The sequence below is a fragment of the Puma concolor genome, chromosome A1, assembly GCF_028749965.1.
Source record: "Puma concolor isolate L17-30 chromosome A1, mPumCon1.1.hap2, whole genome shotgun sequence".
Taxonomy (NCBI): domain Eukaryota; kingdom Metazoa; phylum Chordata; class Mammalia; order Carnivora; family Felidae; genus Puma; species Puma concolor.
In genome coordinates, this window is record NC_141667.1 from 241,456,730 (window position 1) to 241,518,785 (window position 62,056).

The 62,056-nt window shown below is 38.7% G+C and overlaps 2 protein-coding genes across 2 annotated transcripts; one reads left to right on the forward strand and one right to left on the reverse strand.

Annotated features, from left to right (window-relative positions):
* Positions 1-25,492: 25,492 nt before the first annotated feature.
* On the reverse strand, positions 25,493-36,059 carry LOC147584912 (uncharacterized). Its single transcript, XM_086717713.1, has 7 exons — positions 36,009-36,059; positions 35,276-35,297; positions 27,949-28,101; positions 27,725-27,850; positions 27,268-27,638; positions 26,972-27,214; positions 25,493-26,840 (listed from the first exon to the last, which is right to left on the reverse strand). The coding sequence occupies exons 1-7, from the start codon at positions 36,057-36,059 to the stop codon at positions 25,764-25,766; spliced, it is 2,043 nt and encodes a 680-aa protein (XP_086573839.1). The 3' UTR covers positions 25,493-25,763.
* On the forward strand, positions 27,251-60,663 carry ZMYM5 (zinc finger MYM-type containing 5). Its single transcript, XM_086715512.1, has 8 exons — positions 27,251-27,270; positions 28,335-28,403; positions 36,769-37,291; positions 37,529-37,622; positions 50,927-51,212; positions 51,760-51,916; positions 52,855-53,067; positions 59,236-60,663. The coding sequence occupies exons 3-8, from the start codon at positions 36,779-36,781 to the stop codon at positions 59,986-59,988; spliced, it is 2,016 nt and encodes a 671-aa protein (XP_086571638.1). The 5' UTR covers positions 27,251-27,270; positions 28,335-28,403; positions 36,769-36,778; the 3' UTR covers positions 59,989-60,663.
* Positions 60,664-62,056: the final 1,393 nt, after the last annotated feature.

Sequence of the window (62,056 nt, forward strand, 5' to 3'; positions counted from 1 at the left end):
CATGCTGCCAGAGCAGGGCCCAAGGTGGGGCTCAAGCTCACAAACCATGAGATCATAACCTGAATTGGAACCAAGAGTCAGTTGCTCAACCAACTGAGCCATCCAGGTGCCCCCACTGCAAAAACAGACTCTTAACTATAGAGAACAAACTGATGGTTACCAGAAGGGAAGGGGATGGGAATGGGTGAAATAGGTGAAGGGGATTAAGAGGACACTTACCATGACGAGCACTGAGTAATATTTGGAATTGTCAAATCACTATATTGTACACCTGAAACTAATATAATACTGTATGTTAACTAACTGGAATTAAAACAAACACTTAAAAATATATTAAAAAATGATCAAAAAAGAAATTTTCTCAACATTCAAATATACACTAAAAAGTGTACAATCTTGTGCTATCATGGTTTTCATGATTCATTCAGCTAATAAATCGGTCTGTAAAAATATGCATAAAATATTTAAATATATACATATATTTATATATAAATATGTATATATTATACATGTATATATAAATATACATATAAATATAGATATATACACATATATATGTATGCATATGTGTATGCATATGTATGTATGCATATATATGTATAAATTTATATATATATATGAAGTATCAAATTCCACTGTTAGAATACGATTCCTAGAATCCAAATTTTATTAATTGTCCTAATATTTTCCATTATGGCAATTCTCCCTTTCCCTGTCCCCAGCGGGGATCTGGTCTGGAAGCAAGTATTGTATTGATTTGCCATGTCTCTTGTCTCCTTCAACTTGTGAAAGCCCCTTGGCCTTTTTTGTCTTTCATGACCATGACAGTTTTGAAGAGCCCAGGCCAGTGATTTGGCAGTGAATGAATTTTAAAGATGTTACCCCCGTGATTCTGCTGCCCTCTGTAACTTAAGAACCACTAACTCAGAGAGTTCTTTCTGCCTGAGCTGCCCATTCTTCCCCAGCCACAGAGATGTGCTGGATCCTGTTCTCAAGGAGATACAAAGGTACTGCTGGGTCCACATGCTACTTATCTGTGTCACTCACACTGGGCTCAGTGCCTGGCATCCTGTAGGGGCTTAATGAAAATTGGACTTGGGAGCTGTATACACCGGGGCTTCTGGCCCGCCTCTACCAGTGACTAACTTGGGCAATGACTTAACCTCTCCAGATCATGTTTCCCTTCTGCCAGCCTAGTTGTGGGGGTTGAGGGTAGGTTGGACTACATGCTCTTCAAGGGTTCTTGCAGATTTAAAGCTCGGTTGTTGACCTTCAAAAGGTTTGGCCCAGGACCCTTTCCCTCCCCTTCAGGAGCTGGATTGGAAGTCACAGGTCTTCAAAGTCAGTCACTCATTCTTTTATCATATACCTATGGACCATCTATGTGGGGGAACCTCTGACTCAATTCTTACCAATGGAATATGGCAAAGGAGATGGGACGTTATTCTCTCGATTAGGTTACATTATGTAAGGATCCCTTTCAGCAGATTGGAGAGAGATACTCTTTGCTGGCTCAATGAAGTAAGTGGCCATTTTGAAGATGCCTACATGGCAAGAAACTGTGGACAACATCTAGGATTTTCAGTCAGCTTCTAAGCTGACCGCCATCAAAAAGCTGGGGCACTCAGTCACACAGCCTCAATGAAATTAATTCTGTAAACACCTGAATGATTTTTGAAGCAGATTCTTCCCCAGTCAAGGCTACAGGTGAGAATATAGCCTGGCCAATATCTTAATTGTAGCCTTGTGAGGTTCTGAAACAGAGGACCCAGCTAAGCCATACCTGCATTTCTAGCCTTCAGAAACTAGGGAATATAATAATTGCATTAAAAATAGCAAGAAGGGGCATCTGGGGGGCTCAGTTGATTAAGCATCTCACTCTTTTTTTTTTTTATTTTTTTAAATGTTTATTTCGAAGGATAGAGAGAGAGCATAAGCAAGGGAGGGGCAGCGAGAGAGAGAGAGAGAGAGAGAGAGAGAGAGGGAGACACAGAATCCAAAGCGGGCTCCAGGTTCTGAGCTGTCAGCACAGACCCCAAGGTGGGGCTCAAACTCAGGAGCCATGAGATTATGACCTGAGCTGTAGCTGGATGCTTAACCTGCTAAGCCACACAGGCACTCCAGGCATCCCACTCTTGATTTCGGTTCAGGTCATGATCTCACATGGAGCCTGTTTGGGATTCTCTGTCTCGCTCTCTCTCTGCCCTTCCCCCACCCGCACGCGCGCACGCTGTCTCTCTCAAAATCAATAAATAAACATTAAAATATTAGCAAGGAAAGAAATGTATTCTTTCACTGTGCTGAAGGACAAAAGTCCTAAATCAGGTTAACTGGTCCAAAGCAAGGTGTTAGTGGGGCTGTTCTCCCTATGGAGGCTCTAGAAAAAAATACATTCCTTACCACACTTGTAACTTCTGATGGCTACCACATATGTTAACTTGTAGTGATACCATTCCAATATTTACTTCTGTGGTCACATTGCTTTCTTCTCTTCTGTGTGTCAAATCTTATAAGGATCCCTCTTATAAGAATATGTATGAATGTGTTTAGGGCCAACACTGATTGCCCCATACTTTCCCTAACTCAAGATCCTTAATTTAATCACATTTGCAACTCTTTGCCGTATAAGAAACATTCATATTTCAGGGACTGATATCTTTGGGAGACATAGTTCGGTCTACTACAGTTAGTGAGTAGTATTTAAAGTTGGCATATATATATATATATATATATGTATATACATTTATTTACTTACTATTTTTTTCACAGTATTCAAATTGCCTATTCTTGCATGAGTTTTCGCAGACTGTATTTTTCAAGGAATTAATCCATTTCAGCTAGGTTATCAAAAGTGTAGGCATAGAGTTGTTAATAGTATTCCTTTGTTATCCTTTTGATGTCCATAAGAACTGTAATGATGTTCCCTGTTTCATTGATTTTTTTAAAGTTTATTTATTTTGAGAGAGACAGAGACAGTGCAAGCAGAGGAGAAGCAGAGAGAGAAGGAGAGAGAGCGAATCCCAAGCATGTTGAGATTGGCTCCATGTTGTTAGCGCAGAGCCAGATGTGGGGCTCAAATTCACGAAACTGAGATCATGACCTGAGCTGAAACCAAGAGTCAGATGCTTAACCCACTGGGCCACCCATGTGCTCCACCCTGTTTCATTTCTGATGTTATTAATCTGTGTCCTCTATTTTTTTCTTAGGTTGCCTGGCTAGAGGCTTATCAATTTGACTGAACTTTTCAAAGAACCAGCTCTTAACCAGCTTTTAATTTCATTGATTTCTTGTTTTCAACTTAAATGATTTCTGCTCAGATTGTTGTTGTTTTTTTTCTGCTTACTCTGGATTTAATTTGCCTTTTTTCCTAGTTTCCTAAGGTGGAAACTTGGATAATTAATTTTATTTTATTATTTTTAAGTTTTCAAATTTATTTTGAGAGAGAGAGGGAAAGAAGGAGATGGGCAGAGAGAGAGGGAGAGAGAGAACCCTAAGCAGGCTCTGTGCTGTCAGTGCAGATCCTAATGTGGGGCTTGATCCCACAAACCACTAGAGCATGACTTGAGCCCACATCAAGAGTCAGATGCTTAACTGACTGAGCCCCTCAGGCACCTCTTAGATAAATAATTTTAGGTCTTATTTCTTTTTAACATATGAATTCAGTGCTATAAATTTCCTTCTAAGTATATTTTCACTATATCCACTAATTTTCATAAGTTGTACTTTCACTTTCCTTTATTTCAAAACATTTTGTTTCTCTTGAGATTTCTTGGTTGACCCATGTGTTTAGAAATGTGTTGTTTACTCTCCATGCAGTTTTTAATTTTCCAGTTCTCTTTCCAATATTTACTTTTAGCTTATTCTACTGGGGTCTGAGACAAGACATTGTATAATTTCTATTCTTTTAAATTTGATAAGGTATGTTTTATGATGCAGAACATGATCTATCCTGGTGAATGATTCGTGTGAGCTTGAGAAGAATGTGGATTCTGCTATGGTGGGATGAAGTAGACTATTGATTTCTGATTGAGTGATGGTGTTGTTGAGTTCAACTACGTCCTTAGAGATTTTCTGCGGCTGGATCTATCCATTTCTGACAGAGGGGTGTTGAAATCTCCAACCATGATACTGGATTTATCTATTTCTTTTTGCAGTTCTATCAGTTTTTGCCTCATGGTTTGGTGCTCTGCTCTCAGGCACATACATGCAGAGGACCGTTAAGTCGTCTCACAGAATTGACTCCTTAGGTCACCTGGATGGCTCAGTCAGTTAAGGATCTGACTTCAGCTCAGGTTATGATCTCACAGTTCTTGCATTTGAGCCCCACATCAGGCTCTGTGCTGTCAGCGCAAAGCCCACTTTGGATCCTCTGTCCCCCTCTCTCTCTTCACCTCCCCCCTCACTCTCTCTCTCAAAAATAAATAAACATTAAAAAAAAAAGAATTGACTCCTTTATGAATATGTAATCCTCTTCTTTATCTCTGATAACTTTTTGCATTGAAGTCTGCTCTGTCTGAAATTAATACAGCTTTTCTCACTTTATTTTGATTGGTGTTAGAATGATATATTTTTCTCTATCCATTTACTTTTTTTAAGTCTTTATTTAAATTCCGGTTAGTTAACATACAGTGTAACATTAGTTTCAGTTGTACAGTATAACGAGTCAACACTTCCATACAACACCTGGTGCTCATCACAAGTGAAAAAGTACAGCATAACTGTTTTTAAAGTAAGCTCTATGCCCAACGCAGGGCTTGAACTCAAGACCCCAAGATCAAGAGTCTCATGCTCTACTGACTGAGCCAGCAGGCACCCCATATCCTTTTAATCTATATTTACTTTTACATTTAAAGTGAGTTTTTTGCACACAACATGCAGTACAGTTTTGTTTTCTAATCCACTTCAACGGTCTCTCTTTTAATTGGTACAAATTAGACCATTGACATTCAAAGTGATTATTGATGTATTTGGATTGATATCTACTCTATTTGTTATTGTTTTCTATTTGTTGCCCTTGTTTGTTCCAACTCCTTTTTTGTTCTGTGTGGTTTTAATTGAGCATTTTATATGATTCCTGCTTCTCTTTCTTTTTTTCTTTCATCTTAAGTTTATTTATTTATTTTGTGAGAGAGAGAGAGTGAAAACAGGGGAAAGCAGAGAGAGAGGGAGAGAGAGAATCCTAAGCAGACTCTACATTGACAGTGCAGAGGTTCAAACTCCACAATGAACCGCAATGAGGGGTTTGAACTCACGAACCGTGAGATCATTACCTGAGCCAAAATGAAGAGTCAGACGCTTAACCAACTGAGCCACTCAGCGACCACCCCCCCTCCCCCGCCCTTTTCTCTTTGAATATTTTAGACATGAGGTCTCATTGAATGTGCTGGGCAAAACCACACACATTGATTATAGACAAAGTTCCACCTCTACCCAACACAGGGAGTTTGATCTGTTCTATGTCAAGCCTTGGACTTAGGGACTGGGTCCCCCTTGCCTTAGACAACATGGTACACCTCAGGAGCACCTTGTTGGTGCCATACTTGGTGCAGATGTCTACGCAGTTATCTCCCAATTCCTTAGCATCATCCATAGTCAACTGACCTCAGCCTCCCAGGGAGCTGAAATCGTAGACTTGCATCACTGTGTCCTGGCTCTCATTTTTTTTTTTAATTTTTTTTAAACGTTTATTTATTTTTGAGACAGAGACAGAGCATGAACGGGGGAGGGGCAGAGAGAGAGGGAGACACAGAATCGGAAGCAGGCCCCAGGCTCCGAGCCATCAGCCCAGAGCCCGACGCGGGGCTCGAACTCATGGACCGCAAGATCGTGACCTGAGCCGAAGTCAGACGCTCAACCGACTGAGCCACCCAGGTACCCCTCGTGTCTCTCACTTTAAATCAAAAGCTAGAAATTATTAAGCTCACTGAAGAAGGCATGTCGAAAGCCAAGGTAGGCTGAAAGCTGGCTCTTGTGCCAAATGGTTAGCCAGGTTGTGAATGCAAAGGAAAAGTTGTTGAAGGAAGTTAAAAGTACTACTCTAGTGAACACGTGAATGGTAAGAAAGCTAAACCATGAGCCTAATATGGAGAACCTTCAGTGGTCTGAATAGAAGATCAAATCAGCCACAACATTCCCTTAAGCCAAAGCCTAACTCAGAGGAAGCCCTGTGTCCAATTCTGTGAAGGCTGAGAGAGGTGAGGAAGCTGCAGATGAAAAGTTGAAGCCAACAGAGATTGGCTCCTCAGGTTTAAGGAAAGAAGCCATCTCCATAACATAAATGTATAAGGTAAAGCAGTAAGTGCTGATGCAGAAGCTGCAGCAATGTATTCAGAAGGCCCAGTTAAAATAATTGATGAAGGTGGTTACGCTAAACAACAGATTTTCATTTTTGACAAAACAGACCTCTACTGGAAGAAGATGCCATCTGGCATTTTCTGACTTAAGAGCCTTAAAGTTCAGGCTGACTGTCTTGTCAGGGGTTAATGCAGCTGGCGCCTTTAAGTTGAAGCCAATGCTCTTTGGCCCTCCTGAAAATTGTAAGGCCTTTAAGAATTACGCTAAATCTACTCTGCCTCTGCTCTGTAGATGGAACAACAAAGCTTGGATGACAGCACATCTGTTTACAACGTGGTTTACTACACACTTTAAGCCGACTATTGAGACTTAACGCTCAAAAAAAAGATTCCTTTCAAAATACTACTGCTCACTGACAATGCACTTGGTCACCTAAGAGCTCTGATGGAGATACACAACAAGATGAGTGTCTTCATGCCTGCTGACAAAACATCCATACTGCAGCCCATGGATCAAGAAGTAATTTTGACTCTCAGCATCCATTCTGGAGTCTGTGGATCAAGGAGTAGTTTTGACTTTCAAGTCTTATTCCAAAAATATATATGGTAAGGCCATAGCTGCCATAGACAGGGATTCCTCTGGTGGATCTTGGTAAGGTGAATTGAAAACCGGGAAAAGATGCATCATTCTAAATGCCATTAAGAACATTTGTGATTCATGGGAAGAGGTCAAACTATCAACATTAAAAGGAGCTGGGAGAAGTTGATTTCAACCCTTATGGATGACTCTGAGTTGAAGGTTTCAAGACTTCGGTGGAGGAAGAAAAGGCAGATGTGGTGGAAACAGCCAGAGAACTAGAATTACAAGTGGACCCTGGAGATGCATTGCTGCAATTTCATGATAAAACTTGAACATATGGAGTGGTTGCTTCTTATGGATGAGCAAAGAAAGTGTTCCTTGAGATGGAATCTACTCCTGATGAAAATTGTTGAAATGACAACAAAGAATTTAGAGTATTACATAAGCTTAGTTGATAAAGCAGCAACAGAGTTTGAGAGGATTGACTCCAGTTTTGAAAGAAACTGTGAGAAATGCTATCAAACAGCATCACATGCTATGGAGAAATCGTTCATGAAAGAAAGAGTCTACTGATGTGACAAACTTCAATGTTGTCTTATTTTAAGAAATTGCCACAGACAACCCAGCTTTCAGCATCCACCACCCTGATCAGTCAGCAGCCGTCAACATCAAGGTGGGACCCTCCACCGGCAAAAAGATTACAACCTGCTGAAAGCTCAGATAAAAGTGAGCATTTCATAGAAATAAAGTATTTTTTATGTTTATTTATTCTTGAGAGACAGAGATAATATGAGTGGGGGAGTGGCAGAGAAAGGGGGAGAAAGAGGATCCGAAGGATCTGAAGGATGCTGACAGCAGAGAGCCCAATGCAGGGCTCAAACTCACAAACCATGAGACCATGACCTGAGCTAAGGTTGGACACTTAACCGACTAAGACACCCAGGCACCTCTAGCAATAAAGTGTTTTGAAATTAAGTATGCAAATTTTGGCGGGCATAATTCTATTGCACAATTAATAGTCTACAGAATAATGTAAATACAACTTTTGTATGCACTGGTAAGCCAAAAACTTAATTTGACTCATTTTATTGCAATATTTGCTTTATTTTAGTGGTCTGAACCTGAACCCACAATGTCTCCAAGATATCACATTTCTTTTTTTTTTTTTTTTTAATTTTTTTTTTTAACGTTTTTTTATTTATTTTTGGGACAGAGAGAGACAGAGCATGAACGAAGGAGGGGCAGAGAGAGAGGGAGACACAGAATCAGAAACAGGCTCCAGGCTCTGAGCCATCAGCCCAGAGCCTGACGCGGGGCTCAAACTCACGGACCGCGAGATCGTGACCTGGCTGAAGTCGGACGCTTAACCGACTGCGCCACCCAGGAGCCCCTAATTTTTTTTTAACGTTTATTTATTTCTGAGACAGAGAGAGACAGAGCATGAGTGGGGGAGGGGCAGAGAGAGAGGGAGACACAGAATCAGAAGTAGGCTCCAGGCTCTGAGATGTCAGCACAGAGCCCGACGCGGGGCTCGAACTCACAGACCATGAGACCATGACCTGAGCCGAAGTTGTACGCTTAACCGACTGAGCCACCCAGGCGCTCCAAGATATCACATTTCTATATTTATCTTTGGTCTGGTTGTTCTACACATTAGTGTGAACAGGTTCCACTCTTATTGTGGAACTATTTCTTTTTTCAATTTTGTCAGTTTTTACTTTATATATTTTGATGGACTGTCATTGAGTGCATAAATGTTGATAATTGTTGAATCTTGGTGCCATATTGAACCTCATATTTATATATAACATTCTTCTTTGTCTCCTATAAACTTTTGATTTACAGTCTATTTTGACTAAAATTAGTTTAGCCACTCTTTCTCTCTTTGGGTTACCATCTTCATGAAATATATTTTTCCATCCTTTTACCTTCAACCATTTATGTCTTTGAACCTAAAGTAAGTCTGTTGTAGAAAGCATGTACTTGGATCATGTGTTCTTTTCCATTCTGCCAATCTCTGCCTTTTGAGTGAAGAGTTTACATTTATATTTAAAGTAATTACTGATACAGGCGCCCTGACAGTGTGAAGCCTCCTTGGAATTCTCTCTGTCCCTTCTCTCTTTGCCTCTCCCCCACTTGTGTATGCTCTCTCTCTCTCTCAAATAATAAATAAACTTGAAAAAAAAAGAATCGCCATTGAAAAAAAAATAACATAAAGAAGAACTAAATTCTGATAATACTGATAAATATTGATAATACTGATTAAAAAAGTACTAAATTGTACTATTTGTTTCCTATTTTCCCTTTAGCATTTTTGTCCCTTATTTTCTGTGTTAGTGCTTTCTTTTTTGTTTAATTAATATATGTAGTAAAATGTTTAATGTTTAACTTTCTTTCTCATTGATGTGTATGTATTCCATAGTTATTTTCTTTGGGGTTATCATGAGGCTTATATCAATTCTAAAGTTATAATACTCTACGTTGAATTTATACTAGCTTAACTTCAGTAACACAAAAACTACTCCTCTACAGCATCATCCCCACCCCTTTCAGTTGTTGTCACAAAATTACATCTTTTTACATTGTGTGCTCCAAATGTAAACTAATAATCATGTAAAATGCATTAGTCTCCTAATTTATGCTTTTTAAATTTTTACTTAAATTCCAGTTAGTTAAAGGTGTACCTGGGTGGTTCAGTTGGCTAAATGTCTGACTTCAGCTCAGGTCATGATCTCACCTGGTCAACTAATCTTCAAAGCTAGAGAGAATATCCAATGGGAAAAAGATAGTCTCTTCAACAAATGTGTTGGGACACTCAAGAGCAACATTCAAAAGAATGGCCCTGGACCACTTTCTTATACCACACCCAAAAATAAAATCTGAGACCTGAAACCATCAAAATCCTAGAGGAGAACATAGGCAGTAACCCCATTGACATTGTCTGTAACAACTTCTTTCTAGATATGTCTCCTGATATAAGGGAAACAAAAGAAAAAATAAAGGAACAAAGGGGAAAAGAACAGACAGGCAAACCAAGAAAGAGACTCTTAACTATAGAGAACAAACTTGTGTTTACCAGAATGGAAACTTGGTGATGCGGATTAAGGAGTGTACTTGTGATGAGCAACAGATGATACATGGAATTGTTAACTCATTATATTTTACACCTAACACTAATATTATACTGTATTTTAACTAACTGGAATTTCTTTTATTATTATTATTATTATTTAAATGTTTATTAATTTTTGAGAGACAGAGAGAGAGAGACAGAGCATGAGCAGGGGAGGGGCAGAGAGAGAAGGAGACACAGAATCTGAAGCAGGCTCCAGGCTCCGAGCTGTCAGCACAGAGCCCAACACGGGGCTCAAAACCACAAACCGTGAGATCATGACCTGAGCCAAAATCGGATGCTTAACCAACTGAGCCACCCAGGCGCCCCATGATCATCTTTAATATGATTGTTTTAAAGTTTTGTCTACTATAGCAGCCATTATATCAGCAGTTAATATTGATTAATTTTTTTTTTCCTTTGGTCTGTACTTTCCTCTTTCTTGTGTGCTTTGTGATGTTTTGTATTATGCTGGACATTTCAATCTGACTATGTGATAACTCTGGGGATCAGATTCTCCCCCTTTGTCAGGGTTTACTGGGCTTTGTTATTGTAACTGTAGTTTTTAATTTTTTAAATGTTTTTGTTTATTTTTGAGAGGGGAGGGAGCAGAGAAGGGGCAGAGAGAGGGAGGCACAGGATCTGAAGTGGGCTCTGAGCTGACAACGAAGAGATGATGCAGGGCTTGAACTCGCAAACCATGAGATCACAATCTGAACTGAAGTTGGACGCTTAACCAACTGAGCCACCCACGTACCCCTGTTTATAATTTTTGTAGTCTGTGTGCCAAGAATCAACTTGAGGTCAGTTAAAATGCTTAAGGTCTTTTCACATTTTTTTCTGAGCCTTCCCGTGGGCATACATGGTCACTGTCTAATTTTTCTCACATATGTGGTTGTTTTTTAATAGCTCAGTCTTTTTTTTATATAAATTTTTTTTACTGTTTATTTTTTATTTTTGAGACAGAGAGAGACAGAGCATGAATGGGGGAGGGTCAGAGAGAGAGGGAGAGACAGAATATGAAACAGGCTCCAGGCTCTGAGCTGACAGCCCAGAGACCAATGCAGGGCTAGAACTCACAGACCGCGAGATCATGACCTGAGCCGAAGTCAGATGCTTAACCGACTGAGCCACCCAGGCGCCCCAATATCTCAGTCTTTAATGTCTGGCTTCCAAAAGGTTAAATGTGAAAAATGAAGGGGGTGGAGGACAGTGTGCATGGATATAACATAATTCTAAGAACTGGTTCCCAATTTATTGATATTTGGTTTCCTTTATTGTTTGCTATTAGAAATAAAGCCACAATCTTGTGCATCAGTGTGTCAGTATTTTGTTAGTATATCTCCAAGACAGATTCCTAGAAGTGAATTTCTATTTTTAAATGTAAATTTTGAAACACACCTAGATCAACACCAAACTATTTTGAACACCTAGGAAATTGATCTCAGGATTAATGCAACAATCTGCATAACTTGAGCCACATGGGCACTGGGCAGGTACATGGTGTGGAGAGGTGAACTGGGGGAGAGAAAAGCCACAGAGGGTAAGGCGCCATTTTTGCGGAGAGAGAACATAAAGAGAAGGAGAAAGGGGGAGAGTGAGGCACATAGGGATGTTGCAAGAAAAACATTCCCCCTGAAAGTAGCTGGAGTGAAAGAGAGAGTAAGAGTGAAAACACTCTCAGGGGACTGAATAAGAAATCTGTTCCCCAAAACCACTGACAAGGAGAAAGGAGAAATTTCAATACCACCAGGATTCTATAAACAATGCAGCACAGAGTCTGAAGGTTTCAGGCTGAGTGCCTGGAGGTGCTCTGGTAAGGAAGGAGGGTGAATCCCCAGGAGTAGGCAGCAGAGTCTGAGGGTTCCATGTGCGACATAGAGAGAAGTGATTCCCCTGCATGGAGTGCATTTGGTAGAGACCATAAGGGCTCCTCACAGGGAAAGGTCCCAGTGGATCCCAGAGAGCAGCCATATTTGCTGGTATTGAAACAAAGATGCCAGAGCATGGCTAAACCAGGTGGGGACTGTGTTTTGTGATTTGCCATAATCTCTGAACCTCTGACACTGCACGATCACATGAATATTTTCTGGGGCAAGCCGGCACCTGGCTATTGCTCAGTGAGACCCTCCCGCAAGAGTCGGCGTGGGTCCAAGTCGTGGAGGTTTCTGAAGTGTGGGGTTTGAAACACAGCTCCATCTGAGATAAAACTCTGGAAGGAGGTGCTGCCTGATAGGCAGGCAGCTTGGACATGGACAGGGTAGAGGTCAGGTGTGGACAGAGGCATGAAACTAAAAAGGGGTGCTTGATCACCAGTCAGTGAGAGACTGTGGTTCCTGTGCCAGAGACTAGGGTGCTGGGTGAAGCCATTTCCACCTCTGCCACACATGCACACACACGCATACACGCAGGCACACTAATCCAGCCCAGTAAGCTAAGCAGTGCCACCTAGTGGTGAGCAGAGCCATTACACTAAGCCCGGCCCAATTGTACTCTCCAAAGCACATTCTCCAGAAGACCAGCACAACTCACTCTACCTGCTTAGTGTACAGACTATAGAGTGCTACATAGTTTCAGTTCTAGGGGAAACTGGATGTAACTTCATCCAGGCTTCATTGTGTTTGTTGGTTCATTTATTTCCTTGTTTTCTTTGCTTCTGTTTTTGCTTAAATTGTTTTCTTTATTCTTTCTTTTCTTTCTCTTTCTTAGATACAGAAAGAGGAAATTTTATATTTTTTCACTTTATTTTTTATTTCATAAAAATTTTTATTCTATTTCATTTTCTTTATTTTATTTCATTCTATTTTACTATAAAATTTTTTTAATTTAAAAATTTTTTCTTACCTTTTTTTTCTTTCATTTCCCTTTTTAATCTATTCTATCAAGCTTTTTTCAACAAACAGACTGAAACACACCTAGGATCTAATTTCCTTTATTTGATTTTTTGTTTTGTTTTTAATTTTTTAATTTTAATTTTTTATTTTATTAATGTTTCTCTTCCTCCAAAATGATAAAATGAAGGAATTCACCCCAAAAGAAATAACAGGAAGAAATGACAGCCAGGGCCTTAATCAACACAGATATAAATAAGATGTCTGAACTAGAATTTCAAACCACGATAATAAGAATACTAGCTGGAGTTAAAAAAAAAAAAGCATAGGAGACACCAGAGAATCCCTTTCTTCAGAGATAAAAGAAATTAAATCTAGTCATGCTGAAATTAAAAATGTTGTAACTGAGATGCAATCTTGAATGGATGTCATGACGGCAAGGATGGATGAAGCAGAGCAGTGAATCAGCGATATAGAAGATAAATTTATGGAGAATCATGAAGAGAAAACAAAGGGCAAAGATCACAATACAAGACTTACAGAACTCAGTGACTTATTAAAAAGGAGTAACATCTGGGGTGCCTAAGTGGCTCAGTTAAGCGTCAAACTTCGGATCAGGTCATGAGCCTCACAGGTGATGGGTTTGAGCCCCACATTGAGCTCTGTGCTGATGGCTCAAAGCCTGGAGCCTCCTTCAGATTCAGTGTCTCTCTCTCTCTCTCTCTCTCTCTCTGCCCTTCCCCTATTTGTGTCCTCTCTTTCTCTCTCTCTCTCAAAAATAAATAAATAAACATTTAAAAAAAAAAAAGGAATAACATCTGAATCATAGAAGTCCCAGAAGATGAAGAAGGTGAGAAGGGGGCAGAAGGTTTATGTGAACAAATTATAGCAGAAAACTTTCTTAATCTGGGGAAGAACACAGACATCAAAATCTAACAAGCACAGAGAACTCCCATTAGATACAACAAAAATCGACCATTACCAAGGCATATCATAGTTAAATTCACAAAACACACAGACAAGGAAAGAATTATTAAAGCAACAAAAGAAAAAAAAGTCCTTAACCTATATGAGAAGACAGATCACGTTCATAGCAGACCCGTCCACAGAAACTTAACAGGCCAGAAAGTGTGGTAGGATATATTTAACATGCTGAACTGGAAAAATATGAAGCCAAGAATTCTTTATCCAGCAAAGCTGTCATTCAAACTAGAAGGAGAGATAAAGAGTTTCCCAGATAAACAAAAACTAAAGATGTGACTACTAAACCACCCCTGCAAGAAATTTTAAGGGGGACACTTTGAGTGCAGAAAAGACAAAACAAAACAAAAAAGACCAAGAGAAACAAAGACTAGAAAAGACCAGAGAATACCACCAGAAACTCCGTCTCTACAGGCAACACAATGGCAATAAATGCATATCTTTCAGCACTCACTCTAAATGTAAATGGACTAAATGCTCCAATCAAAAGACACAGGGTATCAGAATGGATAAGAAAAGAAGACCCATCTATATGTTGCTTACAAGAGACTCATTTTAGATCTAAAGACACCTGCATATTGAAAGTAAGGGGATAGGGGCGCCTGGGTGGCGCAGTCGGTTAAGCGTCCGACTTCAGCCAGGTCACGATCTCGCGGTCTGTGAGTTCGAGCCCCGCATCAGGCTCTGGGCTGATGGCTCAGAGCCTGGAGCCTGTTTCCGATTCTGTGTCTCCCTCTCTCTCTGCCCCTCCCCCGTTCATGCTCTGTCTCTCTCTGTCCCAAAAATAAATAAACGTTGAAAAAAAAAATTTAAAAAAAAAGAAAGTAAGGGGATAGAGAACCATCTATCATGCTAACGGTCATCAAAAGAAAGCTGGAGTAGCCATACTTACATCAGACAAACTAGACTTTAAAATAAAGACTGTAACAAGAGATGAAATAGGGCATTATATCATAATTAAGGGGTCTATCTACCAAGAATTTCTAACAACTGTAAATATTTCTGTCCCCAACATTGAGCACACAAATACATAAATCAATTAATCACAAACATAAGGAAACTCATTGATAATAATGCCATAATAATAGTAGGGGACTTCAAAACCCCACTGATAGGAATGGACAGATCATCTAAGCAGAAAATCAACAAGGAAACGGTGGCTTTGAATAACACACTGGACTGGATGGGCTTAACAGATGTATTCAGAACATTTCCTCCTAAAGCAGCAGGATGCACATTCTTCTTTGGTGCACATGGAAAATTCTCCAGAATATATCACAAACTGGGTCACAAATCAGCCCTCAACAAGTACAAAAAGATCAAGATCATACCTTGCATCTTTTCAAAACACAACACTATGAAACTCAAATCTACCATGAGAAAAAATTTGGAAAGACCATGAATACTTGCAGATTAAAGAACATCCTACTGAAGAATGAATGGCTTAACCAAGAAATTAAAGAGGAAATTAAAAAGTACATGGAAGCCAATGAAAATGAAAACACGACAGCCCAATACCTCAGGGATGCAACAAAGGTAGTCATAAGAGGGAAGTATATAGCAATTCAGGCCTTCCTAAAGATACACAAATACACAATACACAATTACACAACCTAACCTTACGACTAAAAGAGCTGGAACAAGAACAGCAAATAAAACCAAAAACCAGCAGAAGAAGGGAAATAATAAAGATTAGAGCAGAAATCAATGATATCGAAATAAAAACAACAACAACAGTAGAACCAATCAATAAAACCAGGAGCTAATTCTTTGAAAGAATTAACAAAATTTATAAACCCATAGCCAGATTGATCAAAAAGAAAAAGGAAAGGACAGAAATAAATAAAAATCACGAATGAAAGAGGAGACAGGGGCGCCTGAGTGGTTCAGCTGGTTGAGCGTCTGACTTCGGTTCAGGTCATGATCTCACAGTTTGTGAGTTCGAGCCCCGCATTGGGCTCTGTGCTGTCAGCTCAGAGCCTGGAGCCTGCTTCAGATTCTGTGTCCGTCTCTCTCTGCCCCTCCCCTTCTTGTGTTCTGTCTCTCTCTGTCTCTCAAAAATAAATAAATGTAAAAATAAATTAAAAATTAAAAATAAATAAAAAATAAAAGAAAGAGGAGACATAACAAACAACAATGCAGAAATACAAATAATAAAAGAATATTATGAGGAATTATATGCCAATAAATTGGGCAATCTGGAAGAAATGGAAAAATTCCTAAAAACATGTAAACTACCAGACTTAAACAGACTTAAACAGGAAGAAACAGAAAACTTGATCAGACCCCTATTCAGGAAAGATATTGAATCAGTAATCAAAAATCTCCCAACAAAGTAATGTCCAAGGCAGATGGCTTTCCAGGGGGAATTCTACCAAACATTTAAAGAAGAGTTAAGACCTATTCTTTTGAAGCTGTTCCAAAAAAATAGAAACGGAAGGAAAACTTCTAAACTCATTCTATGAGGCTAGTGTTACATTGATTCTAAAACCAGACAAAGATCCCACTAAAAAGGAGAACAACATACCAACTTCCCTGACAAACATGGATGCAAAAATTCTCAACAAGATGCTCACAAACCGGATCCAACAATACATGAAAAGAATTATTCACCATGATAAAGTGGGATTTATTCCTGGGATGCAGGGCTGGTTCAATATCTGCAAGTCAATCAATGTGATACATCACATTAATAAAAGAAAGGATAAGAATCACATGATCCTCTCAATAGATGCAGAAAAAGCATCTGACAAAATACAGCATCCTTTCTTGGTAAAAATCCTCAAGAAAGTAGGGATAGAGGAACATACCTCAAGATCATAAAGGCTATATATGAAAGACCTACAGCTAACATCATCCTCAAAAAAACCTGAGAGCTTTCCACCTAAGTTAGGAACACAATAGGGATGTCCACTCTTCACCACTGTTATTCAATATAGTGTTGGCAGTCCTAGCCTCAGCAATCAGACAACAGCAAGAAATAAAAGGCACAAATTGGCAAGGAGGAAGTCAAACTTTCACTCTTTGCAAACAAGATGATATTCTATGTGGAAAACCCAAAAGATTCCACCCAAAAACTGCTGGAATGGATACATGAATTCAGCAAAGTTGCAGGACATAAAATCAACACACAAAAATTGGTTGCATTTCTATACACCAATAATGAAGCAGCAGAAAGAAATATCAAGGAACCAATCCCATTTAAAATTGCACCAAAAACCATAAAATACCTAAGAATAAACCTAACCAAAGAGGTGAAAAACTTATACACTGAAAACTAGACAAAGGTTATGAAAGAAATTGAAGAACACACAACAAAATGGAAAAACCTTACATCCTCAAGGATTGGAAGAACAAATATTATTAAAATGTCAATACTACCCAAAGCAATCTACATATTCAATGCAATCCCTATCAAAATAACACCAGCATTCTTCACAGAGCTAGAACAACAATCCTAAAATTTGTATGGAATCAGAAAAGACCCCAAATAACTAAAGCAATCCGGAAAAGAAAACCAAAGCTGGAGGCATCACAATTCCAGACTTCAAGCTGTATAACAAAGCTATAATCATTGAGACAGTATTGGACCAGCACAAAAACAGACACTAGATCAATGGAACACAGAAATGGACCCACAAACCTATGGCCAACTAATCTTTGACAAAGCAGGCAAGAATATCCAATGGAAAAAAGACAGTCTCTTCAGCGAGTGGTACTGGGAAAACCGGACAGCGACATGCAGAAAAATGAACCTGGACCACTTTCTTATACAACATACAAAAATAATCTCAAAATGGATGAAAGACCCAAACATAAGAGAGGAAGCCATCAAAATCCTAGAGGAGAAAACAGGCAACAACCTCTCTGACCTTGGCTGTGGCAACTTCTTTTTTTTTTTAATATTGTACCATGTTTTATTAGGCATATTTGAACACTGATATGACATCATGGTTTTGCATCTATTTCTCATTTCAGCACAGCTTTCTTAACTGTGCTGCACCAAAGTGTTTCAAACCACAGTCATGCCTGGTTCTCCAGAGTTCTCCAGCTATATAAACTGGGAGAAAAACTGAGTCACAATCTCTTGAGATGGAAAAAAGTGTGAAAGGAAATTTCATATCCAAAATGCAATAAAATTCAGTGAATGAAACTGATGCTAGACATTGTTTTTCTCTTTGAAACCTCCCCAAATAAGTTTTGCATTGCCAAAAAAATATAAATAAGATGGGAATTTTTCAACCATTGTTATACTAGTACGATAACATTTTATTTTATTTTATTTTATTTTATTTTATTTTATTTTGTTTTGTTTTGTTTTGTTTTGTTTTGTTTTATTTTGTTTTATTTTATTTTACATCCAAATTAGTTAGCATATAGTGCAACAATGATTTCAGGAGTAGATTCCTTAAGGCCCCTTACCCATTTAGCCCGTTCCCCCTCCCACAACCCCTCCAATAACCCTCTGTTTGTTCTCCATATTTAAGAGTCTCTTATGTTTTGTCCCCTCCCTGTTTTTATATTATTCTTGCTTCCCTTCCCTTATGTTCATCTGTTCTGTGTCTTAAAGTCCTCATATGAGTGAGGTCATATAATATTTGTCTTTCTCTGACTAATTTTGCTTAGCATAATACCCTCCAGTTCCATCATGTAGTTGCAAATGACAAGATTTCATTCTTTTTGATTCCCGAGTAATACTCCATTGTATATATACACCACATCTTCTTTATCCATTCATACATCGATGGACATTTGGGTACTTTTCATACTTTGGCTATTGTTGGTAGTGCTGCTATAAACATTGGGGTGTATGTGTTCCTTCTAAAAAGCATACCTGTATCCCTTGGATAAATACCTAGTAATGCGATTGCTGGGTCATAGAGTAGTTCTATTTTTAATTTTTTGAAGAACCTCCATACTGCTCTCCAGAGTGGCTGCACCAGTTTGCATTCCCACCAGCAGTGCAAAAAGAGATCCTCTTTCTCTTCATCCTTGCCAACATCTGTTGTTGCCTGAGTTGTTAATGTTAGCCATTCTGAGAGGGGTAAGGTTGTATCTCATTGTGGTTTTGATTTGTATTTCCCTGGGTGTTGAGTTTGATAAGTTCTTTATAGATTTTGGATACTAATCCTTTATCCGATATGTTATTTGCAAATATCTTCTCCCATTCCGTCGGTTGCCTTTTAGTTTTGCTGATTATTTCCTTTGCTGTGAAAAATCTTTTTATTTTGATGAGGTCCTAGTACTTCATTTTTGCTTTTGTTTCCCTTGACTTTGGAGACGTGGTAAATAAGAAGTTTCTGCGGCCAAGATCAAAGAAGTCTTTGCCTGCTTTCTCCTCTAGGATTTTGATGGCTTCCTGTCTTACATTCAGGTCTTTCATCCACTTTGAGATGATTTTTGTGTATGGTGTAAGAAAGTGGTCCAGGTTCATTCTTCTGCATGTCGCTGTCCAGTTTTCCCAGCACCACTTGCTGAAGAGACTGTCTTTATTCCATTGGATATTCTTGCCTGCTTTGTCAAAGATTAGTTGGCCATATGTTAGTGGGTCCATTTCTGGGTTCTCTATTCTGTTCCATTGATCTGAGTGTCTGGTTTTTTTTTTTTTTTGTTTGTTTGTTTGTTTGTTTTTTGCCAAGCCACAGTAACTTCTTATTCAACACATCTCCAGAGGCAAGGGAAACAAAAGCAAAAATGAACTATTGGGACCTCATCAAGACAAAAAGTTTCTGCACAGTGAAGGAAACAATCAGCAAAACTAAAAGGCAATCAACAGAATTGGAGAAGATATTTGCAAATTTCATATTAGATAAGGGTTAGTATCCAAAATGTATAAAGAACTTATCAAACTCAACACCCAAAAATGAAAGAATCCAGTGAAGAAATGGGCAAAAGACATGAATAGACACTTCTCCAAAGATGACATCCAGATGGCCAACCGACACATGAGAAGAGCCTCAACATCACTCATCATCAGGGAAATACAAATCAAAACTATGAGATACCACCTCACCCCTCTCAGAATGGCTAAAATTAACAATTCAGTCAATAACAGATGTTGGCGAGGATGCAGAGAAAGAGGAATCCTTTTGCACTACTGGGGGGAATGGGAACTGGTGCAGCCCCTCTGGAAAACAGTAGAGGGTCCTCAAAAAATTAAAAATAGAACTATTTTATTTGCAACAATGTGGATGGAACTAGAATGTATTATGGTAAGCAAAATAAGTCAAAGACAAATATCATATGATTTCACTCATGTGAATTTTTAGAAACAAAACAGATGAACATAGGGGAAGGGAAGCAAAAGTAAGATAAAAACAGAGAGAGAGAGACAAACCATAAGAGACCTTTAAATATGGAGAAAAAAAGGAGGGCTGCTGGCAGGGTGTCGGGTAGATGGGCTAAATGGTCTATGGGCATTAAAGAGGGCACTTGTTGGAATGAGCACTGGGTGTTATCTGTAAGTGATGAATCACTAAATTCTATTCCTGAAATCATTATTAGTGCTATATGTTTACTAACTTGGATTTAAATTTAAAAAATAATTAAAAGGAAAAAAATAAAATAAAATAAAATATAAATTGTATGTGATTTTGCCTGTTTTGCCAATTCTTCTCTTATATTGTATCAGAGAAATATATATTTCTGCCAGTAGAAATATATATAAAATACGTTTTCCCCTGTAGTGATTACATTAACATGTTTCTAACTTTTTTCTTATCCCTTACCAATAGTGTCCTGAAAGTCCAAATTTCTACTAGGAGTAATCGGTGAAACATTTAAATAAGTAAGTAGAAAAGGTCAACAGAGAAAATGCAAATAAATAAAAAGGAAGATATTAATAAGGATAGTTCATAAATTAGCAAACTAAAGAAAAGATAAACGAAACAAGATTTTGGCGCCTGGAAGGGGGTGACGCTGTTATAAATTCCTAAAAATGTGCAAATGGCTTTGGAATTTGACTGTGTGAAGGCTGGAAGATTTTGAAGAGGAAAAATTTCCCGATAAATACATTTTAAGTTACAACTTCCCTTTATATTTGCTTCGGGTTTTCTCATATATTTTAACATTTTGTATTCTAAAAAAAAAATTTTTTTTTAACGTTTATTTATTTTTGACAGAAAGAGAGACAGAGCATGAGCAGGGGAGGGGCAGAGAGAGAGGGAGACACAGAATCCAAAGCAGGCTCCAGGCTCTGAGCTGTCAGCACAGAGCCCAACATGGGGCTCAAACTCACAGATTGCGAGATCATGACCTGAGCTGAAGTCGGACGCTCAACCGACTAAAACACCCAGGCGCCCCTAACATTTTGTATTCTTACTACCATTTCATTCTGAAGTATTTCTTCATTTTCTTGATAATTTCCTTTTACCCCAATAGTATTTAATAATCATTTATTTAGTATTCAAATATCTAGGGCTTATTAATTTTGTTATTAATCCTAAATATCATTAGATTACGGTTGGAGAATATGGTATCTATGATATTGATTTTTAGAATTCATTAGGGATACTTTAGGGCCAAATCTGATCTATTGTTGTAAATATTTTTAATGTAAAAAATATCTATTTTCTCTTTGCTAATTCTTCATATACACGTTAACTGGGTTAGTCAGATCCTTTTTTTTAATCTCATCATATTTTTTAATTTCCTTGATGTGTCAGGTTTTGAGAGTGGGTATGTTAAAATCCTCAAATAATAACTGTTCTTTGATTTATCTAAGTCTTACTTCATTTCCTTGTTTTGCTTTATAGCTATATTGTAGCTATGTATTAGTTTTTAAGAGCTACCATAACAAATTGCTACAAACTTAGTGGCTTAAAACTACATAATTTTATTCTTTCACAGTTTTGGAAGCCAGAATTGTGAAATCAAGCTGTCAGCAGGACCATGCTCCCTCCAAAACTCTAGTTTTGGAGTTCTCTCCAAAATTCAAGAATTATTTCTTGCCTCTTCCGGCTTCTGGTTTCTCAAGCATTCCTTATATTGTGGCAGCATAGCTCCAATCTTTGCTTCTGTCTTCACATGGACTTTTCCTTTGTGCGTTCTGTTTTAAGATCCTTAAGTATATGTACAAAGACCTTTTTTTCCAAATAAGATTACTTTTGCAGGTTCTGGATGAACATATCTTTTGGGGAGGGCAGCCTTCAAACAACTGAAAGTGCTATATTGAAGGTACATGTATGTATATGACAGTTGTACCTTCTTACTTGACTGTATATAATATGCCCATTATTTTACTTATATGTATATACATAACTATATAAAATGCATATACACAAATGTATACAATTATATACGTCTTATATCATGCCATGGAGGGGTAGGCAGCAGTGGGAATTTTTTGTTAGAAATTTTTTTTTTAATGTTTATTTATTTTTGAGACAGAGAGACAGAGCATGAACAGGGGAGGGTCAGAGAGAGAGGGAGACACAGAATCCGAAGCAGGCTCCAGGCTCTGAGCTGTCAGCACAGAGCCCGACGCGGGGCTTGAACTCAAGGACCATGAGATCATGACCTGAGCCGAAGTCGGACGCCCAACCGACTGAGCCACCCACGCTCCCCTTGTTAGAAAATTTTTAAAGTTTATTTATTTTGAGAGACAGAGAGCATGTGCAAGAAGGGGAAGGGCAGAAAGAGAGGGAGTGAGAGAGAATCTCAAGCAGTCTCCACAGTCAGCATGGAGCCCAACTCAGGGCTCAAACTCATGAACCATTAGATCATGGCCTGAGCTGAAATCAAGAGTTGGACATTTAGCTGACTGAGCCACCCAGGTGCCCAGCAGTGGGAGTTTTCAATTGGGAGTTGCAGTGCCTGTAGGGAATTTAAAGACAATGATAAAATCTAAGAATTAGTCTGCATTTTATTATCACTATGGTCAGGCAATTTTAATTGATATCAGTGGTAAAATATTCTTAAAATGATCTCTTTTGTTGGCCTCGGTACAAAATAATTAGTGCAGGTACTGTTGAGTATTAATAATAAACATGTAAATTCAAATTAACATGTTTTTATTGCTTTTCATTTAACAAACATTGTATTTTACATACAGGTTAATTCAGAAAACTCCCAATACCACTATCACCCTATAATACACATCAACTTATTTATACATCTTTGTTTTAAGAGTGAGTTTATAATAATCCTAAACCTTTAAAGCCTGCTTCATGTGCAGTTCAGGTCTGCAACCCTTTGGGAAACTACATATTACTTCATTTAAACAACAGGTTATAAATAAGTGATAATAACACAGTCATTGTAAAAAAATAAACAGAATTTGCGTAACCTTAATTCTGTTATCATATGTGACCACTTGGGTCTTTTGTCTCTGTTTAATAACTACTTAATAAGAACAACAAAGCAATGTTATTAAATATTGATCTTTTTTTTTTTTTAATTTTTTTTTTCAACGTTTATTTATTTTTGGGACAGAGAGAGACAGAGCATGAACGGGGGAGGGGCAGAGAGAGAGGGAGACACAGAATCGGAAACAGGCTCCAGGCCCTGAGCCATCAGCCCAGAGCCCGACGCGGGGCTCGAACTCACGGACCGCGAGATCGTGACCTGGCTGAAGTCGGACGCATAACCGACTGCGCCACCCAGGCGCCCCATAAATATTGATCTTTTGACATACTGCTCATGGAAAGGCAAACATTGTGACTGAGAATATATTCCCTAGAGCCAGATTGCCTGTTTGATCTTAACTTTGTCACCAGCTAGCTGTACGATCATGGGCAAGTTACTTAAACTCTCTCAGTCTCAGTTTCATCATCTTTTAAATGTGGGTAATATTGAAATATGGATTAATAAAAATACTTTAGAGCATTTCCTTGTGATTTAATGAATTATCACACATATTACAGTTAGAATTACACCTATAACATTGTAAGAAATTGATAAATTTTAGCTTTTATTATTATTAATTCCCAAGTGGCTCAGTGGTACATCAAGAAAAAAATTCTCTGGGGTGCCTGGGTGGCTCAGTTGATTAAGAGACTAACTCTTGATTTCAACTCAGGTCATGATCTCATCGTTGGTGAGATTGAGCCCTGCATCCCTGCTTGGGATTTTCTCTCTCTTCTCTCTCTACCCCTCCCCCACTCCCACCTGATGGTTGGCTCTCTCTCAAAATAAATAAACATTAGAAAAAAGAAAAAAATTCTTCATAACAATACTTTGATGAAACAAAAATATCTTTAATGTAAAATTAATGTATATTATTGTAATACAAAAGAAAAGATTTGGGGTGCCTGGGTGACTCAGTCGGTTAAGCTTTTGACTTTGGCTCAGGTCATGATCTCATTGTTCATGAGTTCAGGTCCCTCATCAGGCTGTCTGCTGTCAACACAGAGTCCACTTTGGAATCCTGTTTCCCTCTCTCTCTCTGTCCCTCCCTATCCCCTGTCCCCACTAGCTCTCTCTCTCAAAAATAGATAAACATTTGAAAAAAGAAGAAGAAAAGATTTAATGCTTGGAATCAGTACATAAAACGAAGAAGCTTTGAGAAAATATACTTGAAACCAAAATTTACTCCTGGAAAGTGGCTTAGTATATAATTCTAAAATCATGATCAACAACAACAACAAAAAATCATGATCCAAGTATTTCATAGAATATTGGATCAAAACACTTGTGGGGTGAAGGATAGATGAGAAAAGTGACTGAGGGAATAAATGCTTATCCTGATAAACCACCACCAACAAAACAAAAATATATTTTAGGCAGTAAAATAAGGAAGACTAGGAAAGAAGGAACAGATTGGAAGCTTAAGATGGCCGATTGGTTTTTCTGTCTTTTCCCCCACTCTCCCAATATTTAAGATGACTGCAGTGATTTACTATAGAACTTTATGTAATGGTGGAAATATTTCTTATCTATGCTGTCCAATACAGCAGCTACTAAGAATGAGAGAGTTTAAGTACCTAGCTAGCTGATGATAGTCAAAGGCAGGTGATCTGGCTCCAGAAAGTGTACTCTTAATCACAATGTCTCTCTGCCTTTCCATGGGCAGTCAGTCTTTAATTATCAAAAGATCCATAATAAACAGCATTGCCTTGTAGTTATTTATCAGTGTCACAATTTTTTTTTTATTTGGACCTTACAACATCCTGCATTATTTAATTACAAAATAGCAAGTGAGGTGGAAGTGAGGATAGTCATGGGTTTGTAATTAGTAGCAAATAAGAATTTGAATGCAACTCTTCTGTCCTTGGAAGCTCGATGTAATTTATCATAGAGCCTCTTCGGTTTGCTCTTGTGGTCTGTATAGGAATCATTGTGTCTACCTTTAATAATGAAAAGTTATTCAGAAAATACTTCAAATGTATTGAAGTAAATATTATCACCAATGTCGACTTTTGTTGTTCTAATTCAACATTCCTTGAAATCACAGCAGCATATCAAGGAAAGAATCTATGGACCTCTTACTCTTGTCATTATAGAGAAACAAATGTTATCATTTTTTCATCTTTGAACAGTATCAGTGCCAGAGAATTGTGAGCAAGATAATGCCTCCAGAAATACGTGACGTGTGACTACTGGATCTAGTATCTAACGTCTCTGACACAGACCTTACTTTAAATTGTCTATACAACTCTACCCTGTTAATCCAACGTACGTCTCTGGCTTGCCTTTACCACGTGCTTAAACAGGATAGGGATGGTTATAATTTGCACAGTTATTGAAATGTTGGTAATACATTTTGTTGCTTCATTTATTTCCAAACAATAATTGAGGAGTTAAAACATAAAAATCTTGGTGACATTAGGGATGTCCATGCAATCCAGCACTACATACAAAGACTCTCGTCCATCTATGACCATGCTTTTGCCTTAGATGATTTGTGTCTGTCACTCAATAGGCCTGTGTCTTTACCATATCCCAGAAAAAGTAATGAGGGGGTTCAATCGGTTTTTAAAATCCGTTTGTGTCATGTGTAATGGTTTTTTACCAACTTGTCAACACCGTCAGTTGTAATCCCACGAACAACCGCTAGGGTGAGACGAAAGAGGCCTCGCTTTCATCTTTACATGGAATCTTGGATGTCGCACGGCACCCTGACGTGCGCCGAAGACGTAGGTGTAGACGATGAACAAAAGAGAAGCCCCATCGTCGATGTGGCTTCTCCGGGCACACCCGCCCCGGGGCGCGCCGCAACGCCGCGCACCTTCGCTCGGCTCCCCGCAGCCAGGCCGGCCCCGGTTGGGCGAAGCGATGGAGCAGGCGGTGGAGTGGAGACCCCATCGACCGTTGAGGACCAGGCGATGGTGGAAGGCAGTGGGGAGGCCGGGTAGAGGCTGGGGGAGGGCAACCGAAAGAGGCCGCGGAGGAGGACGACGGCAGCGGCGAGGGACGCACCGAGGGGAGGCTCCGGCCCTTCCAACAGGCGGGAGCCCAGCTCCAGGGGAGCCCGCAGCTTCCTCCATCTTGGTTGATGGAGGCGGGGAGCGGCGTCTGGGTCCCTCCACCGTGGCGCCCGTCCCCCAGGGCCCCTCAGACGCAGACGCCGGCATCAGGGGCCGTCCCCCCGGCCGAATGGCGGAGCCCAGTTGGGGCTTCGCGGGAACAAGTTTCCCAGCCCCACGGGGTCTGGTTTTGAACTGGTCCCAAGTTCCCACAGCAGTCCCGACAAAATGGAGGACGTCGTCTCCTCCTGCAGCCATGACGGGAGGTGGGGGGACTATTCCCCACGGGGGTGAGGCGAGGGTGGAAGCGCTCCCACTCCCCGCGGCACGTTCGGGAACCCACTTCACCCGCTGCCCCGACCTCCCACTTTCAATCGCTCCAGCCCGTGCCCGGGCTCGCCCCTCTCGGGGGGCTTCAGGAACTGGACAGGGAGGGCGTTGGGGACATCGAGGCCGCGTCTCTCCTCGGGCAGGGTCGTTGGGAGCGGCTGCAGCAGCCTGGGCGCCCAGGCCCGAGCCAGGGCAGGCGGCCACGGCCTCAGATTCGCGGGCTGTCCCGGGCCCTGGAGGGCACCGGGGGCGCCCAGGGCCGGTGCCGGTGGCCGGTGCAGCGGGCGGCGAAACTCGGGCTGCCTGACCCTGACGGACCCGGGGGTGGGGGCGGGGTGGGAGGCGGGGGTAAGGAGGGGAGGGGACGCTGCCGAGGGCCGAGAGCGGGCGTAGGGGGGGAGTGGAACGGCGACGCCGGGGGGGTGTGGCCTGCGCCTGACGGACAGCCTTTCGGACCACCCCCCCGAGGGGGGTCCTGAAGGAAGGCAGATGTAGCCAATGGACGTGCCCGAGGCGCCGCGGCCCGCCTTTCCGGCCAGCCAATGAGGGCGAGGAGGGCGGGGCCTCTCCGGGCTTGGCAGCACCGCCACCGCCTCCGTCTCCTCCGTCTCCTCCTCCTCACCAGCGCTAAACCCGGGACTGGACCAAGCGGAGTTGTGCGTGTGGCGGATGGCGGGGTGGGACTGGGGGTGGGTCAGGGGAGTGGGGGTTCGTTCCGCGGAGCTGCAGCCAGAACCGGGTGAGGCTTATCCCCGCTGTCTTTGCAGTCCAGATTCGCCGGTAGTAGGGGGTGGCTGGGAGCAGCGCAGCCTCGGGAGAAGGAGGTGGAGGCGACTGGGGAGGCGGAGATGCGTGAGCCTCCCACAGAACCGGGATTAATATCCCGCGGCGCGGCCGCAGTTGCCGCTACCGCGTCGGGGCCTCGGGATCTGCTCCGTGCTCTGCTCTTGTCACAGGCGTCTTCGCGTGCGGCCCGAAGGGCTGCGAGAGTGAGGGCGAGGCCGGGAGGGCTGGGTGAGGCGGACGCCAGAGGCGGGGGTCGCTCGGGGGGCGGGGGTTGCCCGGGCCGGGGCGGTGGGAGGTCGCGGGGTATTTTTCCCTTTCTTTCTTGCGGGGGGGGAGGCGGAGGAGGTAGAAAGGTGGGGGGAGGGGCGCCTCAGTTCGTTCTCCCGCTCTCGGGGCTGCGCTCCCACTGTCTCCGCGGTAGCCCGAGGTCCCCAAGTTTTTCGGGGCGAGGGTGCTGCCTCTTCCCCCACCGGGTCCCCTCCGTCCCTCTTCTGTTCCCTGGAGTTTCTCGCCTTGTCTAATTTGGGCGAGTTCTAATGGCGGACAGGGACTGCAAAGTCTCCGAGTCAGAGCAACTGCTTGGGGCAAATGAAGGAGATTTCACCCGGCGGTGACGTGAGCCGCTCCTTACCTCCGAACTGGTGTCCCGATTGACCGGGATAGCGCTGGGTGGGCAAATTTAGGAGGGAATACAACTCTCTTGCTGGCGTCGAGGGAACCTGTTGCCTTCCACCAACCCCGCCCTCGCCTTCCCTTAGAGCAGGCTTGTTCTCCACCTCCCATTCTGTAATTTGAGGAACGAGATTTAGCTACATCTAGTCGTTTAGATCCCTATAGTAGTTGTGTATTTTTTTAAACCTCGCTTCTCCACCGCTCTGGGTTGGGGGAGGGAAGAAGAGCACGGAAACTCCTTGACTTCTTACCCTTTGCTTCCTCCCTCTGGTGGTTAGGAGTTGGTGCTACGTCCAGATGGGCTGTAATTAAATAGTTTCGCAGCTCTCTCTCCTGTCATTCTAGGATCAGGAATCACCTTCAGGCCAGTCTGGTGGGGCTTTGGCAGAAATTAAGGAAGAAGACATACCACTTGTGAGTAATTTTACCCTGCTTTTTAATTTAAATGCACTTAATGCAAAAGTTAGTCGATTTATCTTTCTGTTGTCTTGATGGCAGAGAGCTAGTTGTTTAGATGGACCCTGTCCCCAGAGCCAAGTCAGGGTAATCCCTGGGAAAGCACTGGGAATGTATGCTGATACTTACACCACTGGATAGGATTTAAAGTAGGTTTCACTTTAAATGCTTTGAGTGTAACTTTTTTTCCCCACCTTCTCAGTGGATAAAAATATTTTTTTTCTTTGCTGTTGGATTAAGAAAGAACGTAGGAGCACCTGGGTGGCTCAGTAATTGAGCCTCCGACTTTGGCTCAGGTCATGATCTGGTGGTTTGTGTGTCAAGCCCTCCATCGGGTTTGCTGCTTGTCAGCCTGTCAGCACACAGCCTGCTTGGGATCCTCTGTTCCCTCACTCTCTCTGTCCCTCCCCCACTGGTGCTCGCTCTCTCAAAAATAAACATTAAAAAAAGAAAGAAAAATACTCTGAATTTTCTGTTCTTTTAAGGTTGATGAAGAGAGTGTTTTACATCTGAGAAAGCTTTCTATTTAAGTGCCCTGATAGTCCTCCAGCCAGCATCACATCAGGAGGTACATAATCTAGTTGTCACACTACTTTTAGTTCTGAGATTGACCACGAATTGGTAGTGACAGCTGGATCTCTCCATTATGATGTTGATGTATTTTTCTTTGTACCAGGAAGTAATCTATGTAATGTTTCATTTTGGTGCAATACAATGCCCAATTCTCTGTCAGTTAATTGTTTTTTAACACCAATCCTTGCCTGAATCAGTAATTTTATTAGGAGTCTGAAGATGATGATTTTTTAATGTTTAGTTTTGAGAGAGAGAGAGTGTGTGCGTGCACGCGTGCGCAAACGGTAGAGGGACAGAAAAGGGGAGACAGGATCCCAAGTGGGCTCTGTGCTGACAGCAGAGAGCTTGACATGAGGCTCGAATGGGCGAACCCCAAGATCATGACCTGAGCCACCCAGTCGCCCCTGAAGATGATGACTATAAGAAAAGAATCACTGATTCCACATCTATTATCTGGGATTCAGTACAGTTTTAGGTCCTGCCTATTTTGTTCTTTAAAGCTGTTCCAACACCTTACAGTTGGCGATTGAAATGAAACTTGTGATTAGAATAACTCACATGGTAGTACTCCTGCCTTCTCTTTGGCCTTGTTCTCCTTACCAGTCTTGTCTTTGCACTTAATGCTATTATTCTTCACAGTACACCTTTTTAGTTAGTTAGATCGAGGACACTGTGTCAGGATGTAGACTGCTGTCTAGCTTTTAGGAATGGATATTGTTTTAATTCAGTAATTTTTCTATAATCCCTGCGTGGTGATATTTCACATTCCCTGGAGTTTTGTGAGGTGATGGGATGTAGGCACTGTTCTAGAGCTCTGCTGGGTATTCATAGAAAAAGGGAACCAGTGAGGGGTGAGTTTGACAGGGTAACAAGTCACTGACTCAGTTATTATCACTTAGAAAAGCCATTTTTCTCAGAGTATTCCTAGGTATTTGCAGCATGATGTAGTATAAAGAACTAGGGTTTAGTGCCAGCCAGATTGGAGTTAAAATTGCTGCTATCTTGGGGTGCCTGGCAGGCTCAGTCAGTGAGGCATATTTGACTCTTGATCTCAGGGTCATGAGTTCAAGCCCCATATGGTCATAGAAATTACTTAAAAAGTGGGGTGCCTGGCACTTGTACCCCAATGTTTATAGCAGCACTCTCAACAATAGCCAAATTGTGGAAAGAGCCTAAATGTCCCTCAACTGATGAATGGATAAAGAAATTGTGGTTTATATACACAATGGAGTACTACGTGGCGATGAGAAAGAATGAAATATGGCCCTTTGTAGCAACATGAATATAACTGGAGAGTGTGATGCTAAGTGAAATAAGTCATACAGAGAAAGACAGATACCATATGTTTTCACTCTTACGTGGATCCTGAGAAACTTAACAGAAACCCATGGGGGAGGGGAAGGAAAAAAAAAAAGAGGTTAGAGTGGGAGAGAGCCAAAGCATAAGAGACTCTTAAAAACTGAGAACAAACTGAGGGTTGATGGGGGGTGGGAGGGAGGGGAGGGTATTGAAGAGGGCGTCTTTTGGGATGAGCACTGGGTGTTGTATGGAAACCAATTTGACAATAAATTTCATATATTAAAAAAAAAAAAGTGGGGTGCCTGGGTGGCTCAGTCAGTTAAGCATCTGACTTCAGCTCAGGTCATGATCTCACGGTTCATGAGTTTGAGTCCCACATCGGCCTCTGTGCTGACAGCTCAGAGCCTGGATCCTGCTTTTGATTCTGTGTCTCCCTCTCTCTCTGCCCCTCCTATGCTCATGCTTGGTCTCAAAAATAAATAAACATGAAAAAAAATTTTTTTAAAGAGAATACTTAAAAAGTAAATAAAATTTAAAAACATTAACAACAAATTTCTGCTATCTTATATATTTGGAAAGTGCAAACTAAATAAGGGTAAATAAATGAACATTTATTATGGGCATTTTATAAATGAGTAAATTACATATATCTTCCCAAGATTGCTGTTAAGATTTAATTGACTATAAAAATAGGTAAAGTGCCTGGTCCATAAGTTTTGGGACACACACATATACACATACATACTGTTAATGGTAACTGTAATTCTTATCCTCTAGGTTTTTGTGTTTTTGTTTTTTTTATTACGTGAGATTTCCTCAGGATTATCTTTCAACTTAAAACTAAGTTTTCCCTTACTTTTGTTTTATTTTTAAAATATTTATTTTTGAGAGAGAGCGCACATGTGCACATGCTAATGGCGCAGAGCTCCACGTGGGGCTTGAACTCATGAACCATAAGATCATGACCTGAGCTGAAGTCAGATGTTTAACTGACTGAGCCACCCAAGCTTCCCATAAGTTTTTCCTTTCTGCTAAGCTTTTAATATCTGGAGGCTCTTTATTATGTTAGAAATGTTAATTTGGGGGGTACCTGTTGGCTTAGTTGGTAGAGTATGCAACTGTTGATCTAGAGGTTGTAAGTTCAAGCCCCACGTTAGACATAGAAACCACAAAAAAAAGTTAATTTTCTATGATCTTTACTCATCACCCAGATAGAGTACTGATAATTTTGTAGTTTTTCATTTTACGTTTGTTTTTCCTGCATTTATCTATCGTTCTTTTTTTTTTCTCTTTTAACTATTCCTATTAGAAGCTTTCCTCAGATATTTCATAATTCTTGACTGGTCTACTTGTGATTAAGAATTCGGAACTAGAAAGCAAATCAGAAAAGTGTGGTTGGGCTTTCAATTTGGGAACTTCACTGTAGAATGGTTCTTTTGGCCAATTGATGGAGAATCTCTAGAGTCATTATCTTTAGGTCTTTTCCTGTTTTTGTTGGTTCCTAATTTCATAGAGAAGAGTGTTTCTGACGCGCCTGTGTGGGTCAGTCGGTTTAGCGTCTGACTTCAGCTGAGGTCGTCATGAGTTTGAGCCCCGCATCAGGCTCTGCTGTCAGCACATAGCCTGCTTCGGATCCTCTGTCCTCCTCTCTCTCTGCCCTTCCCCTGCTTGTGCTCTTCTCTCAAATATACTTAAAACGATTTTTGTTTTTAAAACATAGGTGAGTGTTCCTGAGAAAGAAGTCTTCCAGGGAAGAGTCAGGTCCTGAAAGATAAAGGTCTGGATGCCACCTCTGTGGGAATCAAGTGGGAGGAAACATTTCGTATGCATGATATTGAACCATTCATCCATGCTTGGTGAACCCCAGACAAAAATCTTCTGTTCTATCCAAAGAATAAAAGTCTAGAACCTTGTGCCAGGGTAGGGAAGAACCTGTCATCATCAACATGGAGGGAGACAATAGTTCTAGGATCTCCCAACCTCATTTTAGCTCCCCCATCCCCTGTTCCAGAGATATCTGCACCTCCTGGTTTCTGAGCCTTTTGAAGATTCTACGGCATAATCAGGAAGTTTCTCTTAGCTTGTTCCATCACTATTTTAGTTTGGCTGTCTCAGATCCACCGAGGTAGTTACTCATCCATTTGCTCTTCAGCTTACAAAATCTTGTTGCTTTTTTTCTTGTTCTTCCTTTCCTTGTGTGTAGGAACCTTACCATTGTTTATGGGGGTTTTAGAAAGGAGTGAAGTTAGTTGTGTGTGATTAATCTACCGACTGAATCCCTACCAGGCTATTAATTTCTAGATAGTAATTTTGTACTTGGACACTTTACTAATTCTCTTGCTATTTGTTGTAGTTGTTCATTTGAGCTTCTTTATCCTATCTGATTACATTTTTATACCTCCAGAATCATAGCACACCTTTATTTTGTTTCTGATCTCAAATAGGAATGCTTATAGCAGATACTCACTAAACATGAGTTGGCTTTCGAGTTGAGATTCTTTTTATGTAAATATATAAATATTTTTATAGTAAGACCTGTTCTGTGACAATATAAGTCCACAAAGATGCAGTAGGACATGTTCTAGGACTAATTAATGATTAACAACGGTTTTTGTGGGGCGCCTGGGTGGCTTGGTCGGTTGAGCATCCAACTTTGACTCAGGTCATGATCTTGTGGTTCACAAGTTCGAGCCCCACGTCAGGCTCTGTATGACAGCTCAGAGCCTGGATCCTGCTTCAGATTCTGTCTCCCTCTCTCTTTGCCCCTCCTATTCTCATGCTTTGTCTCTCTCTCTCTCAAAAATAAATAAACATTAAAAAAAAAATTCTTAACCGTTTTTGTAACCTATGTCCTAATTATCTTTTATAGAGCCTACAGAATATAGATGGCCAAAAAAATGAAACTTTGAAACCATAATTTTTTTTTATGGTGTGATTTTTTTCCCTAAGATTTTATTTTTAAGTAATTTCTTTTTTTTTTTTTTTAATTTTTTTTAACGTTTATTTATTTTTGAGACAGAGAGAGACACAGCATGAACGGGGGAGGGGCAGAGAGAGAGGGAAACACAGAATTGGAAGCAGGCTCCAGGCTCCCAGCTGTCAGCACAGAGCCTGATGCGGGGCTCGAACTCACGGAGTGTGAGATCGTGACCTGAGCTGAAGTGGGACGCTTAACCGACTGAGCCACCCAGGCGCCCCGATTTTTAAGTAATTTCTGTACCCACCATTGGGCTCAGACTCACAACCTTGAGATCAAGAGTCGCATGCTCTAGTGACAGCTAGCTAAGCACCCTAATAATTAATTATTTTTAAATACTTTACTGTTGATTTTAATTTTTGTAGATTCATAGAGCAAGTTAGTTTACCTTTCTTATATGTGCTAATCTTGTCATATTAACATCTCAACGTTTCTATTTTAGCTTTAAACCACTGACAGATTCTTTGTAATGTAAATTTTGTGTAATTGTATGTAAACATTGAAAATTGAATGGCTATTAAATCACTCAACTGATAAGAATATAACAAAAACTTTTGCAACTTTTAAAAAGCATATTTTAAAAACTGACCATGTATGCTTAAAAATGGTTAAAATGGCAAGTTTTATGTTATATATATTTTGCCACAAATTTTTAATTTCCTTCAGGAAATAAAAACAACTGAGATGTCACTAAAGGTAAATACAAAAGGGCAAAACACTCTTTTCTTTGTTTTAATAAGTCTTATCTGTACCCCTAATTAAATACCCTGTTAATTTTACAAAGTTGTTACCAATTACCTAGAGATAGTCTGCATTTAACATTCTTATTTGGTCTGCAGCCTAACTGTTTTGCATGGTGGTGTTAAAATCTTTTATCAAATTTCTCTGTGCAGATTTTCCTTCCTTTCCTTTTCCATTACTTGAGATTATATTAATTTTCATTGTATCAAAATGAAAATATGTTAAACATTGGTTATCAGTTGTAGATATTAAGATACCAAAGGAGACTAGCTAAATGTTTAAGATTAGACACTTGTTGAAATCCCAGGATGTAAGCAAATTATTTGCCTGAATACCTTCTCATAGGAGAGGGATTTAACTTTTTTTACTTTCTTTAATATGATCCAGTCAGACGCCAGGGACTTACATGTCCAGTTATCTGAATAAAAACCTTGGAATTGTATATTATCCCCATTTACAGTTTATAGTTTAGAAAACTTAATTAATGAGGTGAAGTAATTTGCTCAGTGCCACACAACTAATCGCTAAAGTGTAACTTTTTCTGTTTGTGGATATTATAGAAGTAGTCAAAACTTTTCTGTAGTCTTCTGTTTCTGAAATTAAAGTATTTGGTCAAATTATATGCACAGTGAGTTTTAGCAGTAGTTTAACTTTTTTATAATCTGTGATTTGAGAGTAGATGAATACTTAAATCTTTTTTCAGAGATGGAGGACTGCAGTGAGCAAAGCATGAAGAATGGTCTTTCTTTTATTTTCCTTGAAAAGATTAAGACATGTCACCAGAGGATACTGTGGCGTCAGCAATAGCCCTTTTCCAGAAGTTGTTCTTCTCTGTTGTAGGTTTATTCAAATATAGATAGAAAGGACTAAGAGAATTCATGTATAACAGCTCTTATATGTCATAATTCAGTTTAGGCTAAATTATTGCCTCTTTCCTTTGAAAATCAACCATGTAACCAGTTTACTGGATGAATGTTAATCATGATCCCAACTTTTGTGGTTTTTATAACCCTTTTAAAGTGGTCTCTTAGATTTGTTATCTTTTCTTTAAAATAGACTTTCTGAATGTTGATTTTGTTTTAATAAATTCATCTTAATAAAAGATAAGTAATTTCTAAAAATTGTTTTATACATTAATTGCATATAATATACTGGCTATGAAATCGATTCTAGAGTCAGATTTCTTAGATTTCAATCCTAACTCTATCCTTTGGACATTTGAACAGGCTATGCTGATTACGTATCTTCTGAGTCTTCATTTCCTAATGGGTAAAATGGGAAAAAGAATAGTTTCACTTCACTTTTATAAGCATTAATTGAGTTAATATTTAAAGATATAACACATACTAAGAATAAACTTTACTTATTGCATGACTTTATTATCAATTAAAATTAGTTGGGAAAATTTTTGAATAGAAATGTTATGTAGCATATTTCAGTATGAGTTGTTTAAAATGGAATGAAGACTGCCATATGAAATGAGTTTTCTTAATAATTTAATACCCATACAGTTCCCACGTTCTTTATTCTTGGAATTCTAAGAACATTGAGGCTGTCGTATATAAACTTACCTCAGCTTTTCATTTTTTTTTTTTTTCAACGTTTTTTTATTTATTTTTGGGACAGAGAGAGACAGAGCATGAACGGGGGAGGGGCAGAGAGAGAGGGAGACACAGAATCAGAAACAGGCTCCAGGCTCTGAGCCATCAGCCCAGAGCCTGACGCGGGGCTCGAACTCACGGACTGCGAGATCGTGACCTGGCTGAAGTCGGACGCTTAACCGACTGCGCCACCCAGGCGCCCCCCTCAGCTTTTCATTTATCATTTCTATGTACTTACAAATATTCCAGTTATACTTAGCTTTTCCTTGTCTTTCAGATAGAGTTGATTTTTTTACTCATAATCAGTTTCATTACCACCTGTGCACATATCTCCTGTCTACTTTTAAGGTCCTTGCTTCATCGGTTATTTACTTTTCCAGATTCTTCAATTATGTCTGTCTGCTGGATCCTTTCCTTCGTCATACCCTAGTGCAGAGTAGGTTCACGGAAGTATTTGTTGAATATTAATGAATGCTAAGAATTTGAGGCCTAGAGTTAGGGCCTGGGGTTTAAGTTCCACTCAGTCTTACCTAGAACAATTTAGTTGGTTTTCCTTTCCTGATTTGTAAAGTAGATTAAGTTATACCTATATTATGGAGCTGTTTTCAGAATTTTACATGAAAAACCCGTAGCATAATGTCTGGCAATTTCTGGACGAGGATAAGGAAGATTTAATCAAAGTTATGTTAGAAGCGGAGAATTTGAAAAACAGTGACAAAGACGCTAGAGCAATAAGGATTAGATGATAGTCACTTATTTTAGTAGACAAAAGTATAGTATAGTGATTGTATTTGGATCCTGGGTGATTGGTGTTTGATAAATGATTTTGTTACTATTTCCTATTTCAAAAGAAGACTTAGTTTTTTTTTCATTGTAAAGGGTAAGTTAAATTGAGTACTATGAGTGCATTTTTTAAGGACTACTACAAATTGGATGATTAATTTCCATCAAACTCTGAGGTAGGCATTAAATGGTTAATGAGAGAGGAAAAACAAAATGAGTAACAATATTTTCCCTGAGGGTTGGATAAAACTCACCAGAATTTAAAATTTCATTTGTGCTGTTTCATTGCAATAAAACACAATGATCATAATATACTAGAACTTTTGTTATTTATTTTCCTCTGTTACAGGTTCTTTGGCATGGATAAATGTTCAGTGAGAGGATTAGACTTGGCTGAACAGACTCCTGTTTTATTAAAGAGTAAAGCCATGGCAGCTAGCCTCATGGATGTTGGAAATTCATTTGGTGGCCCAACTAGTTCTTTAGTTAATAGATCTAGAAACTCATCAGTGGAAGATGATGATGATGATGATGATGATGATGATGATGATGATGATGTTGTATTTATTGAATCTATACAACCTCCTTCAACTTCTGCTCCAACAGTAACTGATCAAAGAAATTTTATATTTGCTTCATCAAGAAATGAAAGTCTACAAGGAAATTATTCCATAATTCTTCCTTCCTCAAGAGATTCAGCTTCTCAGAAGGGAAATATAAGTGAGACAATTATTATCGATGATGAAGAGGACATAGAAACAAATGGACAAGACAAGAAAAATTCTTCCAATTATATTGAATGGGGACTTCCTGGAACTAAAAATAGAACCAAAGATTTGGATTTCTCCACTTCCAGTCTTTCAAGAAGTAAGGTAAATGCAGGAATGGGTAATAATGTTATCACTACAGAATCGACTCTGAAATTCCTATTGCTAATGTTACAACCTTAGAAACAGGTATAAGCTCTGAATGCTGGGCGAGATATGAACTTAATGATTACACGTATAACATCACTGTAGAATACCAACTTGGGAGATGTCGCTAAAGGACTTCAGTCAAGTAATTTTGGTGTTAATATACAAACATACGCCCCATCTTTGACTTCACAGACCAAGACTGCAGTAGGACCTTTTAATCCTGGTAGAATGAATGTGGCAGGAGGTGAATTTCAGAATGGAGGATTTACAACTCATCATAGTCCTGGTAAGCAGTAAGTGATTTTATTGATCTTCTATACATGAAATACTTTTTTTTCTTGACTTTCATATTAAGATAGAATATTTTACTTGCAATCTACTTGGTCCCTGATTTTTCAGAAATTAAATCTGTTTTACCCACTGCGATTTACATCTGAAGTGTTTTAATTGAAAACCTCCATAATTACTACAACCACCTACCTAGTTTCTTTTTTTTTTTTTTTAATTTTTTTTTAACATTCATTTTTGAGAGAGACAGACTGAGCATGAGCGGGGGAGGGGCAGAGAGAGAGGGAGACACAGAATCCAAAGCTGGCTCCAGGCTCTGAGCTGTCAGCACAGAGCCTGACGTGGGGCCTGAACCCATGAACCACGAAATCATGACCTGAGCCGAAGTCAGCCGCTGAACTGACTGAGCCATCCACGTGCCCCTAGTTTTAAATCATAGAATAAAAAAGTGGATAGTGAATTGAAGAAATAAAGTAATATGTAATAATTTAATTTTATTTAAAATTTTTTTTTTTTTCTCAACGTTTATTTATTTTTATATATAATATTTGGGACAGAGAGAGACAGAGCATGAACGGGGGAGGGGCAGAGAGAGAGGGAGACACAGAATCGGAAGCAGGCTCCAGGCTCCGAGCCATCAGCCCAGAGCCCGACGCGGGGCTCGAACTCACGGACCGCGAGATCGTGACCCGGCTGAAGTCGGACGCTTAACCGACTGCGCCACCCAGGCGCCCCAATAATTTAATTTTATTTAACTTATAATAACATAACTTGAAATTTCAATTTTTGCATTTCAAATGTTTACTTTTGGACTGCTTGTCTCTTTATTTTTGTTTTAAAATCAGCATATTATTAGTTCCTTTATTTTAAAAGTTATTTTAAAAACCCTATATAGTTTTTTAATTTTTTTGTCTATTTATTTATTTATTTATTTTTGAGAGAGAGAGCAGGTGAGCATGTGGGAGAAGGGTGGGGTGGGGGGCGGGCGGAGAGAATCTTAAGCAGGCTCCACAATCAGCACAAAGCCCAGTGCAGGGCTCATACCCATGACCCTGAGATCATGACCTGAGTTGAAATCAAGAGTTGGACACTCAACCCACAGAGCCACTGAGGCACGTATAGAGGCCTACATTTTTAAAGCTTATATGGACAGTCTTTTTCTGATAAAGTTAAAATATAATGAAAATTATTTAAAACTTAGCAGATCTTTTTGGCAGCTTTGTCATGATTTAGTGTGGTGTTTGTTTGAGAGTTAAAATTTTTGTTTTGGTATTGGTTTTTGGTCATTTTAGTGCTTTAAGCTATTGACCAACTTAGAAGTTTAGGAAAGGACTGAAAAGGAACTAGATTTAAGAGCCTCATTACTGCTTCTAATGGAATGCCAGAATTTTTTTTCTTTTTTTAAATTAATCTTTTTCTCTGGTTATGAGAATACTACATGATTATTACAGAATATTTGTAAGAAATTATGGCTAGAAATAAAGTATATTTCACCTTATCCTACCAGCTAGCAAGGACTACTCCTAAAATTTTGTTTTCAGTCTTTTGCCTCCATGGTTTTAAAAAATATAATTTAGAGCACATTATATATAATTTTGTGTTTCTGTTGGTTTACTTAATCTAAATTTTCACATCATTTTAAAAATAGAATTTTCCATGTGTATAAGATTTTTGTCTGAGATAACACATTCCTCTACCTTTTTATTAGCATTTGTATAGTATCCCATTTTTTACTGTTGAAACTGTCCACTAAATTTCTTTGTCTACATCGTTTATTATTTCTACAGGACAGTTCTCAAACATTTTGGGCTCAGTTTCACTCTCAAAAATAATCGGGGGCCCCCAAGATTTTTTAATTTATATCAATTATGTTATTAGAAATTAAAGTGTAAGACATTTTCTTAAGTATTTAACAATAATTACATATTATATGACAAAATATAATTTTTAATGAAAACTATTTTCAAAATTTAGTGAACAGTGCCATTTTTTCACATTTCTGCAAATCTCTTTAAAGTCTGGCTTAATAGAAGATAGTGAAGTGTATGGTATCTCCTCACATCTATCTATTTCTACATTGAATCTGTTGCAATATCTTGTTTTGTTTGAAGTATAAAAAAATCTGGCCTCACATAGGTATTTGGTTGTAGGAGGGAGTACTGTTTTAGTGATCTTTTTAGAGAATTATGGATAGTTACGGGTTTTTTGATAACAGTCCCGAAACTTGATAAGTGGCAGTTTCTTAGAGGTTCTTAACAATGTGGAATCTGAAATCATATAACGAAGTTTTCATACTTATTACATTAAGATTCATTGATCTGTGGATGGATCTTTTACCTTTGTATGATTCGGTTACATTGTGCTTTGGTCAAATAAAAAATATATATATTTTGAAAATATCCATTCATTGAACTTCTAGATGCTGATGTGTTATTTTTTTTTTTTTTTAATTTTTTTTTTTCAACGTTTATTTATTTTTGGGACAGAGAGAGACAGAGCATGAACGGGGGAGGGGCAGAGAGAGAGGGAGACACAGAATTGGAAACAGGTTCCAGGCTCTGAGCCATCAGCCCAGAGCCCGACGCGAGGCTCGAACTCACGGACCACGAGATCGTGACCTGGCTGAAGTCGGAGGCTTAACCGACTGCGCCACCCAGGCGCCCCTGATGTGTTATTTTAAATGTTGACACTTTAGAAAGCTGTCAAGGTGACAGTGGTGGATACAGGTTTTCAAAGATGTTGATTTTCACTTGAAAGCTCAAATTTTCTCTTAGCAACAAATACTGTCATTTTTCTTGAAGTGAATTTTTCTTGATTTGTTTTCAAGAAAATGTCAGTAATCAGTTTGTTAGTTATTCTTTTAAGTAAAAATGGTATTTCGTGAAAAAAGCCTGGTTTAGCTTGCAATGTAACTATTTTATAAGTGCTTTTCCTCTTTGCCTTCAGACAACCATTGTATTTTGGTATGAAACATAAGTGTTTTAGGCATGCTTCCCTGTTCATCACACAGAATATTAAGATGTAGTCAAAGGCTGAAATCTAGTAAAATCGATACCAATTTTTATTATTTCATTGTGGACATCTGTTTAATAAATAATAACACTGGCCTTTGTCCTTAGGTCTTAGGACAGAGACTAAGTCCTTGGAATTTCCCAAGTATTGGGATTGTCTTTTCTATTTACGAGCCCTTTGGATCACATCTGAATTTGTTTGGGCTAAGACTTTGATCAGAGGAAGGCTGAGAGAGGGTCATCAGAAGGACCCATTAAAGACCCAGCCTCGGGGCGCCTGGGTGGCGCAGTCGCTTGAGCGTCCGACTTCAGCCAGGTCACGATCTCGCGGTCCGTGAGTTCGAGCCCCGCGTCAGGCTCTGGGCTGATGGCTCGGAGCCTGGAGGCTGTTTCCGATTCTGTGTCTCCCTCTCTCTCTGCCCCTCCCCCGTTCATGCTCTGTCTCTCTCTGTCCCCAAAATAAATAAATGTTGAAAAAAAAAATTAAAAAAAAAAAAAAAGACCCAGCCTCTAGGGAGGAGAGGAAGGCTAGACATTGAGTTCAGTCACATGCAGTGAATAAGTCTGTCAGTCATACCTATGCAATGAAACACCAGTAAAAGCTAGACACTGAAACTCAATGCAGCTTCCTGGTTGTTGAGCTTATCAATGTGCCAGGTAGGTAACACACCTGCTCCAGAGAGAGTAGGCACAGAAGCTCTGCATTTGGGACCTTCCAAACTTTTACCCTTCTTTATCTCATTTGATTGGTCCTGATTTGTATCCTTTATATTAAAACTGTGATTGTGGGGCACCTGGGTGGCTTAATCCGTTAAGCCTCTGACTCTGGATTTCAGCCTAGGTCATGATCTCACTGTTTGTGGGTTTGAGCCCTGCATTGGGCTCTACGCTGACAGCACAGAGCCTGCCTGGGATTCTCTCTCTCTCTCTCTCTCTCTCTCTCTCTCTCTCTTTCTCAAAAATAAATAAAACTTGGGGGAAAAAAAACTGTGATTGTAAGTATAGAGCTCATCTGAGTTCTATGAGTCATTCTAGCAAATTATCAAAGCCGAGAGGATAACTAAATCGGGAACCTCCTTGATTTATAGCCAGTTGGGCAGAAGTATGGGTGGCATCTGAAATGACTGGCAATCTTGTTGGGGGCTATGCCATTTAAACCTTTGGGGTCTGATGCTAACTCCTGGTTAGTATTAGAATTGTATTGACCATTTGGTGTTGGAATAACAACCATAAATAAGTGAAGGTGATACTTTTTCTTTTCTCAGATATATGGTAGTGAAGAAATACAGTTCAGTTCCACTGCCAGCAGTTATACCCATCGCTGCTTTTGTTACCATTATTGTAAATGCCAACAGTGAAAAATGCAAATAATCTTATTATTATTATGGAAATAGTTTGGCCTCACAGATCCCCTATTATTTCTTTTTCTAATACAGTGTTGGATAGCATTGGTGAGAGTATAGAGCCTTGCTTTGTTCTTGACCTGGGGTTAGGGTAGGGGGGCATTTGACGTTTCATCATTATTAGTTCTTGTCAGATATAATTATCTTTTTTATGTTTATATAATCATTTGTTATTTGAAGTTGTTTCTAGTCTTTGCAATTGTAAACAGGTTTTTCATGAATATCTCTGTAAGTTGACACACTTCTTTAGAAAAGTTTCTGTAGGTGGAATTGTTAAGTCAAAGTGTCAACATATTTTTATTTTTCATTTAGTTTAATAATTTTAGTTGGTTTTTTTTGAGAGAGAAAGAGAGCACATGTATGGGGGAGGGGCCAAAGTGGGAGAGAGAATCTTAAGCAGGTTCCTTTCCCAGCATGGAGCCCACAACCTCAGATTATCACCTGAGCTGAAGTCAAGTGTCAGACGATTAACTGACTGAGCCACCCAGGTGCCTCCTCATCAATGTATTTTTAAAGGTTTTGATGGTTAATGAAAAATTGCCCCCACCAAAAAATGGTATTACTTTCCTTGCAGCATAAATTTTTTCTCCATATTGTAAGCTTGGGGGTAGGAGTGTTAATGTTTGCTGAACTGATCATTAAAAGGTGGTGTCATCTTAATTTACACATCATTGAATTTTAAAAAATATATTTGCATACTTTTTATGAATTTATGTTTGCATCTATTTATTATTATGTACATCTTTTGTTTATTGAATAAGAATTAAACCTGAGAAATCATATCATGAAAACTTGTGATCTCTTTGATGAAACAATTGAAGATGTTGAAGACTTGAAATAATGTCCATTGAAAATCATCCTTTTGGATCTGTGTATTTCTTTTACTTACATTTTATTTTAGAATTATTTATTAAATTTTAAATAGCTATTTGTGTAAGCATGAATTCCATCTTATGTATATATAAGCTCTTAAGTGCAGTTAAAACCAGAAACCTTGCCATGTATTTTTTTATGTTTCAACCTTGGCCATTTTTCACCTTCTGAATAAGTTTAAGTTGTGTATTTATTGGTAAATGTGGATAAGTAAGATGCTTTTCAACTTAAAAGCATAGCATAGACTGATAATATAAAAAGCATCCTGTAGTTAGATGCTATACCATCATTCCACTGAAATTGTGGCTATAATTGAGACTTGAAAGTGTTATTTGGAAGTGGTTTTGATTACTCTTGGCTTGTCATCCCTTTATCTCACTAATTCAAAGTGTATTTTACATTTTTATATTTTCTTATCATTTAAAGTATCAGTGATTTTAAAATACAACAAAGAAAACATTACATGGCTCAATTGACACTCATTCATCTAAATGGAGATGTTCTTAACTACATATGTTTAAACTGTTTATGATATATGACAACAAATTTCTATTGTTTATGAAGGGTGGATGAATTTACAGTGTTCCTGAGCTCTCTAAAATTCTGTTTTTGGGGACAAAAGTGACAAAACTATATCCTTTAAATAATAACCGTGTAGGGGCGCCTGGGTGGCGCAGTCGGTTAAGTGTCCGACTTCAGCCAGGTCACGATCTCGCGGTCTGTGAGTTCGAGCCTCGCGTCAGGCTCTGGGCTGATGGCTCAGAGCCTGGAGCCTGTTTCCGATTCTGTGTCTCTCTCTCTCTCTGCCCCTCCCCCGTTCATGCTCTGTCTCTCTCTGTCCCAAAAATAAATAAACGTTGAAAAAAAATTTTTTTTAAATAATAACCGTGTAGAATTCTAAAAAGAAAGTTTACCAAGCTGTCAAGTGAAGAGTGATGTTTGAAGCTGGGGCTTCTGGATGGCTCAGTTGTTGGAGTGTACAACTCTTGACCTAGGGGTTGTGAGTTCAAACCCCACGTTGGGTGTAGAGATTACTTTAAAAAAATAATAAATTAAAAAAATTTGTAAATGTTTGAAGCTTTCTTAAGTGTTAAGTCAACTGTGAAAAGGACAGTCTTTTTGTCATTGTTGCTATTTTTCCCTCTTTAACTTGAATATAGCAAGCATAGTAATAGTTGTCTAATTTTAGTATTGGCCCTAGGTTTTGTTTTTGCTTTTGCTTGCTATTAGCATTAGTAAAACTAATTTCTACCGGACTTCTAGAAGAAGATGGCACCAATTACATTATTATTATAATTTTTGTTACTTACAGCTTCTCCAGAGTGTCTTATTTTAGTTTATCTGTGTGTTCTACGTCTAAAAATTGAAGGATTTCCAAAAAAGGAAAAAGAAAAAAAAATAAGAGCAAGATGAAGATTTTTGGAGTTGAGTTACATAAAAATACAGGGCTTATAGGTTCAAATTTCATCATACAAAATTATGGCTTTGCATAAAGTACACATAAAATTTTGCATTTCATCTTATAAAAATAAGATTATTGTCCATTGACTGGACCTTTGAATCATTTAATCCTTACATTAACTTTTAGTGTTGACTCTATTTCAGTGAAAGTTATATATTCATCACCTATCTTTATATATAAACAGCAAAAATCTCATCACAGAAAATACCTATAATGTAGAAATTGCTCTTGCATCTGTTTTATTTTTTATTGCATTATAAACATTTCTGGCCATTATTCTGATTTTAGGGCATTATATTTCTGCTCATATAAATATAGTGGAAAAATGAGGGCTCTAAGATCTAAGAGAAGGAGCCTCTGAGAAGTAATCTGTTACTTGTGGCTGCTTTTCTCTTGTGGGTGTGTGTTCAGTTCCAGAAAAAACTGCAGAGAAAGGCTGAAAATCTAAGTGGAACTTTGAGTAGATTCACAGAGGCCCACAAAGAGGGATACTGGTAAAAAACAAACATGGGGCACCTGGGTGGCTCAATTGCTTAAGCATCTGACTCTTGGTTTGGGCTCAGATCATGATTTCTCTGTTTTGTGAATTTGAGCCCTGCATTAGGCTTGGTGCTAGCAGCACAGAGCCTGGCTGGGGTTCCCTCTCTCTCTTTCTCTCTCTCTCTCTCTCTTTCTCTCTTTCTCTCTCTCTGTCTCTCTGTCTCTGTCTCCCCCCCCCCCCCCCACTTCTCCCCAACTCGCATGGTCTCTGTCTGTCTCAAAATAAACTTTAAAACATTTTTTAAAAACAAACAAAAAACCCCCAAACCAACAAACACAACCTTTCCAACCTTTAGTTTGGGATGCTGACCTAATCCAGAGCCTCAAATTTTTTTCAGTTTTTTATTTGTTTGTTTATTTTTGAGAGAGTGCAAGTCAGTGAGGGACAGAAGATCTGAAGTGGGCTCTGCGCTGACAGCAGTGAGCCTGATGTGGGGGCTCAAACTCAGGAACTGTGAGATCATGACCAGAGCCAAAGTCAGATGCTCAACCAGCTGAGCCAACTAGGTGCCCTTCAGTTTTTCATACAAACAGAATGAAAAGCAATCAGCAGCATGAAGATCCAAGGCCATATGCCAGAAATCAAGAGGAAAACAGACAATAGAAGCAAGGTTTTGGGATCCAGATAATAGGATTATCAGACAAAGATTCTAAGGAACTAATCATTTTAACTGCAGGCTGGGCAAAGCTGAAGAGTTGTAAGTGAACTGGAAGAAATCTCAGAGAATCATCCAGATTGAATCAGAGAAGTCAAAAGGGTGGAAATCCAGAAAAGAATGTAAAAGATGTATGACACTTGATGAAGAGGACATGTATTTAATGTTCCGGAAAGAAACAAGACAGAAGAGGTACAACTGAGAATTTTCTAAAATGGAGAGAAAGCATTAACTTACAAATTAAAGAACATTTACAAATCCAAGTCCCAAGCAGGATAAATACATTAAGAAACTATTAGAAGACATATATAGAAATCATAGTCAAAATTGGAAGCAATCCAAATGTCCATCAACAACAGGATGGATGGGGCGCCTGTCTGGATCAGTTGGAAGAGCAAGCAGCTTGGGATCTTGGGGTCGTGAGTTTGAACCCCACAACGGGTGTAGAGATTACTTAAATAAATACAACTTAAAAAAAATAGGGCAGATAAATAGTACTAGCCACATAATGGAATTTTCAACAGCAGTGCAAAATAATGAACTACATATTCAGTGTGAATGAAATTTACAGACAAGATGTTGAGTTAAGGTAATCAGGCACAAAAGAGTACATACTGTATGATTTTATGTATGTGAATTTCAAAAAAAAAAAAAGAGAAAACTAATCTTTGAGGTCATAATACGGATGGCTTGTGGGAAAGGCAGGAAATTATTCAGTGAGAAAAGCCAGGCTTCTGGATGGTAGTCATGCAAGTATATTCATTATAAAAAATTTAATTGAGCTCCACACTTAAGATTTATAAACTTTATGCATACATGTTATTCTTTAACATGCAAAAACAAACAAACCCCACTGAGACACCAAAAGAACTTTTCACTAGCAGACCAACACTAAAGAAATACTAAAATATTTTTTAGGCAGAAGAGTTTAGATGCAGGAAGAAATGAAGAACACCTGAAAGTCAATAGTGTGTCTAATATTTATTAGATTTTTAGATAAGTAATGTAACTTCTAGGTCTTAATTTTCCTTGTATATAATGAGGGATTTGTACCAAATAATCTACTTGGCCCCTTCTCTTAAAACATACTTGGGGTAGGATATGGAAGAATTTGATTGAGAGGTTAAGTTTAACCTGTAGACACAAATACCAAAAATAAAATGAAATAAAATAAAAATTTGATGAAATAAGAAACTCTGAAATTTCCAGAAAACAAATAGTTGTGGTATTAACAAAGGAAGCATTTGCTTTATGCACCAAAGCTAAAGTGAAAAAGAAATTTCAGAATCTAATTATTGTCCTGAGCATACATTGATGTCTCACATTCCATAGTTGTATATAAATATGCTTCCCTTAAGTATGGATAACTCCCCAAAATTACAAAAACCAGTATTTTTTCTTTGGGGTTCTTATTTCTCCCATATTAATGGTAATAACAAATCTTGTAATGGTTCCTATCCTTTGTTTCTGTCATTTATTAAATCTAGTTTGGTATCTAGATGATACGCAGGGAACTTTGATCCCAGAAGAAGATGATACACAACCTATATTTGTTATATAGATGAATATGTAATTTTTGTTTTCTTTGGAATGGTTCAGAAGTAGGAAAATTGAGTAGTAATGAAACTTCTGAGTACTAGGTGATAAAAAAAAAAAGTTCATTGTACTATATTCTGTATTTGCCAGCATGTCATCCTATGGTCTGAGAGAGTTGCTTTTGTTACTTGTTCCATTCTATTTTTGCTTGTAAGATAAAGGTATCTTGAAATAGGACAAAGAAAATTAGATGCAGTAGGTGGGTAATTTAAAACTGAAAGTATAGTTGTTAATGTTAGTAGTACTTTGAAAGGCCTTTGAGGATGTGATAGGTGGAGGGGGGCCATAGACTTCTTGTTAATGACCAAAGCTATTTTTGAAGAGAGGTGACAGAATAGTTCAGTACTCTAGGGCCTCAAAGCTTCATCATCATGCAAGAGTTAGTTAGAAAGGCAGAACCCTGGGGCACCTGGGTGGCTCAGTTGGTTAGGCATCCGACTTCAACTCAGGTCATAATCTCACGGTTTGTGAGTTCAAGCCTTGCATCAGGCTCTCTGATGTCCGCACAGAGCCTACTTCAGATCTTCTGTCTCCCTCTCTCTGCTCCTCCCCTGAGCTTGCATGTGCGCATGCGCTCGCTCTCTCTCTCTCTCTCTCTCTCTCAAAAATAAACATTAAAAAAAAAGAAAGAAATGCAGAACCTCAGGCCCTTCCCTAAACCTGTTGATTTAGAATCTATGTGCATGTATGTATATATATATTTTTAAATATTTGACTTTTAAGTAATCTCTACACCTATTGTGGGGCCCAAACTCCCAGCCTCGAGGTCAAGAGTTGTATGCTCTACTGACTGAGCCAGCCAGGCACCCTTAGAGTCTCTGTTTAAACAAGATTCTTAGGTGATCTCGTGAATTTTAAAGTTTGAGAAACATTACTACCTGTACATAATATTGTACCATTTTGAAGCTAACAATAATATATGATGGAGGAGTCCGTGTGTGAAGTTAGGAAAACTGAGACTTTGCAGAATAATCCATCACCTATATTAATGATTATGAAATAATATTTAGAAGGCTGAGAAGAAACTGTAGAAAGAGTTGCTTTAAAAAGTATTTTGGAAGGGTGCCTGGCTGGTGCAGTTGGTAGAGCATGCAGCTGTTGATATTGAGATCATGAGTTCAAGCCCCACATTGGGTGTAGAGCTTACTTAAAATGAATAAATGAAATTTAAAATAAATAGTGGTGCCTGGGTGGCCCAGTCAGCTGAGCATCCGACTTAATTTTGGCTTATGTCAGTGGTCTCATGGTCGTGGAATCGAGCCCCACATTGGGCTCCGTGCTGAGCATGAAGCCTGCTTAAGATTCTGTCTCTCTCTCTCCCTGCTCCCCACCCTCTGTCCCTCTCTTCTGCTTTTGCTCTCGCTCTCTAAAATAAAATGAGTAAGAAGTATTTTAGAGGGGAGTATAATGATGTTCTGCATTTGCTTGAAATACACAAAACACATTGTTTAGAGGGATGAATAGATGTTGATAAAGCAAAAATAATAAAAGAGGAGAGAATAGACTTGGTGGGCATATGAGTGGTCACTGTAAAATTTTTTCTTTTCTATGCTTTATATTTTTCGTATTAGGAGGAAGTGGTTATGAAAATGGACATCACATACCAGATTCTGTACTTACCTTTTTTGCTTTATTTTGTAATATATTAATACTTTCTTCTTTGAGACAAAAAAGTGGCTAAATATTTTTTTTGCAAATGCCCTGTGTACCAAACATACTGCTTTACTATATGCATTATCTCATTTAGTCTTCATAACACTCTGATGAGTTAGATATCATTTCCAGTTTGTAGTTGAGAAAACCAAAACACAATTTAATGTACTTGCACCATCCAGTAAGTTAGGAAATGCATTTTGAACCTAGGGTCCTTAAGAATTGATAACTACCGCATTGCACGATTCAAGGGCCACCATTTACAGTTTGGGCACAATAGAGTATCGTTCAAATACAAAGTGGATAGGGGCATCTGGATGGCTCAGTTGGTTAAGCTTCTGACTTCGGCTCAGGTCATGATCTCACAGCTTGTGAGTTTGAGCCCTGCATCAGGCTCTGTGCTGATAGCTCGGAGCCTAGAGCCTGCTTTGGATTCTGTGTCCCCCTCTCTGGCCCTCCCCTGCTTACTCTCTCTCTAAAATAAACAAATGGCACAAAAACAGATACTCAGATCAATGAAACAGAATAGAGAACCCAGAAATGGATCCACAAACGTATGGGCAACTAATCTTTGACAAAGCAGGAAAGAATGTCCAATGGAATAAAGATAGTGTCTTCAGCCAGTGGTGCTGGGAAAACTGGACAGCGACATGAAGAAAAATGAGCCCAGACCACTTTCTTACACCATATACAAACATATTCAAAATGGATGAAAGACCTAAACGTAAGACAGGAAGCCATCAAAATCCTAGAGGAGAAAGCAGGCAAAAACCTCTTTGACCTTGGCTGCAGTAACTTCTTGCTCAACACGTCTCCGGAGGCAAGGGAAACAAAAGCAAACATGAACTATTGGGACCTAATCAAAATAAAAAGCTTCTGCACAGCGAATGAAACAATTAGCAAAACTAAAAGGCAGCCAACAGAATGGGAGAAGATATTTGCAAGTGACATATCAGATAAAGGGTTAGTATCCAAAATTTATAAAGAACTTACCAAACTCAACACCCAAAAAGCAAATAATCCAACGAAGAAATGGACAAAAACATGAATAGACACGTCTCCAAAGAAGACATTCAGATGGCTAACAGACACATGAAAAGATGCTGAACATGACTCATCATCAGGGAAATACAAATTAATACCACAATGAGATACCACCTCATACCTGTCAGAATGGCTAACAGTAACAACTCAGACAACAGCAGATGTTGGTGAGGATGCATAGAAAGAGGACCTCTTTTGCACTGCTGATGGGAATGCAAACTGGTGCAGCCTGTCTGGAAAACAGTATGGAGGTTCCTCAAAAAATTAAAAACAGAACTACCCTATGACCCAGCAATTATACTACTAGGTATTTATCCAAGGGATACAGGTGTGCTGTTTCAAAGGGGCACATGCACCCCAATGTTTATAGCAGCGCTATCGACAATAGCCACAGTATGGAAAGAGCCCAAATGTCCATCGATGGATGAATGGATAAAGAAGATGTGGTATATATACAATGGAGTATTACCCAGCAATCAAAAAGAATGAAATCTTGCCATTTGCAACTCTGTGGATGGAATAGAGGGTATTATCCTAAGTGAAATTAGGGAAAGACAAATCTCATATTACTTCACTCATATGAAGAATTTAAGATACAAAACAGCTTAACATAAGGTAAGGGAAGCAAAAATAATATAAAAACAAGGAAGGGAACAAAACATAACAGACTTTTAACTACAGAGAACAAACAGGGTTGCTGGAGGGGTTGCCTCCGGGAGGGGGGACAGGCTAAATGGGTAAGGGGCATTAAGGAAGGCACTTGTTGATATGAGCACTGGGTGTTATACATAGGTGATGAATCACTGGTATCTACTCCTGAAGTCATTATTGCACTATATGCTAACTAACTTGAATGTAAATTAAATAAATAAAATGAAATGAAAAAAGAATTCAAAGTGGATAGTTCCCCTGGGATTGTGCCACAGGGTTGCCTGGCTCTGACCATTTGCTTATAGGGCTGCCTCACTATTCTGTTAAACTTGCAAAATGAAAATTTTAAAATATTTTTCTGATGTGAATTTTGAATTGTTCCATGACTTTTTCTTGTATGTTTTATTTTTAAGATTCTTGGATCTCCCAGTCAGCATCATTTCCCCGTAATCAGAAACAGCCAGGGGTGGATTCTTTATCACCAGTGGCCTCCCTTCCTAAGCAGATTTTCCAGTCTTCAGTCCAACAGCAACTTACTAAACCAGCTAAAATCACTTGTGCACACTGCAAAAAACCTTTACAGAAGGGACAGACAGCTTATCAACGAAAAGGATCAGCTCACCTCTGTTGTTCTACCACCTGCCTTTCTTCCTTCTCTCATAAGCGCACTCCAAAGAAACGCAATGTAATATGTAAAAAGTAAGCTGTACTTTTCAACCTGGCTCCATATAATTGAATGCTGGCAGTATAGATGTGTGTTGAATGTAATTGAGAGCTGTATAGATTCATGGATACAGTTGTTGCAGAGATATCTTCAAGTTTATTGAGCTTGAGTTATCCTAGAGTGTGTCAGAGCTGTGAGTTCATTTGTGCTGTCCTTACTCTTGGCAGGAAAGGAAAATGTAAAAATTGACCCTCTCTCTGCCACTGACTTTGCCTTGCTCCTTCCCATCTTTTACCTTCGTTCTACCAAGTTGCTACCACCTTTTTTGAGTCCTTCAAAAATCATAATAACCTGTGAGAAGGTTCTTGTGCTACAAAATGTTTTTACCTCCAAATCATCTCTTGCTGTACTATTTAGGAACTCTTGACAGTGAAACCAAAGGTGGGTTTTGCTAGATCCAAAAATTACAGTTGATTCCTAGGATTAAATCCTGAGAAAATGAAAAATGTCATTTCTTGTTCATATATTTGACTTTTGTTAAAATGTAATATTCTTAAGTTTCATCTGTCCCTTGTGTTTCAGAGATGCACCTACAAAAAAAGCTACTACTGTTCAAGTTGAGTCAAACGAATCCTCCCAAGAATTTTGTCGTACATCTTTGCCTCCCTGTGAAGACAACCAGAATCTTAGAAAAAGAGTTAATAAATCAAGATGTATAATCTGTAGTAAGCTAACAGAGGTCTGGATTTTTATATCGTATTTAAGCTACTATGTAGGTTAACAAGGATAATTTTAAGTGTTATTATATGTTCTGCCATCTACATAATACGCACGTCCTGGATCTACACAATGAAGTTAAAGGAAAGGATGAGGATATGTTAGAACTGTTTTGTGAACAAATATCCCATTTGCATGCTATGGAAAGTACACAGCTATTTCCATGGAAGTGGATATACTCCTAAACAAAGTAATGGTGAATTTTGTTCTTACTAGCCACTCAAAATAATAAAGTGTAGTTTCAGGACATGAAGGAAGCAACCAATCCTGGTACAAGAATATGTAGAACGAGTGGAGTGTAAGTGTGTTGAAAACTTCATATTTCTTAAGTGGTATTGCCATCTTTCCAGTTGCCTAAAGAAGAAACATGCATACAGGCAGTCTTTACGTAACAAACGCCTTGGCAACTGAATTTGGTGTTCCTTGGAGCCATGCAAATTGAGGGCATGATTTTATCTCAGTTACCACAGAGCTGAGCAAAGCGAGAACCATCTTATTTATGCATATACAGACACCATCCTGAATATAGTAATACTGGTTCTTTTAGCACCTTCCATGAATTTTCTAGGGCAGTGAAGTTTATAATAACAAAAATTACCAATCCATTTCTTTTAATTAGGTCGTATCAAAATCTTCTAAACAGTTTGTTTCCTCTAGTTTTTAAGTGTCTCTGGGGAAGTTATTACTGACCTTATAGCTTTTTGTTCCATGAATCTTACTTTATTGTAAGATCAAAGATAAAAATGAAAGAATAACAAAATGTAATTTTTACTCTTTTCCCTGAATATTTCTTCCACTGAGAAATTATTAGAGATTGTTTCTTTTGAAGAAACTAGTTATCTCCTTGCTTACTGTGCTAATCTGGCTCATTTATTTAATAAATTCTGGCTTTTCTTTTAGATTCGTCATGAAGTCAGCGTTAATAATGTAGTACATAAACTGTGCAGTAACCAGTGCTTTAATAAGTACAGGTTAGCCAATGGTCTAATAATGAATTGCTGTGAACAGTGTGGAGAGTACTTGCCTAGTAAAAGTGCTGGAAACCATGTCCTGATGATTGAAGGTCAGCAGACAAGATTTTGCTGCCAAAGTTGTGTTAATGAATATAAACAGGTAATTATTTTCAATGCATTTAAAAAAAATTTTTTTTTTCAACGTTTATTTATTTTTGGGACAGAGAGAGACAGAGCATGAACAGGGGAGGGGCAGAGAGAGAGGGAGACACAGAATTGGAAACAGGCTCCAGGCTCTGAGCCATCAGCCCAGAGCCTGACGCAGGGCTCGAACTCCCGGACCGCGAGATCGTGACCTGGCTGAAGTCGTACGCTTAACCGACTGCGCCACCCAGGCGCCCCTCAATGCATTTTAAATGATTAAGTATACAGTAGCTTTTCCCTGTTAGCTTACATTAATCAGATTTATCTTAGAACCTCATTTAGTTCCATTTTTGTCAGTCACTGAGCTGTCGCATCTCAAATGAGTATTGAAATCAATTGATTGTTCCAAGCTAGTCTTCCTTCCTCTTCTGTGGTTTAGAATAGCTTGAAAAGAATAGGTATTAACATAAATGCTTGGTGGAATTCACCTGTGAAGTGAGTCCTAGACTTTTGTTGAGAGTTTTTTGTTGATTCAATTTCAGTACTAGTTGTTATCAGTCTGTTCAAATTTTCTATTTCTTCCTGATTCAGTTTTGGAAATTATATATGTTTCTGGAATTTACCTGTATCTTTTATGTTGTCCGTTTGTCAGCATTTAATTTTTTATTATTGTATCTCCTTATAATCTTTTGTATTACTGTAGTGTCATTATTCCTTCCCATTTCTGATTTTGAGTTTTTTTTTTTTAATGAGTAGCTAATGCTTTATCAATTCTGTTTATCTTTCATAGAACCAGCTCCTGGTTTCGTTATTCTTTTTTTGTTTGTTTGTTTTGTTTTTTTGGAGAGAGCACGTACAAGGGGGTAGAGGGGCCAGGGGGGTGAGAGAGAGAGAGAGAGAGAGAGAGAGAGAGAGGGAGAGAATGAATCTCAAGCAGGCTCCATGCTCAGAGTGGAGCCCAGCACAGGGCTTTATTCCATGACCCTGGCATCATGATCTGAGCCAAAATCAAGAGTCAGATGCTCAACTGACTGAGCCACCCATTGTTTTTTTTTTTTTTTTTTCTATTGTTTTTCCAATCCTTATTTAAATTTATTTGTACTCTCATCTTTATTATTTTATTAGCTTTCAGCTCACTGTTCTTTCTCTAGCTCTTTTATGTATATGGTTAAATTGTTTTAGATTTGGCTTGTTTCTTGAAATAGACCTGTATTGCTGTAAACTTCCCTCTTAGAACTGTTTTTGCTGTATCTCAAAGATATTGGACTACTGGCATTTTGTCTCCATGTATTTTTTTTTTATTTCCTCTGATTTGTTCATTGACCCATTGATTGTTTAGTAGCATGTTGTTTAGCCTTCATGTGTTTCTGTTTTTTCCCATTTTTTTCTTATAATTGACTTGTAGTTTCATACTGTTGTTGTCAGGAAAGATGCTTCATACGATTTGATTCTTCTTAAATTTACTGAGACTTATTTTGTGGCCTAACATATGATCTGTCCTGGAGAATGTTCCATGTGCACTTGAATGTGTATTCTGCTGGTTTGGGATAAAATGTTCTATATATACCTGTTTGATCCATCTGGTCTAATGTGTCATTCAAAGCCACAGTTTCATGTTGATTTGCAGTCTGGATGATATATCCATTGATGCAAGTGGGATGTTAATGTCCCCTCTATTACTGTGTTACTGGCAATTTCTCCTTTATGTCTGTTAACATTTGCTTTAAATATTTAGGTGCTTCTATGTTTGGTGCATAGATATTTACAATTGTTACATCCTCTCTTGCTCTCTTTCCTTGTGGTTTGATGGATTTCTTTAATGTTATGGTTGGATTCCTTTCTTTTTTATTGTGTATGGATGGTTTTGAGTTGTGGTTGCCATTGGGTTCATATATGACATCTTATGTGTATAGCAGTCTGTTAAGTTGATGGTTGCTTTATTTCAAACATATTCTGAATGCACTACATTTTTACTACCTTCTCCACGTTTTATGTCTGTGTCATATTTTATATCCTTTTATTTTGTGTATTCCTAGATTAATTTTTGTAGATCTAATAGATTTCCTACTTTTGTGTTTTAACCTCCATACTGGCTTCATAGTGATTAATCCTACTGCCTTTACTGTATGTTTGCTCTTACATGTGAAATTTTTCTTTTCATAATTTTCTTCCATTTATGGCCTTTTTTTTCCAGTTAAAGAATTCCCTTTAACATTTCTTATAAGGCTGGTTTAGTGGTGATGAACTCTAACTTTTGTTTGTCTGGAACTGTTTCTTGTATTCTGAATGATAGTCTTGCTGCATAAAGTCTTCTTGGTTATAGATTTCTTATTTCAGCACTTTGAATATATCTTGTCACTCTTTTGGTCTGCATTGTTTCTGCTGAAAAATCAGCCGGTAGCATTATGGGGTTTCCCTTGTATGTAACTGTTTTGTTGTCTTAAAAGTTCCGTATTTATCATTACTTTTTGCCATTTCGATTATGATGTGTCTTGGTGTGGCCCTTTTTGAATTCATCTTGTAAGGGGCTCTTGGTGCTTCCTAGATCTGAGGGCTCTTGGTGCTTCCTTCCCCCAGATTAGGGATGTTTTCAGCTATTATTTCTTGAAATAAGTTTTTGCTCACCCACTCCCCTTTCTGGCATCCCTATATTGCAAATGTCATTACCCTTAATAATGTTGCAGAATTCCCTTAATTTTTTTTCATTTTTTATTATTCCTTTCTCTTTTTGCTGTTTAGCTTGAATGATTTCCATTACTTTGTCTTCCAGATCACTGATCTGCTCTACTTCCTCTCATCTCCTATTGATTCCCTCTATTGCAATTACTAAATTCTTCAGCTCTGAGTCCATTCTTTTTTATATTCTCTATCTCTTTGTTGAAGTGCTTACTGAGTTCATCCACTCTTATCTCAAGTCTAGTGAGTATCTTTATGACTATTCATGAATTCTTCATCAGGCGTATTGGTTATCTACATTTTATTTAGCTTTTTAATTGTGATTTTGTCCTGTTCTTTCACTTGGGCCATGTTCTTCTATCTCCTTATTTTGTCTAATTTTCTGTGTTTGTTTCTATGTATTACGAAGGTCAGCTACATCTTGCCTTGAAAGTAGTGGCCTTATATAGAAGAGGTCCTGTGGTGCCCTTTTCTGGCCAGTCTTTTCTGGCCACCAGAACCAGGTGCTCCAGGTGTCCCTTGTGTGGGCTGTGTGTGCCCTCCTGTTGTGACAGAGCTGCGATTGCCTTTAGCCCAACCATCTGTAATGACCTACTTTGTTTCCTGTGGGCCCAATGGGCAGGATTTGCTTCTGATGCCATTGAGAAGCGTGTCATAGTTGTTATGGGCTCATTTGTGGGTGGGGTGGCATTCAGCCTAGCAATTTGCAGTTAGCCTTTCTGTCACAGCTGCAGGGCAGGGCTTGCTCCCTGTGCAGCCAGGTAAGGATCCCAGTTGCAGAAACTGCAGGCGTGTTATTTCTCCCGCTTCCCTAGGGCAGGAATCACTTTAGAGTGGTCCCAGTCCTGGCTGGGGCAGGGCAGACGGTGCTAGCAAGTTAGAGGGAGAGTGTTAGTATTAGCTTTTGCAAGCAACCAGTTATCTAGGCTGGGGGCGGTGGGGAATGCTACCCATCAGCACTTTTCCTAGAGTAATCTGCAGATTTTTCTGGCACACTTTCCAAGAGGAGTCAGTAAATCTTCATGTATTCCTCAGATGCTTTTCAAACCGCTGCTTCTCTGGTGTGTCTCAGGTCAAGTTATTTAGTATATAGACTCCTTTAAGGGGGTGGACTTCATTTCCTATCATCTTCTTGCTATCCCAGCATTAAACCCACTGGTTTTTGAAGCTCCCAAGGCTTAAGCCCTACTGAATTTTTCTTTCTTTCTTTTCTTTCTTTCTTTCTTTCTTTCTTTCTTTCTTTCTTTCTTTCTTTCTTTCTTTCTTTCTTTCTCTTTTCTTTCTTTCTTTCTTTCTTTCTTTGGCAGAGGCATTACTTTATTCAGGCAGGGATGAGCCAGACACAACATGGCAGGAATACAGGGGGTCAGGACATGGAAGCACACCCTCACCCAGTCACCCCAAGAGGGTGCAGTGAGTGGAGAGGGGGTTGGCGAGCCCTATCACAAGGACCACCACAGCCCCCTCCTCTGGGAGGAGCCTTTCCCAGCTGACAGGAGGGAGAGAAAATGGGGTGCAAGTAAAGGAGCCTAGTCTTACAGTGGTTCAGCTCCACTGATTTCTAAAGGTTTTGGAGTTAAGCCCTGCTGGTTTTCAAGGCCACACGTTATAGTGACTCAGATCGTTGGTGTCAAGAGTGCACAGTGTGGGGTCTGAGCCTCTCTTTTCTCCATGCTTGTGTTGTCCCTCTTGTTTGTGGTTAGTTACACCAGGTATTTATTTGGTTCCCAAGCACATCTCGTCAGTGTGGACTTATCTCTGTGATTAGCTGCGGTCTTTAGGTCATTTTCAGAGTTCATTGTGTAGATGTAGCCGTTCTCTTGTTGTGTCCATGGAACGAGGTGAGGTCAAGATCCTCCATCAATTGGTACCAAATCATTTTTATGGGAAAAGTAAGATCTTTCTTGTTTTTATGTTTGTTTTGAGAGAAATGGGGCTTGATCTTACCAAGTGTGAGACGCTTAACCAACTTAGCCACTCAGGTGCCCCTTTGATCCCATAGTTTTAATTAATATATTTTGATGATTTCTAAAATATATCTGTAGATGATATTTTTTCCTCTTTTTTTATTTGAAGGTTGTTTTGTGTGTAGATATTTCTTTCAATTTCAGACTATTCCATCCATCTGTAATCTCCATTTTAATGTTCCACAAATACCTCATATTCCATGTCTAAAGCTGAAACTCCAAACCTGCTTTCATTCTGTTTCCCATATCCTTATCTCACCATTCAGTCAGATGCCTCGGCAGAAACTTAGGGCTATTCTTTACTCCTCCTTCCTTAACCTCCAGAGTCACTCAGTTACCAATAATCCAGATTCTACTTCCTAAATATCTCTCAACTCTATCCTATCTCTATTCCTATAATCCTAGATGAAGCCACCATCATCTTTTCCAGAATGACTACCACAGTTTCCTGGCTGTCTCTGTACCATTTCGTCTTCCTTACAGTTTGAAATGATAATACCATCAGAGCAGTCTAAGTACAAACTTGGTTATGTTGCTCCTGCTTTTTTTACTTCAGTGCTGCCAATATTGCTTTCAGGATTAAATCAAAACAAAATTCTTATAAGTTTTTTAAACTTGAACGCAGTGTTTAATTGTGCTTTGTAGAAAAATATTATAGCTAATAGGATGCATTCACATTATATACATCTTTGTTATTTTGATTTTTTTAAATTTTATTTTATGGACTCTAAAATCAGTTCTATGTCTTTATTAAATGGAATCATACAATATGATACTTTGTGGCTGGCTTTCACGTATCATACTGTGTCCAAGTTTCATCCAGGTTGTAGCATAGAACTTCACTTGTTTTTATTGCCAAATACTATTTAATTGTATGGATAATACCCACATATAAAAAAAATTTTTTTTAACGTTTATTTATTATTGAGAGAGACAGAGCATGAGCATGGGAGGGACAGAAGCGGGGAGACACAGAATCCGAAGCAGGCTCCAGGCTCGTAGCTGTCAGTACATAGCCCAACGCAGGGCTCAAACTCACAAACCTCAAGATCATGACCTGAGCCAAAGTCGGATGCTTAACTCTTGAGCCACCCAGACACCCTTTCCCACATTTCTTGTTTATCCATCAGTAATGGACATTTGAATTATTTCTACGTTTTGTCTGTTATGAATAATAACATTGCTGTGAACACTTTGTACAAATATGTGTAGACCTCCATTTTCACTCTGGCATTGGTGGGTCATATGGTAACTCTTTAACTTTTCAAAAATTGCCAGGCTGTTTTCCAAGGTACCTGTACCATTTTGCATTTGCACTATCACCTTAGGAAGGTTTCAATTTTTCCACGTCTTTGCCAACACTTGCCAATATATCACATATCTTTTATTATAGTCACCGTAGTGGATGTGAAGTGGGATGTGGTGGTTTTGATTTATATTTCTTTGATGACAAATGAGCAACTTTTCATGTGCTTATTGAGCATTGGCATATGCATTAATCTTAACAATTCTAACATAAAATTGTAATCTGTTTCTCCCAGATGATGGAAACAAAATCAAAAAATTTATCAGCATCAGAAAACAGAAAAAGGAATGCTATTAGAGAAGAAAATGAAAGGAAATTATATGGATCATTGAATACTCTTTTAGAAAAAAAAGAGGGAATACCAGAAAAAAAGGAAAAGACTTCAGAGCTACAGGTGTTGGCAGAATGTGGGACAGATGATACATCACTGATCAAACAGGATGTGAATTTACCTTCTATAACCATAGCTGATAAATTTCAAGAGCAACTGGAAGAGAAAAAATCAGAAGACTCCATTATATCGGTTGTACTTTCTGCAGACCCAGGTACATGGCCCCGTGTTTTAAATATTAAACAACGGGACATTCTTGTTGAAAACGATCCACCTCAAGTAAGAAATTTTAACTTTCCAAAAGACAATACAGGGAGGAAGTTTTCAGAAACTTATTATACACGAATTCTTCCAAATGGTGATAAAACCACTAGATCCTGGTTACTTTATTCAACTTCAAAAGATTCTGTGTTTTGTTTGTATTGCAAACTCTTTGGGGAAGGAAAAAATCAATTGAAGAATGAGAATGGGTGCAAAGATTGGCAGCATTTATCACATATTCTTAGCAAACACGAGGAAAGTGAAATGCACATTAACAATAGTGTTAAGTATTCAAAATTAAAATCTGATTTGAAAAAAAATAAAACTGTGGAAGCTGCAGTACATGGATTACATAAGAATGAGAAAAATGATGGTGTGCTCTTGTTGTACACATAATATACCTGATGTGGTTTTGACATAACAAGGTCATACATTTATTCAGAAAAGATCTGTAACCCTAACAGTACCATTTGTTGTTGTGAAGCTCCTATAACTTTCAACAGTTCATTAGCAATAATTATAATAGCAAATAGTAAAGAATGTTTCTGTTTCAAATTCTAAAGCTAATTGGATTCAATAGTAATGCGGGTTTCAATAAAGGCGATTGTTACTTTTTCATTCTATCAATTCACACCTTTTAAAATTGGCATTTGAGGGCTAACATTTGACAGGTTTGGTTAATTTTCTGTTCTGATTACTTTGAAAAAAGGAGAGAAAGGCTTAGATTTATCAGTAGTAGTTTGAACAAGATACTATGTGAACATTCTCATTATTATTAAAGTAAAAACATTTAGAAACAGTTTGAGAGTAGAATGGAATCCGAAACTGCAGCTTTTTGCTACTAAACCAAATACCTGCGATTTCTTTCTTTTGGGCAAAACATTGTTTTATTATTTGGGCAAAATGGCATTATTTGTTACTTCATATTAAGGTGATTACTTTGCATTTTATTTACTTTAATTTATAAATATTTTAGATTTTATTCTTGTGTGAGAAGTATAAGAATAAAGAGTGTATACCTATTTTTATGTTAGTACAAATATAAGAAATATTAAAAATATATTAAGTTAACCTTTAGGTTTTGTGGCAATTTTTTTTTTCTTCTGAAGACTACATGCTTGAAATTTGAGAAACACATTAATGAAAATTAAGGCTGTCCACTTTTTCAAATGATCAGTGCTCCCATTACTATATACTTAGTAATTCTCCCTTTATATCTGATTTCGGATACCGACTTTATCATATATTAAATTCTTACATATACTGGGCTTTGTCTCAAAGCTTTGAAACAGAATGACAAATGAACAATGACTAGAGCAGAACTAGGTGTATTCTTTTTGGTGAGTGACACTAGGAGTACTTGGAGACTCTGTCACTGATGCCAGTGCTTAAAACTATTATTAGAGGACCCACAAAAATCATTATCATTAATGTATTATAACCATTTTGTTTTTTGACAACTCGACCATTTCAGTCTTTCATAGTTGGATCTGAATGAGGCTTTGGGACGTTACCAAAAATCCAATTTACTCTTAAAGGCCTAAGAGAATACTCTAGAGAATATAACACAGGATTTGAAGTTCCTTTCCAAATGTTTAATGTGCCCATTATTTCACTAAAACTTACCGCTAATTGAATGACATTATATGGTTATATTCGATAGACGCTTGGTATCAGTGGTATCTGAGCCAAGTAATTAAATCAACCAGTGGCTACTTAAGATGATTTGCAAAAACATCAAATTTATCCATTGAGAAAACAAAATTAAATCCTGTCCTTTAAATTCTTATTTATTTATTTATTTATTTATTTATTCTTATTTATTTTTTCACCATACTATGAGGCACCATAAGCTCTTGATGCAGTAATGAATTAAATGTGAAAAATTTGGGGGAGCCTGGATGGCTTAATTGGTGAGTGTCTGACTCTTGATTTTGGCTCAAGTCATAATTTCGTGATCATGAGTTGGAGCCCTGCATCAGGCTGTGCCAATAGCACAGAACCTGCTTGGGATTCTCTTTCTCCCTCTCTCCCTGCCCTTCCTCTGCTCACATGTGTGCATATGTGTTCTCTCTCTCTCAAAAAAATAATAATAAACATTAAAAAAATTCAAAAGATGTAGATGCTTGGGTGCCTGCATGGCTCAGTCAGTTAAGCGTCCAACTCTTGATTTCGGTTCAGGTCATGATCTCATGGTTTGTGAGTTTGAGCCCTGTATGGGACTCACACTGATGGTGTGGAGTCTGCTTGGGATTCCTGCTCTCTCCCTCTCTGTCCCTTCAGCTCTCTCTCTCTCTTTCAAAATCTTAAAAAAAAAAAAAAAAAAAAAAAAAAAAATTAGAGGCTGGGTTTTTCCATATTTACTGTAAATTTCTCATTCAACTTTTTGCTGTGTAAAATTTTTCATAATATTCATAAAATGTTGAGGGAAAAATCAACTAAATTCAGAACATAATAAAAACAA

Excerpts from the sequence above, each read along its gene's own strand:
- LOC147584912 (XM_086717713.1), bottom strand. The coding sequence starts at position 36,059 with ATGACGAAGGAAAGGATCCAGCAGACAGACATAATTGAAGAATCTGGA. Across the intron at positions 27,851-27,948 it reads ATCGGGACACCAGTTCGGAG|AACTCGCCCAAATTAGACAA; the intron begins GTAAGGAGCGGC and ends GTCCGCCATTAG. Across the intron at positions 27,639-27,724 it reads CTCGGGCTACCGCGGAGACA|AAAGAAAGGGAAAAATACCC; the intron begins GTGGGAGCGCAG and ends CCCCCCCGCAAG.
- ZMYM5 (XM_086715512.1), top strand. The coding sequence starts at position 36,779 with ATGGATAAATGTTCAGTGAGAGGATTAGACTTGGCTGAACAGACTCCT. Across the intron at positions 37,292-37,528 it reads CCAGTCTTTCAAGAAGTAAG|ACCAAGACTGCAGTAGGACC; the intron begins GTAAATGCAGGA and ends TTGACTTCACAG. Across the intron at positions 53,068-59,235 it reads GTGTTAATGAATATAAACAG|ATGATGGAAACAAAATCAAA; the intron begins GTAATTATTTTC and ends TGTTTCTCCCAG.